The 60,948-nt window shown below is 35.4% G+C and overlaps 1 protein-coding gene across 1 annotated transcript; it reads right to left on the bottom strand.

The window, feature by feature from the left end:
- Window positions 1–32,109: 32,109 nt before the first annotated feature.
- On the bottom strand, window positions 32,110–60,555 carry LOC149799996 (metalloprotease mig-17-like). The gene is made up of 9 exons (XM_089957160.1): window positions 60,482–60,555; window positions 59,779–59,856; window positions 56,630–56,784; window positions 55,916–55,956; window positions 51,180–51,291; window positions 48,580–48,747; window positions 35,691–35,826; window positions 32,742–32,852; window positions 32,110–32,312 (listed from the first exon to the last, which is right to left on the bottom strand). Exons 1-9 carry the CDS (start codon window positions 60,521–60,523, stop codon window positions 32,277–32,279), a joined length of 879 nt encoding a protein of 292 aa, XP_089813286.1. The 5' UTR covers window positions 60,524–60,555; the 3' UTR covers window positions 32,110–32,276.
- Window positions 60,556–60,948: the final 393 nt, after the last annotated feature.

The following is a 60,948-nucleotide window of genomic DNA, read 5'->3' on the forward strand; positions in this document are numbered from 1 at the left end:
TGTTCATCACTAACAATACCACAGTTGCTAGGAAAGAAATCCAAATGGGAATGAAGGAAGTGAATCTTTAGAGACATATTGCAGCCAAGTTTCTTATACTTCATCAACATGTCTTCTACTAGTTCCTTATAGTTTTCTGCCCTAACATTTCCGAGGAAGTTTGTAGAAACTAGGCGAAAAGCATTCTATGCTTGTTTCGCGTCACCTTCCAGCAAGTTGTTGAACCGGTCATCTTTGAAAAGCTCTCGAATCTGAGGACCCACAAAAACTCCCTCTTTAATCTTTGCTTCGCTGAGTCGAGGGAATTTTTCATGCAGGTATCGGAATGCTGGCAAAGTCCGGTCAATGGCTTTCACGAAGTTCTTCATCAAACCTAGTTTGATGTGAAGGGGTGGTAGCAAGATTTTCTGAGCCTCAACCAGAGCTCGGTGTTGGATATTCTTCTCTCCAATGGCTACATTCTGCCTGTGAGTCCATTCCTTCCTCATGTAGTGCATTTCCCTTGCTCGGCTATCCCACTCGCATAAGAAACACATGTATTTTGTATATCCTTGCTGCAGTCCCATTAAAAGGGCAACTACCTTCAAATCACCACAGAGGTGCCAGCTGTACTTGTTATACTCAATGGAATTCAGTAGCTGCCTTAAGTTATCGTATGTCTCTTTCATGTGGACAGCATACGCTACTGGAATAGATGGAAGAATGTTTCCATTGTGCAAAAGCACAGCCTTGAGACTCAGTTTCGAAGAGTCCACAAATAGTCTCCATTCTTGTGGGTCATGAGTGATTTTTAAAGCATTCATGAGGCCCTCAATATCGGAACAGAATATCAGATTACTTTCCTTTCTGAAGAAAGGCTCCAATTGCTGGTGGCGCTTTCGATATGCAGTAATTGTGACATCTTCTTCTAGAAGATTCCATTGTTGGAGTCTTGATCCTAGCAATTCTGCCTTGTTCTTTGATAAGTCCAAATCACGAATCAGGTCATTTAGTTCTTCCTGTGTTATTCTGTGTGGGGTTGATGATGCACCACAGTGAAAATCTGGATCACTGCATGCTGATGGACCAGGAGAAGAACAGGTCGACTCACCTTTGTCTTCGTCAGATGAATCAAGAGAATATTCTGCTGGAGGTTCTGGAATAGGAAGTCCCTCACCATGTGGAACTGGTCTCAATGCAGACGGAATGTTTGGGTAGACTATTCTCGACTTCTTTCGCTTCGTTATTCCGCCGGAAAGAGGAGGAACCAAGCAGAAGTAACAGTCATTTAGGTGGTTGCTTGGCTCTCTCCACACCATTGGGACTGCAAACGGCATTGATGACCTTTTGCAATTCAACCACTGTGAAAGCTGTGTTGTACATGTAGCACAGCATATATGCGGAGCCCAAGGCTTGTCTTGGTCACCAACCTTGCATCCGAAGTAAAGATGATATGCCTTCTTCACTTGAGAATTGATACTTTTCTTCTGGTTGGCAAATGTCACTTCCCCACAAATATAGCAAAAATTGTCCGCGGTATCAACACACTTTCGAGGCATTACTGTTCTTTATTGTACGTAAATGGATAAAATAATAAGTTTTATGTAACAGTAGCTTGAACTGTCTCGCACAACGTCTAAAATATTTTAAATGCTGAACCTATCTGATTGGGCTTTATATAGTACACTGCTTACGTCAGCTTCAGCAGCCGCCTGGCATTAGTATAATAGGCCTACACATGTATAGTACACTGCTGACGTCAACTTACTTCAGCAGCCGCATGGCATTAGTATTGCATTGCATCAGAAAATGATGCAATCAACTGTGGATGATGTGAGCATGATGGTATTATGCAATGTTACATCATTATTCCGGATGTTGCTGCAGTCCTACTGGAGAAATTTACACAGTGAAACATAGAAAATGAGGTATATGAATATCTTCAAAACGAGAGCCAATACAAATTTTTCACGGTTATATTCGTGTTCGGCACACCAAAATACTACAGATTAGGGCCTTTTCAAGTCAGTAATGATTTCACTGTTGACCAGTGTATATGAAAGCGCAACTTAAAATACATGTTACAACGCTTGTGATGCATGTTTAATTTGTATTCGTTGGACTTTATCCGTGATTATTTGTTACGTATATCTAAATTGTGATATTGACCTTGGGAAGTAATTGCGTTTGTTTGTGTGTATGTGTGATCTAGATTTTTAACGTAACTTTAACAATGTTTCAGTCATATCGCTACGATGTCTGCAGTGTGGCAGTTTATAGTGATGTCTAGCACTGGGACATCATGCCGCAGACATGTAGCATGATGTTCCACCCAGTCATATTATCCTGTCACCAGGCCAACCAGTCCTAACACTAACCTCTTAATGCTGTTAGTACCATTTTCATAAGACTTTGGTATGACTCGGCCGGGGATCGAACCCACGACCCCCGGCATCCAGTAATTGAGTTTAATGCCTACCTGAAAAACTCCAGTTGTTGTGTAAACAATATAATACCTAACTAATATTTATCAATGATTTTAGATTATATATTAAGATCATTATTACTGGAGATAAACTTTTACTTGAGTTTAAGTTAGGACACTGGTGTTCCTCTTGGGAATTCCTAGTGTACCCGCTGAATTGTACGTCCTTAACTGACGTTTTAGTAAGAGACCTGACCTTGATTAAAACTTAAAATATTCTCAAAATAACATTCAACCTGGTTCTGTTATTAAATTTTGGGCTTCTTTTACAATGGGAGAGGTAAACAGGACTTCTTTTTGCATGTCTTACATCAGTTTTTGTGGACTCTATATAGGTTGCATTTCATTTAATATTTCAGAAGATTCATTTCTTTAAATTATTCACTTGAATTTCATGGTGTTCATTGTTACTTTTTGGACTAAATCACTATTTTGGAATTGTACTGAATTGATTTTTAGACGTTTGGATTATATCACCCTGATACATGAAGAATGTTGGCACATTAGCACATTCGAGGCTGCTGACATCAAGTTCAATATTGGAATTTGTTTCGATCACTACTGGAATTCATTTGAAGAAGAGAAAGACAAATGCAATTTCAGAAAGAGAGAGTTGCAGAAAGAGGAGAGAGAGAGAGAGAATATATGCAAATGGTGTGTGTGTTGCGATTTGGATATTTATCGTAGCTTTAAGAAAATGTACAGTCATATCGCAACGATGGCTGCAGCGTGTTAGTATATAGTGATGTCTAGTACTGGGGCATCATGCCGCTGTCCCACCCAGACACATTATCCTAACATCAGGATAACCAGTCCCAACATTAAACTCGTATTGCTGAGCACCTAGCGTGGAACCTGTTAGTATCAATGTTATGTCTTTGGTATAACTCGGCCGGGATTCGAAACAGCGACTTCCCCCATCCGGGAAGGATGCTCTAACTGCTAGGCCACCGGAGTGGTCGATAGGCAAATGGAAATGGAAAAGAAGAGATGGAAATACAGAGAGAAAAAGAAAAAGTGGAAATGCAATTTAGATTAAAACATTGGAACTGAAAAGTGAAAAGCAGCCCCTCCCTTTACATACACGTTCCTGTTTTGATGCTATCATAAATAATAGGTTAGTGCCAGTTTTTAGAGATCAGTATGGTCAAGAGAGAATTGAAGTATATTTTTGCAAAGTGTACTTATTGGCAGTGGGGCCCCGAGTGGCCGAGTGGTCTAAAGCGCTCTCCGTTACGGATCACGGCTATCTCATCTCTGTCTGCGTGGGTTCGAGTCTATAATACGGCCAATGTGGGTATGTGAGAAAGCTTGCCAGTAGCTTCTCGTGGGTTGGTGGTTCTTCCCGGGGTTTTCCCGGGTTCTTCCTCCACCATTAATATTGGCCGCCATTAAACCCCACAACAACAACAACAACTTACTGGCAAAGCTAATAAAATCTACACTTCACGGTCATTACAACAAAGTGTTAATTATGATATGGTTAAGGAATGTTAATTGAGGGATTGAGTTGGTACCTGACGTATATCAATACAGGTTAGGAATTTCAAAATGGAAGCTGGATAGACCCATATTGCAACAAGAAAGTGCATACTATTTCTGATTGCTACAGATTGAAAAATAAGCAACATAATAAAGACAGACTTTCCAAATGCTCTTATTTTAAGAGCCCAAAGCCACAGTCATGTATTGAAAGCAATAAAATTGTTGGATCAAACAAATCAGTCTAATGTTATTATTGAGAATTATAAGCCATTCATGTTGAAAGGTTCGATATCACCTGTGGGCAATTCTGCCAAGTTTATCCCTATTAAAATATTAAGGGACTCAGGAGCTTCTCAGAGTATTTTATTATCAGGTACGTTGCCCGTATCTGAGAAAAAGTCTAGTCAGAGTGTTCTTAATCAGGATATAAAGTCTGGCTTTGTTTTTCCTCTCCAGTGTAGCGGAATCGTGATCATTGGATTACAAAACACAGTGATCCACCTACTGAGCTGTTATGGCCACCTACCCAATAATGTTTCAAACCAAAGTATAAAAAGTAATTGATAGTGGGGAATTGAGAAGAAAAATAAAAACATTAAATATTTAAACTGCATTATACTTTAATTATGCCATCCATATAAGCATGTATGAATATGACATATTTCACTGCATACAGCAAATATTCATCTCAACAAAAATGTTTAATATAAAAGATGCAACCAAAACAAAGTCATTTCAGTCAACTTGTATGTCATTATTGAATACATACATGAAGCTGGCCACGGCTTTCTCGTTGAGAAAACTCATGAACAATATTCAAAAGTTTGATTACAATGGTATTAAAGTGAAATAAAGTTTAAAAAATCTGTACCATCTAAGGGTATTGATAGGTGAACGAAAAGACATCAACTTCCATCTAAGGTGGAGGAGTCTTGACAAAAATGGCATCACAGGAAGACACATGCGATACTGCTGCATTGTTGCATGAAAACGTCATCTTAGTTATCTTTACGGTCTGCATGAACAATCTCTATTATAATCAAATAAGGTAGTTCCTTCCAAACATGCTGAAACGTCAAACTATCAGTTTGGTTTTGGAAGGAACATCAAGAAGCAAGGCTATTTCCTTTGTAAAGTGTAAATATATTTGAGTAATTCAAATAATTTCATATTTACTTATTCAGAGAAAGAAGCAAACCAATGTTAAGTTATCTATGCTATAATTCCAATTAGAATTCCCCCGCAGTCCAAAAGTCTGATAAAAATTAGAAGTAGGCAGCAGCAATTTGAGCACACTAAAAATAGGTGCTAAAATAACAAGTCAAGAATATGGATGTGACATAATCCCGTTGGTTGAAATTTTAAGCATCTGACAAAACTGTTGCATAAACAGATACATCTGAAATATGTTTAATAAGTTCTGCTTTCAGAATATTCAGACAAACTTAGGTTGGATCAATAAAATTATACATGACTTGCATTTAAGTTACACAATGTCCCATTTAAAAACTGCTATATATGTCTCAATCTACCATATGTAAAGAAATTAAGATCAAACCTCCTTTAAGTCTAATATGAAAAATATGTTCAGGAAGAGCATATTTGTAAAAAGAACATGATAATACTTTCAATGTTTTTCAGTGAATGACAAATATATAAGAACTACTTTACTGACAGGAAAATTATTTGCTTAACAAAAATATGAAAAAGTACAAATAACAAAACTATAAATCTGAACACCAACTTACTTCCTTGCCCTGAATGAAAATTAATCAAATAACAAAAATGAAATCTAAGAACACATTATAAACACAACTGGAAAATCTACCCTATCTGTCGGCCTATAAGTCACTGTGCATTTTAAGTCGAATTTGCACATTTGGACAGTTTCTATCCTTAATCCATGTATAAGTAGATCTTGAGGAAAAGACAAGGCCAGAACAATACCTCAATGTTCTCTTTTTTACTGCTGTTCGTTCCACATAGCATAGTGAATTTTCCATAAATTTGCAGATCAGCACCATTAAATGTAGCTAAAAGTACCAAATTCGTTTCACACAAAATGGTTAAAACAAATGTGTTACTTTTAGCTACAGATGACCTGAAAATTTAGTGACTTACATATACCATAAAATTCGCAATGCTGCGTGAAATGCACTTTAGCAGCTTCCATTTTCAGAAATATTAATGGTACATATTTCAGATTACCGGCAACATGGAAATTGCATCACTGATGCTAAAATGTCTTTTCCAGTGTTCTGTTTTGATGAGAGAGGAATGTGCATTCCATCGCATTTCATGCTGTTTTTGTACATTACTGCCCTGTTTATCTGAAAATTGTGTGAAAGAGAAAACCGTATAAACTAAACAATAAATGTAAATAAAAAAAATAACTACCATAATACTTCAGTTTCAAATTTAAATATTCACAATCTTTATATCCATATAGACTCCATTTAGGTCAAATCCAAAAAGTGATCATCGAATCATTGTGTAATTTTCTTTGTATGCACAATAACCTATCCATTCCCAACAAATAAGAGTAAGTTCATGTACACTTCGTATAGTTAGGGGTATGTGGTTTTCATCTTTGATCAGGCTAGTTGTTAGTCTGAATGACATTTCTGTCAGATAGTATAAAATGTGTCACTGGTTGAGAAACTTGCACGAATAAGCACCTGGCATTAAATGATGCTGTATTCATAATACCCTATGGGTAGCCTCATTTCCAGATTTGACGTGGTCTACAGAACATTAACCTCAAACAGGTTTTAACTGGAATGACTTGACGCATGCATCAGTGTATTTAATTAGCGTGTAAATAACACTGCAAGGCTGTTTTGTTCTTTAGACAATGGATATCATAATTAAAACTAGAAGGAACATTTGACACAGTGATATCAATTGATAATGGAACGTTGCATTGCTTTTGTACAGGAGTATGATCAATATTGTCAAATAGCTTAACAAGACAGATTACAATTGTCCACAAACCTCTCTCTCATATCAGGACATATTTTATTTGATCACGAGGTGCAAGAAGAAAAATGGGATGGAATGCCTGTCTTTGTCATGGTTAGTCATTTTCTAATGCACATGTATGTAATCACATTAAAACAACATATATTACTAGTACATACTGTTTTAGAGCAATTACATCTGATGCACATGAACTTAATATAGAATACCATGTAAATATTTTAAAATCCTTCTCAATGCTGGGTGCCAATTGTTTAGTACGCGATCTCTTTCCAAAATTATAATTATTTTACGCATTATTTTCCATACTTTTGGAGAAAAATATATTTTTTTTACATAACAAAATATTACACGATGAACGATAACAAGATTTGTATTACATAATCCATATACATGCCGATTTGGAGTATAAGATAAAGCCCAGACATTCTAATCCAAAATTATCAACTTATAGGCCAGCTGTTTGAATTTTGTAGGTAACGGTTCTAGTTTTTTAGCTTTAACATAGCTTTAGATTTTGAAATTTTACTAGACTTTAATCTGGCTCCATGGATACCTTGCCATAATAGGTTCCTTCCTCATTGTCTCTTCACATGCTGATTTCCTGGTAGTGAAGCAGTTCTTGTAAATTTTCACAGTTGTCTTTCTACAGCTGCGTTCTCCATCTTAGACCATGGTATTCTAGTTATTTTATTCTTCTTTACTTTCACACTTGACTTGCAGTTTTTACCTAAAACAAAATATTCCCGTTTACTTTCAGATCTTACATTCCCCAAACATTGATACCATTTGAAAAAGGAATTGTTCAACTGTTTACCATGTAAGGGCTGTTCCATTAAAACATACATGGGACCCAGGGAAAGCACTTTTAAAAAGGTTACTCGCCCAAAGATGCAATTTAGAATTTTCTTATGATTTTAATATGAATTGTGTGAAATCTAAGTACCGTGGCGTATAGTTTTAAAACATTGCCTTCCGTAGGTACCATGTATGTTTAAATGGAACAGACCTAAACAATGCAAAGAAACCAATACTGACAATAGGAAACATTAAGATTAGGATCTTGAGTTCACATTTACAAATGTATTATTATAATTTACTATTAATTTGTTTTAACAGGAACAGCTTCCAGTGAATGTCATCTACAAGCATAGTAAATGCAAAATCTTTAACCTCAGCATCACAGCCATATAGTATACGAGTTGTAGCAAGAAAAAGAAAGTAAACAAGTTTAATTTTATTATCTCTAGAAACACATCAAATCAAAAATGCAATAATGTTCCATTAACTAAATATGATTTAGATATACTGGAATAATTAGTTTTGACATAAAATAAACTCAGTTTAATATTGTGGGATAAAGTTATCACCAATTGTTGTTAAACAATCTTAAAAGTACAGATGTTAGCATAAACAGTGATTTTTTTTATTTTCATGCGCAAAGCTTGTGGTTTGTAAAAATTATATTTCTGAAGGTGCTCTAATGCTCTGAATTGTAATTTTTTTTGATACAACAAAAGGGCCAAGCAATCTAGTATGATACATTTAGACAACATGTTATACTCATGTAAATTCAACTGATATATATTTCTAAGTGGATATCCTTAATACATGAGCTCGTCTTCCAATATAGATTATCATGGGATCTTGCAATTAGTTGTTTGTGGTAACCATCAAGAAAGGAATTGACGGCCTTAGTGGTTTTTGTGATCACATCTGTGTTTTTTTATAGCATTGCACATCAATTTATTTCAAGTGCTAATGGGGCATCAAGTTTAATATATTACCTTCACAAAATTCCGCTGTTATGTAAATTTAATTTGCACTGTTTGTTAGTTGCTTTTTCATAATTTTGTATTTCATTACATGCTATTGTAATGTAACATTGTATGTTGGACTTGACCGTATCCAAAAATGAGTTCATCTTCTGCCTGACCTTAATTGTTTTTTTTTAAATTTTATCTTGTAAACAAATAATACATAGCTAAAATATTCTCTATGTGTCTGAGCTTGATATCTTGAGCATTATTAACAGAAGAAGTTAATATGTTTGTCAAGTAGAGTACTATATAATCGTGTAAATGAGATGATTTTTCAGCCATGCTTTAAAATCTAGCACTTTCAAGTTGCATTATAAGTTGTGTTCAGTATTTTATTTCGGGCTGGAATCATTTTCTTCAAATTACTCAATTCAAGTGATTATTTTCTCTAGAAATACAACAGTGCTCTTGGATAGAAGCAATCATTGGAATATATAGTGAATTCAAACCTGGAAATGTGTCACTGTGATTCAACAAAAGATCCTGGAACATCACCACTCTACATGCTACTACAGACACATCAACACCCTCAGCTTTGGATTTAACTTATTCAGGACTTTGAATTATTAGGACTTGTGTCCGCAATTCTAGGAAAATTTGGGATTTAATTCATAATGCCATACGTTCCTTTTAATTACATTTTCACTTTGCATTCTAGGGAAATAAATTATTTGTTGAATTTTAAAAAGCTTATTGCTTTTCACTCTTTTCTGTTACTTATCTTAAGAGCATAGACTTGTAGCAGAGCTCTTTTTTCTTCTTCTTCTCCCTCCTCTGAACCATCATCCGGAAGGTCTTCAATAACATATGTAAAAGCAAATCTTTAAATATATTTTTAATTAAATAGCAGGTAAGAACTGGACACTTGCCAATTGTTTTCATTATCAAAATTGTTATAACAAGGTGACCAAACCTGGCATCTTGCTATAATCTGACCTTTAAAATTGGAACCTATCAAATATGTGAAAATGGTGAGCTATAATGTATATTTGTATATAGTGTTATTATCATATTTCCTGAAGTTAAGAAAACTACATATCAGATCCATAAAACACATTAGACAGAAAATGTTTCGCTGTACATGACACTCTGTCTAGCTATAATACATATCTGGTTTAAATATCAGCAAGATGACATATTAATGGACAAAATAAAACTGCAGAATAATCGGACAGACTTTGGATAGCACAATGACAACATCATACGTCCAGCTATTTTTAATAATATTGAGAAATATTGGATTGTAATGGGAAGAAAAAATTATCAATATGTAAAATGAGGTTATTAAAATCAAAGTGATTATATTTAAACCAATTAACTGGAATGCCATTTATTCAAGCTGAATGTCATTTATAATTAAACTTTGTGCTTTTCATCATTTCATTACCTGAAGGACCATTTATCAAGCCTAATATTGATGTCTTCCAAGGAGTCAGGATAATCAGTCTTTGGTTATATGTACAACCCATTCACGTTTTTACTATGTAACAGAAGTTATAAGCATTATAAGAAGCTGCTACTAGGGTACCATTCTGTCATACCATGTAGGGCATCACCCCTGATACATACTAGGGTTCCAGTCAGTCATACTATGTAGGGCATCACCCCTGATACATACTGGTGGAGGGTCCACTTACTTCCTGAACAATCACTGATCTATAGCATAACCTATTGGCAGCCAACCACAAGGACAGTTTTCAAGAATATCTCTAATACTAGACAACCCATATTGCTAAAACTGCTCCGATTTGATTATAATTGTGTTAATCATACAGAATTTACTGTGATGACTTTCTCCTTACAGAAATATATACAGATAAAATCAGGTATTGTTTCAAAATATGTTGACAATTATTTTAGTAGATTGAAAAGTTATGGAAGCGGAGATATGCCCAATATGTATGAACTAAGTGTAAATTTTCTTTTAACAAATTGGCTAATAACTTTTGGTGGTCAAAAAAATTTAAAAAAGATAAACTACTTGATTCTGTCTGGATATACTTCAACAAGGAAACAGGCCTAATGTTAACTTCAGTATGGTCAAAGCAATTAGTCAATGAAACATGTATGCAGCAAAAATTGTTTAAGACGTGTGTGGGTGGGGGTGTGATTTGAATTTTGAATGTAGCTTTAAAACGTTTTACCTCATATCGCAATGATGTCTGCAGTGAAACAGTTTATAGTGATGTCTAGCACTGGGACGTCATTCTACAGACATGAAGCATCTTGTCTCAACCAATCACACAGCACCGGCCATAGCAAACGTGTGGCCCGATTTGGATCATTTTGGCGGAGCCCCCCTGGATTTACGCGCGAAACCCTATGTGAACAAGGTAATGGAAAATAAACTTTAAAACAAGTTATATATGATGTTGAACTTAATATTTGTATATGATATTGAACTTAAACATGCAGTCACATCATTCTGACACCAGGCCACCCAGTGTGAACACTGACTTCTTAATGCAGAGCACTAAGCGAGGCAGCTGCTAGTACAGTTATATGTCTTTGGTATGACTCGGCCGGGATTCGAAACCTCGATCTCCCTCATCCGAGGCGAACCTCTAACTACTGGACCACTACTAGGCCACCGGCACGGTTTGTTTAGAAAGTAAGACAACTTCCAGCCCTAACCCCAATATACATGTCAGGGACGACAGTTGACACAGTAGGACTAGGGTAACAATGCTATATTGCTGAGTTAGAAGCCTTAATGCTATAGTAGTCAGTCATTCAAGCATAATTTCTAATTTTGGGAACAGTAATGCAGCCATTGCTTCTAAAATTTAATTCTTTACTGACCACTTAATGGAGCCTGCAATGGGACAACTACTCAATTCATGAACATCATTTAAGATTTAAATAAACCTAGTCATAATAACACATTAAATACTGTATATGTAATGAAAACAATGCACTATTCATTTGATTCTATAGAAATTATTGATAAGGAATCTCAAGGTAGAAACAATCCTGTTATCATGTTACTGTTTTGACAAGGTATGCTCTCCTTACACACAGAGGCAGGGTTCTCAAAAGATTTCCAAACTAAAGAGTCATCTGACAATTAATTCCAAAATCTCAAGGGCATTTTATTATATGTCTTCTCAAAGGTTGTAATTTAAATCGTTCCTAACACTATGCTGTATAAGTTTCGATATTGCAGCAATATTAATGTGCTTTATGCACAAGAAATCATGGTCGAAAAACAGCAGATACAAAAACAGTATCATCCATTTTGATTATGCACTGTTTTGACTCAGTCATAAACTGCCAGTTCATAGAGAATGAACCTCTCAACGACAAAAAGGTTACTTGCCATTAAAATCCATTACACTAATTATCCTGTTTTGATTCAGTAAAGTTCTCATAAGTCGTTAGCAACCTTTTCGATGATGCAAACCACCCTCTGCCTAAAACTGTCAGCTACTAATACATGTGATGGCAATGTGACAGACAGTGGACACCTACATCAGTAACACTGTTCAGAATACTTTAATGAAATTTCAAGCTCCATGAGGAGCTGTTGTAACCGATTTTTCAGGTGGTTCTTTGTTAATGTAATGTGCGCATATTTGCAAGAAACAAATATTTGTCTGATGCACTTCATAGCTGTATCAGCGCCCTTTACATTTGTTTTAGGGGCCCTGAGTGGCCACGTGTCTAAAGCACTCACCCTTTATGATCACTGCCGTCTCACCTCTGCGTGGGTTTGAGTTTCAGGCTTGGCTAACGTGTGTACTTGAGATAGCTTGCCAGTAGCTTCTTATGGGTCGGTGATTCTTCCCGGGGTTTTCCAGAGTACTTCCTCCATCAGCTATACTGGCCGCCATGTATAACCTATTTTGTGCTGAAAATGGCATTAAACCCTACAACTACAACATCTGTTATGTATGAAAGTACTATGATCTTAAATCTGATGACAAAAGCAATTTTAGTTTAAAAGTAAATTTTCAAAAATTCTTTAACAAGATTTTCATATTTAACTTAACCTGACCTATATAAGTTAGTTCATTTGAAGACAAAGGTAAGAATGATAAAATATTGAAATTAAAATCGTTTCCTGTAACTTTGTCTTTTGTCTATGATTATCTGCACTTCTCGCAAAATGAGTTATGATGGATGCATATGCACATTACCCATTACGTTTTGTTTTTTTAAACGGATCATATTTGTATGATCGACGTCACCAAGATTTCTATGTGGTAATTATATTTTTATAGTCAAACGTCACCTAGCTCTGTGTACAGATAATGTATATTTATGGCACAGGACAATAACGTCTTCTGATGTCCAATCTAGGCCAACTATTAATCGTGTGTTAATAATAGCAGGGAGATAGCACATGTAATAGTCCATAGCACTGTATCACTGTAAGAAAACATCAGTGAAACAAATATTGCAACAGACTTATTTGCCCAAGGAAGCAGTTGTCAACACTGTACGTTGATATAAGCAATATACCCGGTAATTATTGTTGCAGTCTCACAACTGACTCATAGCCAGTTGCTGCTAACTACCGTATATATGTATGGGATAGTCCTAAGTAGAATAAAGTTCGTTAGGGCTTTGTGTGGAAGTGTAGAAGTATAACTAGCAATATGCAGAGTTTTCCAAATTTGAGCATTAATTTTCTGCAGGAATATACGTGTTGAAGTGAAAGTGCTCTGACATATCACATGTTGACATTCAGTAACCACATCAAGTTCCACTAAATCATGCTTTAATTACAGTCTGAATATACCTCCCCGTTTGTTTGTAATCCCCCTACCAACTTAAAAAGCTAAAGGCACAAATGAGATTAAAGATGCTTAGAACTTAATCAGTTCATTTATTGATTTATAATTTCAAACCTGATTATGTCCAGGGGTCCCTAACACAGTTATCATCTGCGCGTTTAAAGTTAAAACGAAGTTTTCATTGTTAAAAAATACCATGATTGTCAGTCATTTCCGGTTCCTGGACAAATCCATTTTTAGCGAAGTGGTACATTCAGGACTACACATGTATGCACATAGAAGGAAAATAATATGTTGTCTGCTTCCGATATTTACAATGTCGAATCAAGCAAAATAAAACAATCACAAATACATTTGCCTTTCCCGTGGATTTAGCAAGCAGTGTAATTTGTATATTCATGAGTGGAAAGGGATAAAAAAAAAAACCAAAAATAAAAACAAACCTGAACTTCTAACATTATGGTAATTTACGGAAATATCCGGCAGTTACCGAATATGACGAACTACATCACAATGCTGTCTGAGGAAAAGAGCCTCACCCATAGTGTATGCAATATACCACCGTGATAGTATGGAAAGACCGTTTAGCTTGAAATGTGACTAGTTCATTAGAACGTGATTTTGGAATGCTCCTGCTCGTGAGATACCAAGCCAGGATTCAGACTATAATAAACAAGTTTGTTTATCAACGATTCTGTCATGTACAGAGCCGTATCTTCTGTTGGTGGATATATTGTGTACAGAGCCTTATCTTCTGTTAGGGGATATATTGTATCATCAAGAGTGAGAACTGTACTAGCTTGAAAGGGACCAACAATTTACTTTTCGAGGGTATCATGTACTGACACAGATGTATTCCATTTTCCTTTCCTTGCCAATCTGATTTTTTAAAATAAAATCTTTATCTTCTTGTTCTCTTTTTTGAATAATAAGCAAAACAAGAAAAAGCATAATATCCTTCTTGTACTATAGAGTTCATCTTACTCTTCTTCTCTCTCAACAATGAAGTTGAAAAGGAAATGGACAAGAGAGAGTGAGAGGTGATCCACTTTTTCGTTAACCCACTATTTTACGACATCAGTGTGAACTGTTTGTCGCATGGGAATATAATAGTCAAGATCTTCGCACAGGGGCTTATATCGTTGCTTACAATTGAACTGTCAGTCATAATATTATTTTATACTATGTGTATGTCTGATAAGCAATGATACGAGGCCCTTTGGATCAATTTCATTCATATTTAGCCCATAAGTGACCGTTGCACGTTTATCACCTTTAAGTTTGTCCACACACGTGAGCCAGTCATTGGGGGTAGGCGATAGGGTCTAGGACTGATGGAAGTGTCCCAAAGGGTCTTCAAAACACTGCAAACCCACTGCCTTTGATATTACGATGGATTTTGTTGTATATGGTATCTATCGAAACTACCCAGGCAACTCACAATGGCAGCTGCTCTTTGGGATGACACTTTATACAGACAGGCTTGTACACTGATTGTAACTACACTGTACTATATCAACATAAGCTCTGTATTGATTTTCTCCACTGTGTGGTATAGTTTCAATAGCATGTCTAATAATGATTTTATTCTGGCAAAAGAGAAATATATAGTTGCGTTGTGAATATTTTAGTATTGAAGAAATGCTTTGTTTGGTTTACATACAAATGTTGAGCAATAGCCAGACCATCAACTGCCAAAGTATACGGAAGGAATTTATGGATGTCTCTAAAGGCGGCATTAACCTGCCAAATGATTTGAAATATCAAAAATATAACTAATAAAACTGAGACGGCTGCATCGCTTGAATGCATGATACAGTTTTATTAAGGAGGCCCAGAAGATGTTGTATGTATTCTCAGAAACATAGGTGCAACACACTGATACATTCTTTAACCTGTGAGTGACCTTAGAAGTGGAAAGACATAAACTTCGGCAGAATTTTTAGACAAGGAAAATGAAAAGAATATGCAGAATATTGTGTATAAAAAGTACACTCTCAAAATTATAACTCGAACACTTGTCTGAAGCGGGTGAGGTTTTCGATGAGGTCAGTGACGAGGATGTTCAAGAGCAATCTAACTAAACATAATTTAAATATCAGAAACGTAGTGATGAATTCTCAAATTACGTGGCAATTATCCTACTCACATACACACCAGGCAAAGAAGCTCGAAACCATTGGCAAATATGATTCCAGGAATCGATCGGTGTTACAAACCTTTGTCCACGCTAGAGTTAAGCAGATATTGTTCTTAGCGGACATCTGACTATGCCACTTAGTCGTGACAAGGATGTATATTAAACTACTTTTCTGTGGATTCACAGTGGTGCCCGCATAATGCGGAACCGCAAAGACAGCAGTACCATCGATGATGAAATTGGCAGAGGCATTGAAAATATTCTTTAAACGCTCGAAGAATACACTTATGCAGGATCGCGATAGACTCCGAAAGATGCACCCAAGTTCAGATACACCTCTCACCGTCTCTGCCGTGTTACGGATCCAATAATTTAGCAACATCAGATTGGGTCCTGCCAAAGTTAGTGACAAACGTAAAATTTTTTGATAACATGTTTTGAATGGGCACTTTTATCGGCTCTAAACCCGGTCAGTAATAATCAAAACCTGCCTCGGAAATACCAACAACAACTGATGAACTCAACTTTGGTGATATCGAATTTCCTGTAAAGGCTACCAAAGCCCCACTGAAAAAATTTTAAACACTTAACCCAAGTACCGTTGTTAATATGTTCTGTTTTGACTAAGACTTGTATCTCCCCATGAACAGAATTTGTTGCTGTTGAGTGAAATGAAGGAATCAGAAACATTATCACACCACGTATGGTTAATGAATCGTGCTCGTCTGCATAACATACACAGTAAGTACAAGGGTAAAAAATATGCACGAAGATGTTGTATGCATGTATTTTAGGCTAAACAGCTGCTCGTCAGTCATGACGTTTACTCGGTTGGTATCAGTGAAAACCTACAGCGCACAATAATATAATAACATGGTAAAAATAGTCCAAGGACTATATTGAATCAGGGAAAATTTATGCCCCCTCTCCAAATGTCCTTATTCGATGTAACATGAGGTGGTTAACACTTATTTCTGACATCGATTTTGTGTTCACGTGTCCGTTGTCATGGTTACAGGTGTCAAAACTCTATAAATAAGTCATGAAAAGTAGTCACCCTATTAATTTACTTCTCATAGATACTGCTTTACCATGAGCTATTCACTCAGTTTCAAAGTTACAGTATGCATTTTTATTATTTCAGGGGTTAGAAAGCTCTATAAATAAAGTTTAGTCTCTAAAACTATTCCAAAATGGTCCATCGCAGACAAAAACAGAATGTCGAACTTTAACGTCAACTGAAAATTGTTTCTAAAATACCTTGACAAAAGGGTATTTAATCATAAATAGAATAACTGTTCCTCAATAAAATATTGTTTCATATTGAATGATGTTTAATATTATTGAATTATTTAAATGATTGTTTGATATTATAGAATATGACTGTAAAAGGGGCGTTAACAGGGGCCTGTACATTCGCTTCTTCGCCGAATACATGGGTTTGTTACCTTCACTGTAAATGACAAATGTTCTTCATGTCTTTATGTACTTTTATCCTTGTATTTTCATGACTATATAACGCACACTACTGTGTTTCTATCTTTAGAAGATAAATTGTCTTCCACACCCCTTGAGTTAGCCTATAGTCAAACCATAATCCATTTATAAACTATATATTCATCCGTAAAGATATAATATGGACATTAATAAGAGAGCAAACGATATTGGTTCAGCACTTTTAATGAACTTCTGAAAAATGTGAAATATGTTTTAGAAGTAATGGTATTGGAGAATACAGGAAAGAAGCAAACTATAGGTATTGTACTCTCTAGATCTTTTGCGTCTATTTTTAAAACAATGCGGGAATACTGCATTACACTGACTGCATATAGTTGTCTTTGAATTTGAAATGAGAGGATGTACACGTTTATAAAGAACATGTACCTATAATGAGCAAATGGCAACACAATCATTTTATTATTCGTTTTGCAAATGCTATTTACCAGCACTTAGTGTCTGCAAAGATGGTGATATACATTGTGCACGATTCGGGGATTTATAGAATGAATGCAACTTTCAAGGAATATTTAGGAAACATTTTGCACATGCACTTAAAAACGAGTTAATGTAATAATTTGCTACCTTTCATTGTTTAAAGTAGTTATATATGACTATATTCTCTCTCTCTCTCTCTCTCTCTCTCTCTCTCTCTCTATCTATCTATCTCTCTCTCTATCTCTCCTATGCACACGTAGACTTCTTTTTCAATTCTTTGTAGTGACTCGAAACTGGGGCCTTCGATGGAGGCAATGAAGAAATTCAAAAACGTATAGAAAACTTTTAACGAATAAAACAACGTTATAGGAATATGTGTTCATATATACATTAAAGTAAAGTTAGTGAAATTATTGCATTGACTATTCTAATTTGACAGAGGTTTCGAAGGCAAATTGTGTGTATAAATATTTTAACTACTGTATACTATACATGTAGGCCGACATGCTTATCCGTACTCCTACGCTAACGTCATGCGAATATCTCGCCGTAAGGCTTTCTATATAACTGGAGATTCAGAGAAGTGTTAAAATGAAAATATATGCAAGCAAGAGACGATGAAACATCTGATAAAATAAATGTACTTACTAAACACATATTACCTAACGGTAGCAGTTAACCAAAATTAATAGCAATCTTGACTATTGTAACGTCCCCACTCATCCACCCACAATATGACCCATGGGTGATACACTCCTTTCGTCTGTACAGTTGAGATGAGGAACGGTTACTGTAATTGTCATTTTATGTGTATTAAACCTTGGACCCCTCTTAGATTCACTGGGAGGTGACAAGACTAAACTTGCGATGAGAGAATAAACAGCATTAAAAATAAGCTATTCAGGCCAACATGGACATAAAAAGTCAAAATATTTAATGAATATGTCTTAAAAATATCCCTTTCTCTATTCATTTGAATGTGGTATGTAAATTGCCAAATTACTCATTAAGCATACTAAGCACGTGCTTAGGGCACCAACCCAACAGGGGCACCAGAAAAAAAAAATTATAATTATTTGCTGACGATATAATTGAATGAATTATATATGACCATTTCTATCTGCATGTACCAGTATTTTGATTTGGAATGGTGGCATCACTGGTATTTTCCAGCCTTTTTTAGCTTCTGATATTTTTTTAATTATTTTATTTCACATTTAGTAGTCGGGGTGGGGTACACTACTATGTTCAGTGTTAAGTGTTGATTCATTTTCAAGCCAAAAAGGTGGAAATATTTATCATCGGATAAGGAAGAAAGAATATCAAAATTAAGATATGACTTTGTTTTAATTAGCTCGTGCACATTTTGTAAAAGTGATTGAATATCTAATCTTGAAAAGTTTTCAAACTCTTTGTTGCAGTGATAGATCCAGGTATTCATTAGTGGAGTAGGAAATTTCCAAATGGAATTTGCAACATCTACTATTTGACTTTACAAAAATACTACATTCTGCAAAAAGGCTGGGTTATTGCACATATTTCAACATTAAAAAGATGATTTTGATACTAATATGGTCTTTAACATACAACAGAATGTCTGTGAGATCTTGATGTCGATGGAATTTGAAGTTGAATTGATTATTGGCCTTTTATGGCAGCATTTGAAGTGTTTTACACCATTCACCAAATTGTCATAATTGACATAAAGTCTCATATGTTGGGTGGATTTCATGCATTTGCAAGTATTAATTTTGGCAGTCATATTTAGTCTGTAATGATACACATAGCCTGCGAATTCAATATAATCAGTTCTTGTAGGGATGGAGCCAGAAACTGATTTTATGAACAGCATCTAAAAAGAAACAACCGGCTTATTACGTAATAAGTATCATAATTCTTGTTTTATTTAATTAATTCTTGTGTCATCCATTATGTCATGTTACGTCCGAAAATATTATATTTTACAATTGATTTGGTTTGAATATATTGTATGCTTGATATGTTTTATTGCTAGTGCCAACCCTCCAACCAGGTTTGTTTCCACAAGAAAAAATAGGTAGATGGACATTCGTTTAGTATCAGTATTAATGCTGTTATTATTAGTAAAGTAGTAGTAGTATAAGTAGTTAGTAGTATTCATATTAGCGGTACTTATATTCAAGTAGTATGACTTTTGAATAAAAGATTGTTATTTGTAAATGTTATATTATGATTTTCTGTTGTTATAATCAGTTAGGTGTATAAAGTTATGAGGTTATCATTTAATGAAATAAACAAAATATGCCATTGCAATAAATATGTAATATTTACATAAATAGATTGAACAAAGTGTTGGGGGGGTGCTGCTTGCGTTGTTTCAATCTGTTTATCATGCAGATCACACATTTCTTCCAAGCAGATTTATACAACTGCAGACGTTCCTTTGTTGTTTGCCCAGTTAATACTTTAGTTTTAAAGAATTAATATTCTTTCTATATGAAGAAAGACCCAGTTAACACAATTGGATGAACAAATACGCTGGTTGTAACTGTTATTTCCATCTGGAAATTGACACATTAATTTAAAGATTACATGCACGGAATTACACTTTAGTAGTGAATTAAACGTAGCAAACGGTATCCTGATGAAAATTAAGAAAACCCCATGTTCTTTATGCATAAAATAAATAATATATATGTACTTATCATATTGTTTACAGAATGCTTTTGCAAATAATTGCCAACGTAAAAGTACAAGTCCATTTAATGTTTACTACACGTATTCTTGGTTTCAGCGCATTTTCGAAAACTCGGGTTCCCAAAGCAATTTAGAAAGAATGAAGAAAGAGAGAAATGAGTGGACTGACCACATCGACAATGGTTAGAGCGTACTTGTATATGCGGAATCGGTCTTATCAATCATAATAATAACAATAATAATAAGGACTATGGATAGTGCCTAATCTTTAGAAGCTCCAAGAGCTTTACGATATTAGACAACACTTGGAACATACAAAACAAAGCAAAACCATAATGATATGATTACAAAAAAGCAAACACCATGAAATTAGAAAACATAAAAACATGCTGAAATATTTAAGGTAGGAAACTTGATTAGGTCTTTAAGTTTGTCGAAATAGGTGAGTTTTAAGAGCACTCTTGAATGGGATCACTGTGTCTTTGTGTTCAAATTCAGTGGGCAAATTGTTCCACGTTGCTGGGCCCTGGTATGCAAAAGAACGTTATCCATATGACTTCGCTTTCATAGTTGGAATAATGAGTAAATGATTGTCAGAAGAGGAGTGTAAGTATCTTGCTGGTGTGTACACATGGGTGAGGTCAGATAGGTATGTTGGACTGGAGTCCGTCAGTGAAACGTAGCACAGAGAACACATTTTGCGTTTGATTCTGGATCGAATGGATAGCCAGTGTAGGGTACAGAGCAGGTGTTTGAACTCGATTTGTTTTTCCGGTACGTGTTTTAGGGCAACATCGCACACGATATGAAGACATGATCGTATTAATAAATACTGTACTATTAATGGCGTAACAAAAAAGACAATCGCAGATGTCCTTTAGTAAAATGTACGATTTTTCGGTCATTGATTTCTTCGTACAGGCAACATTTAAACCGTCAAAGCATGGAGATGGAACCGTATTTCCAAAGTCAGTTCGTGCGCTAATTATTGGCACTGCTGGACCAGAATAACACAACTGTTGCTGAATATGGTTTTACGATGGTTAAGCTGGGGTCGGTTATACGAGATTACGCCATCGGCTGATGACCAGACGTGTTATGATGTTTTGAAACATTTTCAAAAAACCGTCCATTATTAAGATAGCCAAAAGTACCAAGGATATAAAAAAATGCTACAAGAGCAAATCTAAAGACGATTACACATTTGCCAGAGGAAAGTCAATGAAGACATTGATGAAATTGGAGAAGCCATGCATATGATTGTAAAAGGTACCGATGTACTTGATGAGGTCGTAAGAATGGCACTTGAAAAGATACCAAATGTGAGACATGAATACAAGTCGCACTTGTAAACGCAGCCTCAATTCTTTAAATAAGAAGCTCGCAATGTGAGTTTCAAAAATCATCTGTATATTGTTCTTAGCAGAACTGATAATTGGAAAGACATCAAAGACACATAATAAATTCTTAAATAATGTATGGCCTAAAATGTTATTTAGGGGGTTTACTAAAAAGAAAAAAGCTACCGGTGCGCAGTCGAATCAATTTATAGAAACACTTGATGCATTTAGGAGCAGACAGATTAACGGTGAAACGTTATGGAGAGATGTTATTACACGTGCAGTACCTCAAACAGTCATGCAACCACAACCACAAAAAAAACTCATAGAGACCCCGACCGTGAATCTATACAAAAAAGGAAAAAGCAATTTAGGAGGTGGCTAGCACAACAACCTAGACCCAACATTAGCACAAAGGAAGAAGAAATACGGTGGCAAGAACACCAAGTATATGTTAAAAGGAACAAATAACACGGTTGCAAGTAGACCAAAAGCAACTTGTTGCACCTGCGCCTCCACCAAAAAAGGGAAACATTTTAACAAAACCTCCACCAAAGCAACAACGCAAACAAAAACCAGCACTCACAGATGATGAATTAGAAGAATTTCACTATCGGACAGATTAATATCTTTCACTCACATCAGAAGATTTGCTTCAATCTCCAAACGAATTTGCCAAAAATAAGAACAATCAGAATAAATAAAAATACAAAGAGTGGTTAGATCAACAACACAGGTTATCATCTTTACTCCCACTGGAAGAATAAGACAGGTTGAAAGCCAAACAAATACAAAGTATAAAGAATATTAGTCAAAACAATAACAAGGCCTTGGTGGATTGTATGCGGGAAACAACGCAACCGAAGTCATCAGTGAAGCTACATAGATTTGTCAGCGTTTACTCACCAAAGATATTATGGATAGAATACATATCGTGTACTGATAAATGACGATATTCATGAAATATACATGAGACGGTTCATGTTTTGCGTGCAATCTATGCTTCATTTCAACTGGTGGTTGTAAATACAACCCAGAGCGTTACCTTGATGATCACTATCTCATCCACAAAACGGAGTTCAGTGTGACTTTTTCTGCACATATTACTGCTAGTGAATCACGGACACTTGAGATCGCACTAGCATCTCTGCGAGTGTATTACAGTTGGTCTAATATTCGATTTCGATAACACCCGTTTAATGGTCTGCGGCACTGGCAGGAACTGGCATACTATTGAATTTCCTTTTGACGCGTGCAACATAGAATAGATCAATGAAGACATTCGACGAAGTATTACACTGGTGACTGGCAGAGACTCTAAAATTGCCATAAACATGCAATATGAGGAGTGGCTTCTGCCTAGTTAAGATGAATTTCCTCAGAAGGTTCCTGATGACCGTTTAGCACAAACTTTGCATGAGACCATGCTCAGGTCTGTCATCACAATATAATTGAAACTTGTGTGGCTGATATTGTAAGGTCATTCATAAGATTAGTTTTGGTTTGTCCTGGCAAAATTCCAGGAGGTAAAGGATTTTACGTGTGAAATATCACATCGCGCCTGACATTGTGAGAATTACTTAAACGACCCATGTTAATATATCTTATGAAGCCACCAGTGATAGTTATGAAAACATTTCTGAAACGACATGCGTAGTTGTTCAGGGTTACATTCTGTTTGGATTTTCACCAACCGTGAAACCAGGTGATTTGATGTCGATTGCACCCACAGCACCCGTGTATCTTCCATGATATAATAATCGCTTGACACATATTCGTTTTTCCGTTGTAGATCATGACAGTCACGTTGTCGACTTGCGCAGTAAAATATTGACGATACAAATGTACAATAGAGATCCACCTGATATTTACTAATAATAACAATGACAGTGGTGCGTGAACGTCTGGAGCCCGTATTCGAAGTTTACGCGAGAAAACCTGAGTACGTGACATATTACGGAACTGGGCTTAGTGTTGTTGTTTGTTGATTTGTACGTCGCCATCAACAGAATCAATGCCGCCTGCATAATAAAGGAGACCGCTCAGCAACGATTGTCAGATTCAGCGATTGCAAATCTGGCAATGTGGAGTGGATTTGGACGGTAAGTTGCATTAAAGAAAATCAGTATGTATATGTGAAAAATAGAAGTTTTGCCATGGCGGAGTTTTAAAGACGCATCTGAGTCAGCATTTGATATGGCAGCGCATGCGTTAGTGGATCAAAGCAAGAGATATTTTCAGTATTATCATATCCGACCAAGGACCCCAATCAATTAAAAATAGAATTGCAGTACAAGACATCTAGGTTTTTCCTTCCAAGAGAGGCATTTTTGGAAGTTGAGGGAAAACCTGTACAGGCCGATGATGCTGATTAACCCCCACCCCCACCCCCAATGCGTAAGTGGGATTGGTCAACAAAGGTATTATGACTGTTCGTTATTACATCGACGGAAAGAAAATCGAATCAATTTTGGACAACGCTGAAGTGGCCACAATAATTATTGGATTTTCCAGATGTAGCGATGATTACACGAGAACTGCTGGCCCAATGATGATGTTTTTTAAAGATGTAACTAACAATGCAGATCATAGACTTCTTAATTTTCAGTAAATTATACAGTATTCTTTTGTGAACCCACAGCCTACTGGTATGGATCCCAGACCTGATGCGGCTGCCCATTTAGTGAGTGGTTCCAACCCAAACTTCAACCTTGGATTTGCAAAGCGTTGATCAAAACTTATTGGTGATTCACCGAGGTTTTCGTACACAATTCCCCTCAGTCACATCTTTGGGTTTCGCAGAGATGTTCACAAGGTTATGTTTGGATCTAAACACACAGTAAAGTTGTTTCGTAAGAACAACTCCAACAACGCACTTTGACGTATAAAAGGTGTTGATGGTAATATTATATTAGAAACGTTACCATTGTGGATGTCTGTGTTATCCCCTTCACTTTCTACAGAATCATGTTTGTTATGGTTTAAGCAGTAGGGAACTACTTCAACGTAAAAACAGGTATTGCGTCGATACGTACTTGGCAAATAAGTATCCAGCATGGCCTTACTGCACAAGACATGTCTTTAAGGCGTTTCTTCGAGATAATAGTCAAACCCAAAATAAAATGGTCTTTTTGATACCTTAGGAGTGGCTGAAGTGACTGAAGATTCGTTGCGATTAAAACAGTCATTAGGAATCTTCTCAAGAAATTCGACTTAACTATGCAGAGGCCACGCCTCATATTGCATGTGAATATCACAGTCTGGTGTCGTACGTGGGCCGACATAAAAAAAAACCGACATAGGTCTTCATATTTCCCAACAACACTTTCGCACGTTACATATGGTTTATTATTTTTCATTGGAACGCTTGGAATTGTTCAAACAGTCCGTAATTGATATGCATATTGCTGCACGTGTAGCTCCCGATGGTACTAACTACAGCTCATATACTGTGATACTTTCCCACAAGACTCTTATGCTGGAGGGTGCTGGTGGTGGAATGGGCGTGAACTATACACCTGTGGAAAATTCGTAGAATTCATACTTAAACCTGTTACGTATTTAGATAATAATGTCCTATCACGATATGAAGGTCAGTCTTACTGAACATAAACTTGCAAAAATTAAAATATAAAGCAATAAAAAATACAATTGTGAGGTCACACTGAACCTTTTTTCCCGCACAATTGACTGGAAATATCTCCATGTGGTTGATCCCATCTTCGCAAGCTAAGGTTCCGATGTGATAAACCTATATACATCTTGGAGTATCAAGCTGATATTTATGTGCTTCTCATCCAGTCAAAATTAATTTGTTCAAATTTGAACACTATTCGTACAGGATCGAGACAAGGGGAGAAAGTAACTCGAATGGATAGATAAATAATCAATTGTTCGTGTTTGCACAGATACCGTTCACTCAAATACACCTGTAATGGCTTCCCTCTGGTACATAGTCATACTTTCGATGTTAAACATCCGAAGTATCCCGTTTATGTCCTTTGCCACCACCATTTTCGGCCGAAGTTCAATGCACTACGATATTGGTTAGTTGGCATTACATACTAAGGGAGGCAACTCATGAAATCCAATAGATACCACTAGGACAAAGCACCAATATATCACTTCGATATGCCAAAGTGTAAGTAGGATAATCATATCGGAACCTTGACCTGCGAAGATGGGTTGACCCTAACACAGCTCGCTCAAATTAATGCTCCCAAACACAGAAATTATCAGTCGCATTTTCAGCATCATTTGTAGCCAGATAGGAAATTCAGTTTTAAGAATTACAAGTTCATCCTGACGGGCACATAACCGTTTTTGGCGTTTGTGTTTAAGATTTGTTAAATGTAATATATATATATATATATATATATATATATATATATATATATATATATATATATATATATATTAATTGTTTGTTTGTCAGTTTTAAATTCTTTTAGTCTTGTTACATTCTATTGTAATGTACATTTATTCACTGGAGATGATTTTTTTAAGAAAATTGGTTGACCTGAATCATTCTGTTCATAAACACCAGGTGTTGGCCTGGAAGCTGACCTTGATTCAAAATTAGTAAACAAAGTTGTAATTTATTTTGAAATGATTGGTTTTTGTCAAGGTCATGATGGGACTTCGTGGGTTAAGAAGTAAACACTTTTTTATTTTTATTCTCGGAATAAAATCATTCGTCTAATCAAAGCCATATTCTGTGTACGTTATATAAACACGATCACGTGACCCTCCCCCCCCCCCTTCTGATTTCGCAACTTGAGGGAATTTCGAAACTGCGTCTGATACAATTTAACCTTTGTTTTAGAGAGAGAAATCTCAGTTTGGGGTTTTTCATACTGATGTCAAGTTAATTTGTTGTAGCCAGATCTTGAGCTATAATTTTCTTCAGATGATTTGGATTTCAAAAGGATTAATTCTTTATTCTCTGGAAATATTTCGAGGAGTGCTCACACAGAAATTTTTGAAAAACATTGCTTACAAATTTAATTTGGATTTCCAACACCGGAGTGCCATTATTTGTAGTTCTACAAGGAACTGTAGATAAGCACAGTACTGACTACAGCATACGTCATCGTCATTCATCTTGGATTTTCCATCAGGACTCGAACTTGAAATTATTAGAACATTTATTACGAGGACATTTACAATTTAATTCGTGGATTATTCTTAGATTATTGTTGTATTTGATTCTCGAAACCGTAAGTTCTTCTCCTTTTTTCATTTTTACAGAATTTTCCAGGAAAATAAATTATTTGTTAAATTTTAAAAAGCCTGTTGTTTTCACTCTTTCTATGTTACTGTTTATTCGAGCCTAGACATATTATATTTTATCATTATTATATAAGTAATGGAATCTGACCGCGATGATGAGGTTGCATCATTTACCGACGGGGCGTTTGTTCAACTAGCAGTGGATGTTAACATTCATAATAATGTGGTACACTTGTTAATGAATAGCTACGTCAAAACGGCGTTACCAGACCCTCCTGCACAGTGAAATATAACTTGATGGGGTTAAAGAGAAACTGATAGCTGAAACCACCCTGAACTTCCAACTCCAGGTCAGTCTGGAATAATCGCAAGTGCAGGTAAAAAGCTGAAGCGTTGACTTCATCACCAAATCCTCACCGGGTTTGTTTCTACAATCTCTAAGTGGCATACAGCGATTGTTATATGTAAAAGGCGTAAGCGTAATCAGTGTGTTTTTAAAGGATCGTAATGCCAGAACACCAGAAAGCATACTCTCTATAGATTAAAGTATTCCCGAAGCAGAGTTTTTTTTTAACTGTATGATAATTGTACCAGTAAACATAAATAATTGACTAGAAGTGTGTGTAGGTGTGTGTATTGCGCCTGCGTGTGATAATGAGACAGGACAGTGTATACCTGATGTGCAAATAAAATACGCGATTGTATTGTTAATAGAAGAACAGTGATGAACTATCAGTCATACCGAGGTGAAAAAATAATCGAAGTGGAATGACAGCTGTGAACTGAATTTACCAAAAGAACCGTAGATGCTATTTGCGGGCTTGATGCGGCAACGACTGTTGGTCTTGGTGTAATTGGGATCACGGCCACAACAATCATAGGTGCACCAATAGGTATTTTTGTCGGAACTATATCAATTTTTATAAGTCTCTTTTTATCGAATAAATGAATGATATATTTAGTAGTCATTTCACTCACATTAACATGGTTTATTTTCTTTACGTCTACTATCATTCTACTGACATGTTCAAAGTTATTCTCCCTCTATAACTGAACAAAACTAATTGTAAAGGTTTTATTTTTATTCCTGATCTAACAGGTTGCACGACCTGTATATCATTTGTAGCTCATCAGATCTATCTGTACGTTCGCTTCAAAGCTTAATACGTTTCCAGTCCATTAATAAGTCAGCGTTTTTTATTGCACTACTGGTTCATCTTTTTCACCTTTCTCTCTAAACTTAAAGCTACCATTGCTGGAAACAGTCACCGTTTTATAGGTTGGCTCTCTAAAAAGGTAAAGTTACTGCCATTACAGAGTTTCTTTGTATTCTTTAGTTGACCAAGAAACATATAGAAGTCTTTAGTCTAAAACATCCGCAAACTGTATCTAATTCGGTATTTGCTTGTAGAGATCATTGTCTATTTAATCATCGTAAGTGTGAGTCATAACATGTATTGTATATTGTGCGACTATTGCTCTCTGTTATTAGGAAATTAGACAGGCTTCTGACATTTTTCCATTGTCTGTATTAGCGTTCATTCCGGATCACTGCCATCTCACCTCTGTCTGCGTGGGTTCAAGTCCAATAATAGGCTAGCGTTGGTACGTGGGAAAGCCTGCCAGTAACTTCTCGTGGGTTGGTGGTTCTTCCCTGGGTTCTTCCTCCACCAGTTATACTGGCCGCCATGTATAGCCTATCTTGTGCTGAAAAATGGCGTTAAAACCTAGAACAACAACAACAACTTAAGCTGTTTACAACCTCAGGATAATTTATGGGGGATATATTCCAAAACGAATTTGGTTAATCCTAGAAACTGCCCATGCAATCATCATTACTGCGTATAACCATATCACTATGTATAAAAACCATACCTGCCCAACAACTGCGTCTAACGATCGAAGCTAAAATATATTCTGAAATTGTTTTGTGATCTTATCTTCAGAATCAAGGTTTTGTTCACCCCTATTTAATTTAGTAACAAACATTTCCTGTCTCTTACACAATTTAAACTGTTCTCTATTTTGTACCTGAGGACTTGACATGGACATCATATTATGTAATCAGTTGTTCTGATTGTCTAAATCAGAACAGTTGATTATATAATAATGTGTTGGCATTTGAGTTCATGTTTACTTTAACTATTTCATCAGTTTTTACGGCACGGCCAAAATTTGGAATAAATAAATCAATTTATCTTTCATTTACAGTAATAAGCACTATATTGGACCCAGCATGCTGTACCTCACAAGTCTGTGCCAGATGTTTCCTGCCAAATTACCTCAGTAACAATAATGGCCCTCTCTTTTCTGCAAGAGATTACTAGTCTATTTCGATGTAGGAGTTAAAACGTTTCCCTGTTAGGTAACAGCCTCCATTAGGTTCAATAATACAGTTATATAATAATATGTAAATTATTAGTTTGAGCATTTGAATGTATATATATATATATATATATATATATATATATATATATATATATATATATATATATATATATATATTGTTTTCATCTGGATGTACAAGTGAAACTTATATATTGGTCTTACTAACCCATCTCTAAGATATATATATATATAACGTTTTCCACCCCGGTGGCCTAGTGGTTAGAGCGTCTGCCTCGGATGCAGGAGGTCATGGGTTCTATCCCCGGCCGAGTCAGAACAAAGACTTACAAAAATGGTACTAACAGTTGCCTCGCTGGGCGTTCAGCATTAAGAGGTTAGTGTTAGGAATGGTCGGCCTGGTATCGGGATAATGTGACTGGGTATATATGCTACATGTCTGTGGCATGATGCCCCAGTGCTAGACATCACTATAAACTGCCATATTGCAGACATCGTAGCGATATGACTGAAAAACTGTCAAATCTACGTTACAAATCCAAATCACATCACATGGCATCCCGCACTCTGATGTAGTACACAAAAATGGAGAGTTCTTTTAATGATGCCATATTATCATGGTACACCTTGCTTTATATCTGTTCTAGGAATTCATACTTCACCTTTCTAATTGTAACAACGAAACAGGTGTAATGTTGTTCGTATACAATGGGCATTTACTACCAACTATAGTTTCTTCTTGTGAAGGAGATCTGCTATATGGTTTATACTTCCAAACAATGTCTTCTCGACGCAATAGCCTTTGAGCAGAAACTACGTTCTTTAATATGTATGTTTCTTGCGGAATCGCATTTTAATAAAATTATCAGAACAATAATTATTAATTAATTATGATTATTGCTCTGGTATTGGATGAAATATAGATATCACAAGTGTGACTTGTATAATGGGTTACTGGCTATAGTTTCGAGGTGAACATTTTTTTAATTTTAGAAACGAGCATCAGTGTTCTAACGTTCACATCGAGTTAGTTTGTCCTGGTACACAGGTTTAATTTATAATTTGCTTAGAGTGTAGGAAACGAATGACATGTTGCCTTCAACTGGTACCCTGCTTAAAGGTGATTTATCTGAAGAAAATGCCCCAAAACATATTGTGTCATTGTTCCGAAAGTTTCGCTTAATAAAAATAAGATGTCTCTGCGTCGCGTTCTGGGTCATTTATTTACAGGTTTTTTTTTTTTTTTAAGTGCAAACTTTTATGTCTATGAGATATGAACTAGTGTGACTATAGTTGCAAACTTAGCTAAACTGTACAATTTAATCACTCAAAGTTTGTGTCTGCCTGGTCTGCGAACAAACTTCACCTACGAAACCCAACCGTAATCAAACATTACCAATAAGAACTACAATCACACTTCCACTGATCTGAGTAAAAGACAAATGAGGTCGTGAAGGGAAACGAAAGAGCTTATGGATGAAGATCAATGCGCCGTATAATTGGAAATTTAAATAATCAAACTTACGTCAATTCGTACTAAAATGTTCTTCGCAAGATAGTGAGATTTTTAAAAGGGAGAAAATAGATCCTGCGACGTATTATCTCTGTGACGTATTAATCCTGAGACGTATAGTGAGACGTATTATCCCGAGATCCAGGTATATGTGAATATACGTGCTACGCATAGAGTTGAGGACCGAAAGAGGCAACAAAGGGGGAGGTCGATGAAACACCTACAGTGGCAGTGGAGTGAACGGAGAAGCAGGTTATGCAGTTGCACAAGGCATTGACTTCGATTGTCCACTCGATCATATGATGAACTAAATCTATCAGTAAAACAGATCGGCTACTTTATTTAAATATATTTGTGTTCTTTGTAATTCGGTGAAAGTTTTATTTCTAGATGCAGAGTATATTCCGGATGTAATGAATTCTCACAGTTGTTTTATGTACTTGATTAAATTGTTGTTTACATGTACGGGGGGCTCGTGTTGGTCTGTTTTATATCCTTCTCAGATCTCTATATATTCCACCTATAAGTTTCATCACTTATATTTATATTTACTCGAACCGGGCAATAACATCGAGGGTGGTCAACCTCTAAATAACGAGAACCAAATTAATCGGACACCTTTAAAGAAGGTACAATCCGCCAACCCACAAACCTCTTGCAAGAAGAGGGGACCTTGTGTAAGGTTTCTACAAAGTGGACCGTGGGTAAGCTTACAGTGATCATTAGGAATGTATAAGCCACAAAGAAATTAGTTCCGCATCGTACGCGGCTGGTGTTTCGTTTGTCTTTTAAACTGCTTTTGACGCCACCAAAACATGTGTGGAAACTGATACTCTACGAAATATAATGACACCAATATGTCAAATGTTTTCAAATATAGGAAACATATGCAATGCACCTTGAATAATGAAGAATATAGGTTTCAATGCTATTAATAAATTCATTTGTCTATTCAGAATCAGTATACGTGTAAAGATTTACTGAATTCAAAAGTATAATTCCATATGAGTTGTTGGAACCGACAATTCAAGGGCAGATTTTCTTTATATTATCACCTAGACGGTCCGGCAACCTTATTCGATTTCATACGTGTCTGAGTGAGGCATGCTGCAGCTTGGGCTGCAAAATGCATCCACTGCTTTGATGTACTGTCATCTTGATTTATCGAAAGCAATGAGATAGGCGAAACCTCATTTCATAAACTTAAAACATAAAGAGTGTAGAACAGTTGTAGTCATCATCATCGACATCCTCCTCCTCATGATCATCATCATCAGCAGCAACCTCATCATTATCAATATCGTCAACATTATCGGCACATAATAATAATTGTAATCGAATAGAGATCACAACATAAACTTTCACTAATTATTAAATGAATTACGAATTACAGTTACATTCAAAAATTTAATTAAATTGTTTTTATAATTGTTTGCTATACAGTGGAAAAAATCTCACACAATTTGTATTCTGCAGGGTCAGTCGAGGTAAGTAGGCCTAGTGGATATTTATCCTGTTTAGTCCGAGCAGGTTTCGAATCTAAATCGCTCGGAATTCTGACAACTGAACCTCTCCCCCTTGGCAACAAATCACCTATTTCGAATGTTTCAATCTTTTGGAACACACTTTGCGTCAATGCACCACTGTGAAAAAAGAATATATATATATATATATATATATATATATATATATATATATATATATATATATATATATATATATATATATATATATATATATATATATATATATATCGCTTGTGTCTGTGTACTGGTAAAAAAATAATAATATAATGTAATACATGTAGCTATTGCCACCGTAGCCACTAAGGGGTTTTTAATTGTACTGACTTGCAGCAGAGATAATATTTGTGCTTACTGACAACGTATAAGTTTATTGTATTATAAAACATTTTGAAATTGTTGTAATAACGACTGTTCAACATTTCATTTGCTATATACATTAATGTCTTATCGTTTTCCAATAAAAACTTGTCTGATCATTTGGTTTGTAAGTTTTTATTATAACCTAAGACACCAGTTGTATTTTGTATTGAGAGAGAGAGAGATTACCATCCGGCTTCCGCATCTGGTTCCTCTGGCTGCTCCGTGAAGTTTAGGCATGCATTCACCCGTTGATGGATTTAAACACCTCATTGAGTGGCAAACGGTTATGAAAGCAGTCTTAAAAAAAGACGAACGATTATATATAGCTCGAGGACTCAGAAGTAATCTAATTATCTATTCAAAACTGGAATTTCTATTACAATTGATAATTATGGAAACGACTTAAAACCATGCCTAGCAGTACATTATTAGCAGGTTATGTTAGATGGTGGGGTTGAATGCGTTTGTTTCTCTTCTAATTTCCAAGTGTGCTAAGAAATTGTCACAACAATATTATTATTTTATTACACAGCGCAAATAGTACCATTAGTACCGTGTGTCCTATATTAAAGTCTTGCTCCAACATAGGTTTACTATGGGAACTGAATTACTACCGCGAGTCCTATAGACAGCCACAGCAATACACAGTCTCCACGTATGCAAGTGTAATTAACTTTACTATAAATACAATCACATGGTTCTATTTGTGGATAACAAGCAAAATTAATACATTTTGTAAACCACAGAGTGACTTTAGGTAAGATATTAATGCGTATTCAGATATATCAACTGTTGCCAAGAACGGGGAGGGGAAACATTGTGTAGATTTAACTATGTTAGGTGGAGTGTTTAGCACTTTGGTTTATATTTAAGTGATGCGCATATAAAATTTATACAATTTACCATTTATAGAGTAATTACAGTAAGCAATATGATATTTTCTATTTGTGTTTTGAAACATAATGATTCAGATATGATAATTGAGCTCTTTTCCACCATGCTTAATGGTGAAGACCTCTCATGATTTTGTAGTACTCTAATTTCTTTCAGTGAATGTTTTGAAAGTTCATGATTTTGCATTTTAATGGACTTATGTCATCTTTACCTTAGTTTTAAATTATGTCTTCCGGGGGGAATTTTAGGTAACTTTTGTCATTTAAATCTCTTTTTCTGTAATAATACATGTACATATAGATGGTCACCTTGACCTTTTACTCATTAATTACATAATATTATAAGGCTGGTAATATATTTCAGCATTAAATTGAATAGCGATAAATGGTGATATTTAAAAAGATGATTATTTTAAGTCGGCTTTATTTTAATATTTTTTCTTACTTTCTTAAATAAAGCTCAAATATTTAAATGTTGCCTGAAATGCATCATTAGTCTTTAGGTGAAGAAGAACTTGCAATATAATGTAATATTCACAAATGTAATCTCTGACTAGCATGACTACGCACATTTTTTACTTATGTATTATACTATTCCTAGGGCTGTCAAGAAAATCAAGGGTGAATATAGGACACACGGTGCTAATGGTATGGAAAAATGGGAACCAGCCTGGAAATGGGTGAACCTAAAATAGAGTATATTTGGGTTAGGCTGTCATGAGTAGTTAATAATGTAAATTATGTTTTAGGAAAAAGAAACTTTTGAGAGCTTATCCTAGTTGTAAGTGAAAACAAACAGAGACATTGTTTTATTGATGGAATTTCAGTCCTTTAACAGTGTTGAGTTCGGAACACTCATTACTAAAATTAGCACCTGAGTCTTTGGTGCGGAATTGAAAGCACATGATCAAACACATGCAGGTCCAGAAAATGCCGCTGCTCATATCCTTTAATCTACAAAGAAGCTGACATCCAGGTTTCATCTATGCTGATAAATATGTGTTTGATCATGATCACTCAAATTTTAAATTTTAAGTTATTGAATTTTTAATATCATGGGGTTTGCATAGGTTTACTATGCGAACTGAACTAGTACCGTGAGTCCTTAAGCAGTTCATATTTGGACTACGCACCGCATGACAAAACGTACAGGATCGCATGTGCAGACACTATTATACAGAAACGCGTCCCCACGCGCAACGTCAAAAACTGCGACGTCGACGCTGACAACGACAACGATGCCTTCCTTAAAAGCATCCAGAATGCAGTTCTCTCATTCAGTTTCATTATTTACACGCAACAAATGATTACCTATTCACAATGTTTAATATTTCAATAACACTTGTATCTTGTACAAAACATAGATGCCAACCTATCACAATTCACACTATTAACGGCAGCCTTGCACAATGGCAACAAATTGCAATAGCATCTTTATTTATACTCCTACTGCACTAGTCACAAAAAGGCATTCTGAGTAGATTAAGACGTACATTGCTTATATAATGCCATTCTTATACAGTATGTACAGTTTGATTTGATGCTTTCGGACATAGCCACACAAGTATGTTATTTCGTGCCGATCCAGTTAGACTAAAGTGCCTTGCCCAAGTGAACACCACGGTAGCTGACCCAGGTTGGTAGGATTCGAATCTGCACTCTTCGGTTGTGAATTATGTACACTAACCACTGTGACACCGCAGCTCCACTGTGCAAAACGTTGCAAACAACCTACCATGATTATACCAACTCTAGGTTCCGAAACTTATTAAACTACTACTAAGATATATAGGCGCAGCACTATCCTTGACAGAAAGGACCTTATTGGTCTAGTACTGGGTATCTGAATGTTTCTATCAGATGGCTTTTAGAAGCTCTGCTTGGTATAAACATTGCTGTCTTAATATACCAAACTATGTAATAGTTATTCTTATTGAGTCTTACAACAGGAGCTTCGGTGTCAGAATCTCTGATAGGTGGAATACACGGCTGGTGAAACGTTCATATACCTGTAAACTCAAGCCTTACTGTAAACCCAGCTTCTGGCCGTAATCAGCACACTTCATATCAGTAGCACATGCATAATTGTGCATATAAATACCACTCAATTTTGTGTGGACCGTCTTCTTCCGAATATTCTGATAACACTTATCGTACTATATTTTCTATCCTGAAGTTGGAAACATAACCACGCATGCTTACTCCACTCCACTCGCCTACACATACACAGACAATGTAATACCTCGCAACATCTAGAATTGCGTCCAATAATGAGTCTACACTGATGATCAGGAGTGTACACCTCTCCTGGCTCATGCTTGAGATAACCCATATATTCCTGATCGTTGTAAAAGCTACCCGGTTCGGTCACGCATTTTCTGAAATGCGAATATATAGTTAGTTAAAATAATGTATCATATACTCCTGTTTTCTTTGTTAACTTTACATTGTCAGAATCGTGCAGTATTCTACGACACTGAACATCTTGACATTGCACGCACGTACACGACACGTGTGCCTCAAGATAGAATTTATAGGTTACTGCATTTGTATGGGAAAATATTAACGCGTTTTGGGATGGAATGCTGCACGACCTTGGGAGTGCAGTATATCTATCCGACAAAATGAGTTCATATTTTCCCATACAAATGCAGTAACCTTTTTATTATATACTCATTTTCTTATTCTACCTAAGGCTTAATTATATAAAAAATACACTACAAGAAACAACGTAAATGAATGTATGCAGTATTCCAAATTAAATACACAAGTGCAGATTCATCATTACACAACAACAACATTATTAATGCGCACATAACTACGCCCAGATAAATTGGAACTTGTCGCGCGCTAGACATAAGTTTCGAAACAAAATGGCGTTTTTGTCAACTTAAAATTTAAATTTGGAGTCATATTGTGTATGAATGCGCATTGTAACACATTTTCCATTTGATCTGGAATAAATAGATTTTGGTATTTTTGTCGATTCTACGAAATTTCGTGATTATGGACTGGATCTATCTGTGCAAATTGTGCATGAAATACATCGGATTGACGCAGCGCGGGAGAAGCGTGTTTATATTTGCATGTGTATTTGTTCTGTCATTGACTATTTGAAATCATAATGTGGGGAAATATGAAGTGTTTCAATGGCAATTATTACAAAGACGCTGTTGAATTTAATGGGTTTTTTTTCTTCTTCATTTTAGTTCAATAAGGAGGATGTAATTCCACTTGGAATATAGACAAAATTACAGTACAATTTCGAAATGTCTAATCAAGCTTGAGAACTCATGACATGGCTCATGTAATTAGGATTTGCAGAACTAAGAAAGTACATTTTGAGGAAATTCAGAATGTAAAACTGTAAGTATATTTTTTGCCATTTTTATTACCAGCTAAAGGAGACAGATTATGCCTTTATAACTTGCATGTTATTTGTAGGTACCAAAGCACTGTTATGAAATCTGGCGTCTATCGCCAAAATCCGAAACATTGTATCAAAAATGTTAAAGCTGAATGTAGCAAAGCAGCTGGTATGTGGCAGTCCAAGAAACATCTCCTTTAGTTCATTCAGAAACAAATTTAATCAACCAAAACGTAAAGCGGATGCTACACGAGAGTACATGATTTGTTTACAAAGTAGTTCCTAATACACTATTGGGCACACGTGTCCTGCACGTGAGTGCAATATGAAGGTGTGCAATATCGTAAAATACTGAACGATTCGGACAATGTAAAGTTAACGGAGAAAATAATGAGCATATAATAAAGTGTATTAGGAACAAGTTTGTAAACAAACCATGTACACTCATGTAGTAGACTTTAGGTTTCAGCTTATTATTAGATCTGTTTGTGAATGAAGTAGAACAGCTGTTTCGTCTATTTGAAAGTAGAGATGATACAGTGAACAATGGGACGAGTTTTCTGAGTCACAAATGAAACTTTATAACAAGCAAATGAATGAACGTGATATTCACAATGTACTCAAAAAACGTGAGGGACGCCGAACTGAAAATTCGGGGGTATATGAAAATAGCAGACCAAAGCATACTGAGGGCAATGGCTATTGCATATCTGTCATAAACGTAAAATGTTATAAGCAAAAGTACTAAATTAGTGGGAAAAATGCAATTAAACGTTTTGGTAGAAAAGTAAGGGCCTCAGACCCAACAAGCCAAGACAGCGAAGAATTCTTATTTCCGCTGGCTGAATGGATTGTGACACAACAGCAGCTTTGCAATTTTCCGCGATAACGTTTTCGATACAATGTTTCGGATCTAAGCTAGCGATAAACGCCATAAGGTCATCATATAGCTGGAGGAGCATGCAAGTGACCTGGTATAAACATATCTACTTTAGCTGGTAATAAGAATGGCAAAAATATATTTACATTTTTCCATCTTGAATTTCCTCAAAATGTACTATCTTAGTTATGCAAATCCGAATTACAAGAGCTATGTCATGCGTTCTATATCTTGATTCCACATTTCGAAATTGTAATGTAATTTCTACTACCTTCCAACTGTAAAAACATTCTCCTTACGTCACTCAGAATTAAATGAACGTTATATTCCATAGCGTCTTTTGCTAATTAGAACTGAAAGGGTTCGTATATTTTCCACATTATGATTTTACGCATTCAGTGACAGAACAGAAACACACACGCTCAATCATAGACACGTGTATTTTGTGTGGAAATGAAACAGCTAATAAATCCGGTCCAGCAGACGTGAGTAGAATCGACAAAAAGCAACGAAAATCCATTCATTCCAGACCAACTGGACAAGATGTAGCAATGCGAGTTTTTTCAGAATATGACTCTAAATTTCATTTTTAAGTAGACTAAAAGCGACAATTCCTTTTGAAAGTGATGTCAAGCGGGCGACTAAGTTCAAGTTTTGCTGGGTGGAGTTATGGTCGTATTGATATTGTTGATGAATCTGCTCTTGTGGTTATATTTTGGAAAACAGCGTAAATTAAATTACTTTGTTTTTGTAGTGTATTGTTTATATAATTAAGCCTTAGGTAATAAGAAAATGAGTCTATGATAAACAAGTTATTGCATTTGTATGGGAAAATATGACATCGTTTCGTCGGATGGATACTGCACGACCTAGGGGAGTGAAGTATCCATCCGAAAAAAATCTTTATGTTATATTATCAATGATGTATACTATATGTTATACGATCAATAAGACCGTGTACGAGAAAAGAAAATAAACATTAGACCACCATTTGCAAACGTGGTTCTGTAGATACATTGGGACTTTTGCACACACACACACACACACACACACACACACACATACATACATACATACATACATATATGTGAACGTTTTGTGCTTTGTAAAACGGAGGAAAAATGAAATTACAGATAACCATGCCTGCAACGAAAACATTTTGTTACCGGGATACTGAAGTGCATAATTATGTTTGTTTCTTTGATTATCCTAGAGCGTGACTTGGTTTACAAAACATTTTCTTCAACTTCCAATCCTCGTAAAAATGCATATCAATGATTTTAAAAGCATGTCAAAAGAGGAAGATGTTTGTTCAAACATATCAAGATGATAAGCAAAGAATGCTACAAAAGAAGATAACTACTATAAAGAAAGAACAGAAGTAGGACCGTTAAAACAGAACTATCAGTCAGTTAAATTGCATCTTGATGAATGTAAAAAGTATTAGAATGTATGAAATCTCGTTTGTAAATAACTTGCGACACCGACAATGCAGTAGGTTTGGTTCTAGTAAAGATTGAATATAGATGGAGCTGATGTTGAAATGTAGAAGACATTTTTCTCAAACCCAACGACTATTATCAAGGCCAATCAGTTCTGTCAGAAATAAAATACAGCTTCATGTATGCCATATCAAAGCCAAACAAATTGCTGCCAAGAAACAAAACTGATTCGGTGCGTTGATACGTTGTGAAGACTATAAAAAAAGAAATAAAGCCATGGAATGATTTGTTCTGCTGCTATATTCTCATGAATAAGACTCATGATAGAATTTCACATACATCTCGTGAGTTAAATTATATTCCCACGATTTCGATTAGAAGTGTTCCATTGCAATCTGTTATTCTGCTTCTCTTATAATCTGATCCTTTGCTAGAATGGGTTGTGCTGTTTGCAATGTTGACAAAATATAATAACGTTAACTTTTTCACTTTCGTTATAGCCTACAAAAAACAATGTCCTTTTTCTTGAGAATGATGACATGTAGCGCAACGTTTATCTCTGGGCATGGTTTCTTCTGTTTATGAAGTTCCGTTTCTTTGACTACGTGAACCTTCTGTGACTTATTGTACTTTATATTCCAATATGTATCAGTCACCTTCACATTTTTCTCGAGAAGTGTAGAGTTGGATATCTCCGTAAATAGGATGTGCATTTATTTTTTGAATCAGGAATTGTAAATCTCTGAGTAAAAGGTTCATCTGTATATATATATATATATATATATATATATATATATATATATATATATATATATATATATATATATATACATATATATATATAACTTAAGCAAACTTAAACACTTATTTATTTCAATAGAATGCAAAATGAAACTTCAAACGACACCGAAAGTACTATGAATTAAATCCAAAAATACACTAAATGTCCAATCACTAATCCAAGAAAATATAGTAAATTCTGAAATGAATGTCTTCATGTAACGTAATGTCCTTGAATTATTTCTCAAGAATCTTATGTACCGCATTTAAATACAACTGATAAATAAGCCCTTAGTCACTCAATTGAAGCTTTTAAAGAGCACAGCTGAAAATTCTGATCCAAAACATGAATGCACTTTTTGTTTATTTAATCCATATTTCCACCCCCTTTGCACTTGAGATATTACGTCACAGAATATGAAGATTTCAAACAGCAAAGTCTCGTCTAACACTCAACAAGACTGATAATTGCTACGTAATATAAACGTGGACAAATGTTCGCAATGCTTATAACTTACAGTCACGGACACAAGGTAATCGCTCAGTATAATTAAACTTACATAACACACACATACTCTCTCTCACACACACACACACACACACACACACACACACATATATATATATATATATATATATATATATATATATATATATATATATATATATATATATATATATATATATATATATATATATATTCCTTACAAGTTGAACGTGAATCGTCGAGGGTCATTAAATTATCGCAACCTGCAAAGGTAGAGCCACACCCAAATCTACGATGATATTTCGTTTTGTCTCATGCCATGACATACGTTTTGATAGGAATCTGTTTCGAGCTATTTAAGAGGTAATGATGGATCCCATCCCAACACCTCTCAATTACTTCCCAAGGCCGACGTATCCATGATCGGCCAATATAAGCATCGTTTGGCTGTCTCATAAGACTGGTTTCGCATTCAACTGAAGAAGAATGTGACATGCAACTAAATTTGCAACAAGCGGTGAAAATTGTGTAATTGTGTAAATCTTTGTGCCAAGCTGGAGATCAAACTCGTTGGCGTCTGACAATGACTCAAGACAGTTACGTGTCCTACGAAATGATCCTCTTCCTAAATCTTCGACACAAGACAAAATCTACAAAAAAAATGTCATCGATGAATTTTACATAGCTAATTTGAAACCTCGCCATCATACGGGGTATATATCACATTTGGAAAAGGTACGCAAAGTTGTTCGTGTCGATAAATTACCGTCCACCAAACGAAGTATTGTTACGAGTAATAACGCTCAGGATCAGAGATTTATAGCCTACACGCATGTGATGGCTAGAGCTAATGTGAGTACCCTGAATAGAAAAAATTATGGTTCAGCGTTATCCAACTGGACATCGTCAAATAAAATGACACGAAGAATAAGTAAATTGTTTCAGCAAATGCCATAAATTGTCTTCAGTCTTCGCTCACATATTCTACGGATGCAATAGTAATATGGAGTAAAAATGGCTTAGAAGAATATTGGATATGTACTGTTTAATGCGTCCATGAGTTAATTGGCTATTGGATCCGAGTGCCTACATCGTTGTAACTGATACAATTTGAAAACGACTATTTTCCTCACTGTTCCATAGGGAAGAAAATCAATGCGTGGAACCCTGATAATTTCCCCAAGGCCAAACCTAGGACGACGGCATGATATCAGAGCAGCCAATATATATATATATATATATATATATATATATATATATATATATATATATATATATATATATATATATATATATATATATATATATATATACACACGTATGGTATATGTTATACTCTTCAGACGCATTTGATTTTCACGAGGAAAGGTTGAAATACATCGTTGGTCAGATGTGGAAATTTTCATAATTTCTGTTGAAAAATTTCAACATTTATTTCTCGATTACACAAGTGTCGATCCATTACAGGCTAGACGCTTAATAATAGGTTAAATATAATTTCGACACACTGTAAAAAAAAAAAATGACAGATTGTTTGAGGTTTAACCTATGAATCAAATTGACAGATTGTTTGGACAGATCCTTTGCAGAACGGGCGAAGACCACGTACTTGATGCACGACACATACTACTCACAAAGATAGCTTGTTATTGATACCCCCGGGTGCGTATATATGCTCCCTCTCCGACAACTCACACTGAACGTTTGGCAAAAGAACCTATGCGACCCAATTACAGCACGGTACCTATACAATCGACAGGAATGATGTCTAGTGCCCATCTATGGATGTCATCCATGCACTAACATACCATTTTAATTATCAAAAATTCAACCATAATCACGAATGCAAAGAATACTCAGCTCCTGTGGCTTCGTGACAATTATCTGCATAAACCCATTCCGAATAATTTAGTGTGCCTGGTATGTTTATTTGCCAGGAAAAGATAACATATAGAATTCCCGTTGTGGCCAGAAACTGACTAAATATGAGTAAAGAGATTCAGATCTGTCACTATTTCTATCCGCCGGTTTTAATGTTGACCCCATGTATATCTTAACAGAGGATAGTCTAGGTAGCCTATTTACTGCGCAGCAAATACGCCTTTACTATCAATTTGTTGAAATCCAAATCATTTTTCTATATTTTTAAGTTATTGTTATTTTGATAGGATAAAGTACCGATCCCAGGAATAACCCATGTCCAGCATATAAAACTCTTCTTCCATAGATCACACTGCTTAGAATACTCAACTGATGCCGATGTACATACATTGACCAACGCTTGAAGACTACTTATACATCAACGCCTATGGTCAGTTTGACACCGAGTTTTCTGGAAGGAATGTAATGTAACTATACAATACTTTGATTATTACCACACCATTTAAGAGGAATTCATTCCACAAGACTATGCAACTCTTACTATTGATATTTTGAAGGTATACGTTACTGAATCCCGCAAGAAACCATTTCCAACACAAAACTCGTCCTATGTATAAATCCTCCACTCCTAAGAAGAAATCCAAATAAAGGCCACTTTTGATGAAGAAACCGACGTACTTCCACCGCAACAAGCACTTAAAATCAGAAACGTCGACTTGTAGACACTACAAACATATTTCCTACTGTAGCCACTTGCAATTGTCCTCCCACCAGAAACGATCGGATATAAATCAAGTTTTTTCTAATATGATGAAACTCATGAAAACCCATCTTTAAACATATGTTCTGCTTCTCCGTTGTTATCGTTTTGTTATGATGCTGCAATACCCCCTAATACATTATTATGGCAGTGCAGGAATATTGGGACTGATCAGACAAGAACATTCCGATGAAAACACGTTATCATCTGCTTGTGCCCAGGTCAAGGTGGTATGAATTCCTTATAAACAGCGAATACGAAAGCCAGTATAAAAGAAGTGTTGGACAAGTGTCACTCCAGCTATTCTGAAGAAGAAGCTTTCCTCTAAGACAATCGTCAACATCCAAATTTGTCACAAAATGGAATAATGAGTTAGAATTGATGATAGATCGACAAAAATCATCAGAACCGGAAATAATTTTCAACGGTGCTGACAATTATTTCAGAATCGAATATTTGGCTGGAACGTTATAACCAGAGTGCTAAAACTACTTTGATATATTTAATGACTTTCTTGACCACAGGCACGAATACGTGTGTAATAGAGAAAACAAGATAAGTGAAATCACTCTCTGATCAAACATGTGCTGTTACCTTTGTGGCACATTCGAAATTAAATAAAAACTGGTTCAGAAATTATGTCGACAGCAACTTCAATCGGCAAAAAAGGAAAGCACACCTAAAATTAACGGTTTAGGATACATTTGGATAAAGAGCAGATATATTCTGTGGAAACCTTGTTCATTGACAGCACTGCTCACAGAACACATTAAGCAACACAACCCGAATTACTACGCTACCCTTAAGGGCATCGCGCATTGATTGATGTTTTTAGCGCCACCATCACGTACACACTTTTAGCAAGCATTTACTACAAACTGGTCCATACGGTTAGTTATATAGAAACAAAACCATTGTAAAGTGCAATCAAACCTAAACTCATTGAAATAATGTCAAGGACACCCTCTGAAATAAGACACTTACTTAACAAATTTCTTAACCAGGCCTTTTGACAAATAAACAACACCAACATAAAACAACGTTGTCAAAGATCTTTTGAGAACGTCTATGGAAATTATTTACACATCAAAATAATATTCAATGCATGGATCTGGTGAAAACTTAGAATCAGTAGTGCGATTGCAGAATCATATGTGGTCCTGGGGTGTTCCTGCCTGACTAATTGTTTGCAATGGTCAAAGATATCCAATAAGGAAAGGAACAAATTTTAAACATATGAAATTTTGTTCCATTTGGAAAAAAGTGGCAAATACCGCCCTGAACGATATAATTTCTTCGTTGGACAGGACAGGTGATTGCATATGGTTTGCTTCTCTATAAATGGAAGACACAAGCTGAGACGACTAAACCATAGCTATTTACATGTCTGAATTACAATCTTTGGACGAGAAAATATTCTTGATTAATGAACGTACACAAGCAAGAAACACGGTGCCATCTTCTCCGATTTTATCCTGCAAAGTATATATCCAAAATACAACAACAGTCTACGTTTTTTTCCGAACGTGTTCCTAAAATCACAACATCCTTACATACCAGAATATTAAGGTGCATTGTGCCATTGTATCAGCTATTGTAAATATGATTTTGCAATGAGGGGCATCAATGTGTGGATTATTTTACTCAACAGCTGTGATTGCTCTCTTTGTTTAAAAACATCAACAAGAACTAAAGACCAGTAGACACACTAATGCTTGTCCCAAACGCTCCAGTTATCCTTAGACATCGCGTGACTGTTTCAAGAAAAGATTAATCGAACTATGAATACATAGAGTGTATTGACACTATCTAGCAACAATTAATTTATTATGTTTTCCAACAACATATCAGTCTGTCTCTCAGAATAATTACCTCAGGCCATACAAGTTTAACACTAACCTCCTCGTAATGTGACTAACATAAATCATTCCTCCCACTAAAGTCAGATCAAACGAGGTGTCTCAAAATACATAATGAAAGAGTCCACTAACACTTGCACGCAATTGGCCATGACTTTTATAGGGAAAACCCACCAGCACACAAAAAATCTAAGTTAATTATGAATAATATAAGAATTCATGAAACTATTAATTTTATGGTTCGACATATCACTGACATAATTTCAGTTATTTTCAGCGATCAGTTTGGCAAAGCAATATGTGACTTGTGCTGATCAAGTATCATCCATTTTCTCTTATCTAATTTGATTCGTCAGAGAAGGAAATTATTTTTAAATCAGCATCTGACCCTAATAACATCGTTCACTTCAATCAAAAAGTCATCAGCAGGGTATTATAAGCAAGTATGGTTACCTGATGAACTGGGAAACACGGCGGCTCTGTTCAGAGCGCCACTTCTTTCAAGATGGACCCTAATATATAATATTTAATGAAGTAGAGACACCTATCACCTTGACCTAGAATTGGTTCATACCCTTTATGTCTCTTTCAGTAAATATAATTTTGACCCAGGCATTGTTAGTACAAAATGGAGAATTTTATTAATATATTATCAAAATTAGCATCATTTCTTGACAACATTATTTCAGCTTTTCGTATTTCAGAAAAAGGCTAGAAGACCAGTCTTTTTATGTTTTTCAAATCATCTAAAAGCGTGCTTAAGGACTTATAAGTATATACAATCCATGTCTATGACGTGGACCATATAATTGTAAAAGTTGTTTTCATAAGTTCGAGTGGAAGGACTATCCGCTGTTTGACCAAAAACAACGTCTCAATCAACATTAACAGAACCGTGATGAAACAGACTGCATAGAAAAAATGCTTTTTGGTTAGTCAAAATTTGTTTAATAATGAAATTGTGTGGAGTTAGTTTTAAAGACCTAAAACGATAACTTACATGTTTGCATGGCGTAACAATAATCACATCATTCGCAAACAGTCTTCCGACTGAATGACTCAGCATCGTCTAAAATATTTTTCAAAACATTTGTTGCAAACTCAAGCTACTTATCCTTCATTACTGACTGAGGTTTAACGATCATTTTTACATTCTCTTTATATTATCACTTATCTTTTTTTCTCTGTATTCAAGACAATAAGGATTTTCTAAATGTATATACTCAAAGACGAATAAATGAGACGTCTAATATTGCAGCTTAGATAAGAATGCCACTGCACACACCAGAAATATTGTATCCATCTAGGTCAAAAGTTAATAATTTTAAAATAATAACAATGGATACCACATTGAAAATCGCTTCAGTTGATTGCATGGTGTTCGTTGATAGAAGCCAATGACTATAAGTATTTGATTAGGCAGAAAATGAAAAGCAAATGTCCAACGCATCTATACAAAATATCGGAGACATTTATAGGATCATCTTGCGATGATGATTGTATCTTCCGTTTTTTCCTTTAAGTTTACCTTATAGTAAGTGAACTCAAATACAACTTGTAAACAGCATATGTTTACATAATTCATCTCAGAACTCCAGGTTCACACTTATGTTTACACACATGTATGGTCCTCGACACGGGACAAACGTACACCGAAATAAGACATGCTATTGCAAACGTACAAGAATCAGCACATAATTGTTGGAAGTAACATCAAGATAGTTTTAATTTATATACGTTTTGCATATAGTTATACCTACTAAATATTCAAAGGCGAGATATGCAGTAATTTATAGTTGCGCTCAATATATTCATGTTGATAGATGTCGATCAAGAGATCTAGATACAAAAATATACACAAGGTTGAAAACCAACTACATGAAGCAAAAATAGTTGGGAAGATTTCTTCTTATGCCAAATGATGCCTGTATAATACCAACTTATAGAACTGACCATTCCTTCTTATATATATATATATATATATATATATATATATATATATATATATATATATATATATATATATATATATATATATATTCTACTGTTAAGACCTCAGCTCGATAGCTTAGAGGTATCTATATGATTGCTAGATCATAGTGATGATCAGTTATATTTTAAAATACTTTATCAAATGGAAGAGATGCAACTATTTCCAGTACTTCGTATAGAAAACATTAAATTATAAATTGTATTAATCTTTTACATGAAGAGAACAATACCAATAAAATTCATGCATTTGAAATACAAAATCCCAGTCAGTAGAAATTATTTTGAAATTATCGGAATGTATCATCAAGTGAAGATGATGTGAAGACGGGGAAAGAGCTTCTAAATATCTATGCAACTAGGAAAATATAAATAATACAAATAAAATGATGTTAACTGTAGCTAAATAAGATGGGAAGTTTACAATAAAATAAACTTCAAAAGATGACGTTTATATCAGCACCCATGTTTAAGCATTTCAAAAATATTAAATATTGTGTTACTGTAAATAGGTAAACATTATATACTGTCAAGAGCACAATTTACATTGGAATGCACCTCATTGTACATGTCTACGTGTCACATATCCTGTAGAGTTAAATGATGTGGTCCCTCTTAACTGTGAAAGCAAACGATAAATATTTACTTTTACAGTTGTCAAACAAATGGCATTCTCGATCTGGAAAACTTGAAGGTGAGACATATTTGGCCCTTTGTAAGACTCCTCCTTTATTACTAAATTTACTAAACCATCCAAAAAGTAAGCTTTTAAAGTTTTCCATAAATTAATATTATGTAGTGGAAAATATCACAATAAAAATTGTGCGCACAGATTTTTGTAAGGCGACTTGAAAATAATAACGATAATTGTGCGATCTTTAAAACTAACTTGGGTAAGGAGTTCTATCACATTTGAACGTGCATATATAGTCACTTCTATCAACTTTCGTTTAATATTTCGACACGTGTTTCACTTTCGGCATATTGTTTATGACAAAGATGAATAATAGTTGAAATTCAATTTGTGAGGGAGGCATTTGCAGCGTATACTAAATACTAAATTGTGCGACCATTTACGATAGGGGACGCAAAATATAAGCCAATAATATTGACGAATCCTGAGATTGCTTTCTAATGTTCTGACTCTTTTTAAAAATGTTTTAAAGCTCTCAGTATTGTACAAGCATTCCAAACTTGTTACAAGCTTATCTGTATCTTTATCTCGTCCTTTTCAGAACTGAGTCAGTAGTTGTTAATTTAACTGGATAAACAATGAGGAAGTGAACTCATCTGCACAATCTGAAGTTTCCCGAAAGATAAAATTATTGATATAACCAAAGAAAAGGGATACATTAATCAATCTCATTGTATTTCCAACTGAATCCAAGTAACTATATTTCTTTGATTCAACAATTTCGCAGGGTACATGATTTATTTATAAACGAAACAAAATTCCATACGTCAGGATAATATTTCTCCGCATATATCATTTACACAATCTTAATCTTATGCGCTGATATACAACGTGTTGGTAATAGGGCCCAAAGGATCAAATTTCATAAAGTGCATACTTAAAATAGTATTCCTACTCAACAGCTTCCGGTCAAGTCCATTACCTCTATTTGAGGAATCCTGAAACGAATGCAAGTTTATTATTTGATGTGCCCCTAAATATATTGTAAATACTTATGCTTTAGTGTATCCTTGAACGCTTTCACAGAGCAGTTGGAGAAAAGCCAGGGGTTTCTGGAAGATGTCATTATGTCCGTGCCTGTTAATAAGCTACTCATAATAAAATTATCATCAGCCTTACAAGCTTTAGCACTCTTTTCGCCATCGTGATATGCTCCAAGACTGGAAAAAAAGAAGCAGGAGACCGCCTGAATATAAATTACAGAGCAAAAGTCACACATACGTGTGTGTGTGTGTGTGTGTGTGTGTGTGTGTGTGTGTGTGTGTGATAATATATGTAATTTGTGATAGTAACATCGTCCTTATCGCTTTGTAGGTTATACATTACAACAATTTAAAATGACTGAATATCTTAATTTTCAAGAGCTTATACTAAAATCGTTTATATTCTGTCATATGCCATATTGTCCATTTTCTGAAAGAGAACAGCATTAAGGTACGCAATTTTAATCTCTCATGTAATTTTTCTACTTTTTAATTGTTTGTTTTATGCATATGTGGTTGATATGACTAGGATTCATATTATGTATTGTTTGTTCAATTTCATGGAAATCCGTTGCTGGCAGAGTTGTTATGCAATCTATCTCTTTAATTTTACGGTTACTAGTTCATTGATAGAATTGGCGATAGCATGCTATCCAAGTTTTCATATGTGTAGGATTTCATAGGGTTATATGAAATAATTTTCTTTGTCTGTTAGGACGATACTGATTATCGTGAGTTAACGATAATCTCATATTTATATCTTATTTTGTAATGTTTAAATAATCTTCTAAGTTAGGGATTGCTGTGAGCAAGAATTTGGTGAATTTTATGCAATAGTAATCAAGCATGTGGTAGCGTAGGTAAAGAGATACGGTAACGTGAGATATATCGCTAATGGGTTAATTACGGCCTGTCGCTGTGAAGCGAGGGTGACGTTCTATCGGATTAGTTGAGAATTTATGCGGTGTGGATAGCTAATATGCTTCTGAGTAACGTAAGTGATGGAATTGTATGTACATGTGGAAAGTGGTACATACAAAGATTTAAGGACAATTTTGTTCTTTAAGGAACAGCTTTCTGGGGAGAGACGGGACAGTCCGAAGACGGAAGTCCAAAGAAAAAGTAGCGACAAGTTCAGAATAAAAAAACTAGGGAGTCCAGGAAGGGTAAAGCGTAGAGAATAGGAAGGCTCGAGAAAACAGGAAGACGTTGATACACGATCAATGGGCAATCAGTCGTGGACATTGTGCTCTTTTCACCACTCGTTATGATGATGAAATATATCCAATTTAGATACCGCTATTAAATTATGTTGACATAATTTAGATTGAAATGGAATTGCTGCTTTTGATTTGTTTTGATTAAATTTGTAATTTTTTTATGTCTAAGGGGGCTCGTATTTTATTATTTCTTCACAATATTCTTGCTCAGTTCTCTCTTGAAATTATATCGTCCACTCTCACAGGGCTATAATATCGAGGGAGGTCATCCTCTAGAAAACGGCAGCCATAATTCAATTAACCACCCCTCATACTAAGAGAGCGACGTTGCACAACATTAGTGGTAAATAAACAAATCATTCATTCCTCAAAGTTACAAAGTGCAGAATTTAAAAGGAATTTTCAGTTTTGAGAACTGAATCACTACTCATCATATATATCCTAACTCAGGTCCAATTTAATATATTGTTTTCGAGTGAATCAAAAACTTCACGAATCTGCTAATGTGCACATATTCTTGGGATGTATTAATGTACCAATAGTCCTGACGTTTCACAATGACACAATGCAGAATGCAATTGAATGAATTCAACATCATCCCAAAGTGGTGTTTTAGTATTGAACGCACATTGACACTTTTTAACACCTAACAATAATTTAAAAGCAGGATTCATATATACTTATATTTCAAAAGACCTAACTTTCTGCTTATTGAATAGCCGGTTAGCTCGACTCTTTAGTATACATACCTCACTGTACCTACTACGTAATACATTTTCCGAGCTACTAATTGAAAAGTTTATCAGGAAAAACTGCCAATAAAGCTAATCATCCTCGAATTTATAAATGTTCGTAACATTGCACGTGTGTTTCTACATATGTTCTGTCAGTCAAGCCTGCTCAGGGGAGATTAAATTTGTCACGTTTCTGGTTTACACAATAATTAATATATTCTTCAAAGACTTTGTATCTTTAATATTTGCTAATAAAATATCTGTCAATCAACTCTGATTCACATTTCAAAATCTTTTTTTCATAGTTCTCAGGTAATTAACATTATCTCTCCTTACGGAGAGTTGAAAAATGTGATCGTATAAAAATAGCCACGGCAGAAGTTAGCAGGGAATTTTCCCAAATCCGAGAGGTCAGTTGGAAAATATACTTTAATGTAATTTACATCCACTGAATATTAACCATGTTAGACGACCGGAAAATAAAGCTAATTGGTACGTTTTGCATAGGAAATCAGACACCGAGAAGAAACCCACTGCCATCGCGTTGGCGGTCCTGTATTGTTGCTCATGTGGATAATCAGGAAGGGATACCATAAGTGCTGAACGATATAACGTAAAAATACGGGACAGAATGGTCGCCAGCCGAATCACTTACTTGTGCCCAAGCTCATGTGCTGCTATAAATACGGTCCAGAAAAGACCACGTGCTTCAACAATCACCATTCTTTCACCGATTTTACATACGCCATTTATGTTGGCATAACCACCTAAAAGAAAGAAAAATGAGAAGGATGAATATTATAATCAAATTCTAATATGATTTTGTTCAAGATAAATGCACACACACACACCACAAACCAACCACACACACATACACACACACAGATATATATATAGTCTGAACAGTGAAGACCTTTACAACAGTTCTAGATTTGCTGTACTTAGCTAAATTAGATTGCTGTACAAAAGTTAATAATCCTCAGAAATACTTGATACACATGGGGGATATAACTAACAAATCTGGATGTCACATATACTGCATCATTACGAACATCCAGTCAGCTGGATGTAAATACCAGCGCTAAATAATTGCAAAAGTATTGATTTGTGTAAATGTATTATATATATATATATATATATATATATATATATATATATATATATATATATATATATATATATATATATATATATATATATATATATATATATATATATATCTGATTCACATTTCAAAATCAAAATTTAAAATTGTATACACTTTCTCGAAGCTGTTGAGCTAGTCGGCTGAAAGGGTTCTTTCTAAACCGATAAATCATGCCCATATATGTGTGTGTGTGTGTGTGTGTGTGTGTGTGTGTGTGTGTGTGTGCTTGAAGGGTATCAAGACGCCAAACTGCACTTGGATGTATGTCGACTTTGTATAACGGCTGACAGTTAAAAGCTTCCTTATCATCCTAACAAACAAGTTAACATAAAATGTGTTCCTAACACTAAAATTAAAGATATTACTCAGAACTGAAATTAGACCAGAACAAAATTTATTTAATGCCGAGAATAGCCATTCTGTCATAGTGTTTAACCAAGTCTCAAGGTGAATATTTAAACTTTTAATCGCACTCCTATTTTTATGATGATAAAATGTCTTCTTTTTTCATTTCTTCTGTAACCTGACTGGTCGTAGTGGCGCCATTGATGACTTTTGGACAATCTCATTCCATTATCTGGGACCTTGCAAAGTCCATGTTTGTCCACTCTTTAATATTATCTTCCCTTGTCTTCTTTTGTCTACTTTGTGCCAGTTAGTATCTTCGACAAACCGGATGAGAGTAAGCCATGACCATACCCTCTTAGTCTGCGTTTCTTTCTTTTCGTCAACAGATCTTCATAAAGACATAATGTACCTTGGACTCCAATCGCACCTCCTCATTAGATACGTGGTCCAAGTATAAGATTTTCAGGATTCTTTGGTAACATGTCATTTCTAAATTATCGATTCCTCTCTCTAGTTCTGCTGTCAGTTTATATGTCTCACATGCATACAGGAATATGGACATAACGATGGAGCGCATGTGGCTTGATGTTGTTGTCCTTCCAAATAGGCTTCATCCTAGCCAGTGCAGTTTTTTCTGCTCCAATCCTGGAAAGAACCTTATGTTTATTTTGATCCGTCATCAAAGGCAATAACAGAGATATTTGACGCTTGGCTCTGTGCCAAGCTTGTGTCCATTCACTTTTATTCTTTCTGGATGCAACTCGAGTTGTTTGTCGTTAGATTGGTCTTTCCAGCCCTGATTGCCATCCCCTGTTTTAGTAACGCTTGGTTGGGACGGTTCACTAAGGTTCCCGGTTCTTCTTCATCTCCTGCTAAGTTATATATATCATCAGCGAAGTGCAGGTTGCTGATTGTTTTACCTCTGATACTGGCAGTGCCTTCATAGTCTTCCAAGGCATCGGACGTTATTCTTTCTAAGCCGATAAATCAGCCCCACACCTTTAATAATATTTTTGACGGGCGGTAGAGGGGATGTTATCGACTATGCATTAAAACCTGCAAAATTTGGCAGCCAAACTTGTCTTCACACAACGGTGTACATTTTATACACTTACTTGTATTTCTCGAAGCTGTTGAGCTAGTCGGCTGAAAGGGTTCTTTTTGGCATCATGAAGATAATATTTCCAGATCAAATCCAATGTTTGGCGACTTGTAAATCCACGTGGAATACCACAATCCTCTGTCCTGTAGTCATTCTGAATTTCACTCGAGTTCAGATGAGGTACAAGTTGGGATAGAAACAAATTCACATAATTTTTACATGAATAAGAGGTTAGAAACAGAGCAGTAGTTCATTGAATCGTTAGGATCAAATGTTTGTTACTTAAAAGAGACTTTACATTACCAGTTTTTTACGATACATGGTAATTCCCCGGATGAGAGAAGTAATGATAAAATTGGTAAGTGCAGGCAACATTGAATCAAAGCGCTCAAGCAGTAGAGATGTCGGAACTGGATCGCATTCACATGACTTTGGGGTACACATCATCAGAATTGTATGTAAAAAATTCTTTAGAAGCATGTTTCAATGTTGTTAAAGGTTGCAGTGTGCATTCTGTATCACAACTGTATGGTAATGATGAGTGGCCTGAAATTGTGCTGTCAAGATTATCTCTGATCGATTGTTCATTGTCAGGGAAGAAATTTGCAAACAGGTCCAGAGAGAATGTTTTTGGATGTGGTGTACATTTATCATTTCACATTAGTTTGCTTATCTTGTATATCCAAATGGTGGCCGACATGGCTGCATTCCGTAACTTGTCCAAAGCCTCATTGAAGTCAGTGAAGACACGACAGAGGTCATGTTGATGCAGCAGATACTTTTCGCAGAGGATTCTAAAATTGATGATCAATAATATAGTTAGTCCTCCTTGAAGAATTTCTGCTGGTATATTGTCTTCCCCTGGAGACTTCCATCTATATACTGACTTTACTGCAGCCTCTACTTCTTGCCTGATAATCTGGTGGTCAGTCTCTTTTTGGTCAGTGTGACGTTTGGTACAGCTTGTATAGCTCTGAACAGTTTTAGTTCATCTCTTAAGAATTTCTTGATATTTTATAAGACTTTTACCAGCCTTGTCCTGGATTGCGATGGATCTCCCCTAGTTTTCTCCTCATATCACAGAAGTCGAAGCTATCTGATGTGAACCACGGCTTCTCTATCCTACGATGCTTGGCAATGCTTTCGCTGGCTGTGCCTATTACTGGCATGTGGAAGTGGTTGTGAACGGTGCTGATTTGCCTCCTATTGATTACTCAAATGCTGGTGCCACGGTGGGGTCTTTAAGTTAATCAAGTTTCAGCCTGATCCTTACCTGTCGTGGCGTCTTGGTCTTCCTCATAAGGAGTTGCACAGTCAATAAATCAGTGCCGCTTCGAATGTCAGCTCCTGGGAAGCTACGTGTGTTAGCGAAGCGCGTCCTTAACAACATGTAGTCAATCCTGTTGTGGAGTTTTCCTTCTGGACTGCGCAAACTTCTAGAGAGTTTGTAGTGTCGAAGCGAATTCCTTAGCACTTGGTTTTTGAACGTGGCGAGGTCCAGGATCTTGAGTCCTCTCTCAAAGGAATGTTCATTACGGTATGGATCACATACTTCTCACCAATCTTCCTGCGAATCTTCTCCTCCCTTGACATTCCAGTTCCTTTAATAACTTGAATCTCTTTTTTGCGTGTCTGGTCAATGACGGCTTGAAGCTAGTCTTACAATGAATCCACTTCCTCGTCATCATGTTGTGGAATATATTTTTTTTTTATTGTGATGTTGAAGGGAGATGCCCTCAAGCGGAAGACATTTATCATATTAGACACAGGTCGACAACCCATCTCAGGCGTATTATGGGTAGAAAAAACCTGGTAGAGCTCATCCCTCTCCAGGCTGTAGACCAATTTATCCATGTTACTATATGGCTCGCCTTGTTCTCGAACATGTGGTCGTAGAGTTCATCTTGGAACCCTTCCACCCTGGCCGTTTACTATAACTTGGTAGACTTCCGCCCTATGGTCGTTCATTACCACCACCCTATTTCTCTCATACGTAGGAAGACTCCAGACGCGGAAGTGTCTCAGATCTTTCCGGTGAAGTTTAGTCTTGCCCACTGCCTGTCCAAATTAGCAGGTTCTTAATGCCAAAATTATGTATGCAGTTATTCCCCACAGTAATCATGATGTAAAACAAAACGTACAAGACGAACCCGCTGAGCAGCAAGGCCGGTGATACGACCACCCAGCTGCAGCGGCAAAGGCTTAGTTAGGTCCAAATTTAACATTTAGCATTATGACCATCACATTATCGAGACTATCGCGCTAAGACAACTACCTTTCAAGTCTACCTTTACCATTAGCAAGGTGTTACGGCATAGACTTACAAGCGGTATGTCGTCCATGAAGTCAATTTGCTATTTTACTGCACATGAATTTTTAAAGTAATGAAGTGTAAATAACATGTTTCCTGGAAAATTTAAGTTTGTGCCCTACGGTATTACTTTGTGTCTTAGTGCGAAAATGTACAGATACAAGATCTTACAAATACTGAATAGTATTATTATGAAAGGGTATTTTTTAAAGGAGGAGAGTTGAAGCTGTAAAAAAGAACATATTTCAAAATGCATTTTTAAACATCTATAATAATAAATATGTTTTATACTCATTTGACGGCTTTTACCGTATGAAAAAGAGACAATATAACTGAGCTCTAAGTGTAAACGGATACTGACTCATAAATGACAAGGTTGTGGCCTGCATTATATTAGTTACATCAAGAATGTTTATGATGTATGACAATTGATTTTCTATCAGAGAGAGAGAGAGAGAGAGAGAGGGATGTGGTGATACTTACGTGTGGTAGCATTATCAATGGATTTGCCATAAAGATTGTACCTGAAATAAAAGGTCTACCTGATTTATAGCATTCCACTCATACTCATAATGAATCAAACATATTCCTAAATCGTTTGCTTTGTGTTTTATTTAACATTATTCTCAATGAGAGTGATAGATGTCAGCGAATAACTTATTTTTTTTTTACATGTACTGAAAAACATAAATAACTTCTGAGATACGACACAACCGATAAATCCCTGGTGTACACAATGTAACGCGCTAAACATTGTAACTTTACAAAAAATATCACAGGATTTTTAGTAAATAGTAATTCAATTTCAAGTACGTTATATAATATTTGCTTTGCAGGTCCGTTCTATCTAAAAAAAGTTGTGGCACTTTGTAATTTAAATCTTTTCAGAACAAATTTATACGCTACATGAAATCAGAGTGAAATATTTGCATTACCATAGCGCAATATGTATGAATACTTGGAAAAACTAAATCAGAATTACGACAAAGAAACCACATATTCAGAGACAATAGTTATTAGTTGTATTCGGTGAATTACACTTTCTTATACAAACTATTAAGCTTTATCGAAAACAAAATGAAAATTAGTGTTTCATGAGCATTGATTCACAAGATGGAAATACATTGGGCGAGTAATTGGGGTATATTCCATATATATGCTCAATGTTAGGATAATGCACCATGTACATACGCGTACCGCGTAAAGAGAATTCCTGTGTCGAAGACTCGTGCGTTCTTCACGCCTTCAGCTTTGTCCCACGCTTCAGCATCGTTAATATATTGCCCTACCTTAATGAGTTTTGTTCCGTTAACTGACACCACATTAGAAGACTTATGTGGAAAGGCGTTGCCCTTAAAAAAAATATGAAACAAATGGAAGTTATCTATAACAAAGGAAAATCGATTTCCCTCTTCACTCAAAATGGACAATGATAAAAATGTTGTCGAATTACTTTTTGATTTGTTTCCTAATTTATTATTATCATACGCGCTGGATAGCCATGAACATAAAGGGCATAAAACCTGTTTATTCTTACAATGAAAATGATCCCATTCCATGTGTATCTGTAATTCAATGAACAACATACATACTACCTTATATAAGATAGTCCTATGTATGATGATTAGCACAAAATGAAAGACCAAAAAACAAAATCCTTGGATGTACATATATAGACTAAAGAACAAGTAAAATATTCTATATTACATTTGATTTGCCAGTATATAATCAAAAAAGAATTGATCATTATAAAACTTTTAGTGTGAACCTACACATCTACCTTATATATATATATATATATATATATATATATATATATATATATATATATATATATATATATATATATATATATATATATATATACAGAATCCGTTCACCCAAATCTCTCTTTTGGAGCCCTGATGGATCAATGGTTAGCGTTCCAGACTGAAGACCGACGCATGAAGGAATCCCACTCTCGTTCTGGGTCAGACACCGTGGTGTGTGCCTGAGCAATGTACTTTACTCCAATCCCTTTGGGGGGGGGGGGGAAGAGGGGGAAGAGGAACAATCGCTTGTAACGATAGTAATCATGTATGAAATAAAATAGATTACAGATTCTACTTTGCAATGAAACCAAGAACATTTATTTATTTGCCATGTTATCAGATTTGTCTTTTTCAGTTCCGTATTGCATTGTTATACGATTGTTAAAATAGTGTCTCTGTTACATGTTTCTTTGTATGCATAAAGAATTTTGAAATTGGTAATATGGCGTCAAGCTTTATTTTACTTTTTATGGTCCTAACTCAGTAAAACCACGAATGCCGTATTGTAACTTCATCCATTAATGTGTACAATTCATTTTCTACTTTTAGATATTCCCAAAATATAGGACATGATATGTTCTGAATGACATTTTACAGCCGGCTGGTTATCTAGCCTTTAGTTAATTAAGTATTAAAAAGTTGTTCTTTATGTAAGGTTAATCAAGGGAGAATTAGTCTCACTATTCAATATTGGTCAGGTAAGTACAGATAAATAGTATCGTATGAAATTTAGTCAAGAATTGGTAAATAGTGCCATATCTAATTTTAGTCAAGTATTGTGAAGTTGTTTGCTCTATAGTTCTAAGTACTTGTAGAAGTATCCTATGTAATGTGTATCAAGTAATAGTAGTAAGTTTAGTCAGGTGTCGGTAAGAGATGCCCTATCTAGCCTTTGTACAGTAAGCACTGGTAAGTAGCATCTTATATTATTTTATTTAAGTAATGGTAATTGCAGTCATATGAAGTGTGTGTGTGTGTGTGTGTATGTGTGTGTGTGCTTAGGATTTGTAACGTAGCTTTAATACTTGTTCAGTCATATCGCTACGATGTCTGCGGTGTGGCAGTTTAAAGTGATGTCTAGCTCTGGGGCATCATGCCGCAGACATGTAGCATGATGTCCTGACACAAGGTCGACCAGTCCTAACAATAACATCTTAATGCTGAGAGCCATGCGAGGCATCTGTTAGTACCACTTTTGTAAGCCTTTCGTATGACTCGAACGGGGATCGAACCCACGACCTCCCGCATCCAAGGCGGACACTCTAACCACTAGGTCCCCGGAGCGGTCGAAATTTTAGTCAAATAATGGTAATTACTATCCTATGTAATTTTAGTCAAGTATGCATTGGCAAGTAGTATAATCTTTAATTCTATTGGTAAGTAGTATCCTATTTATTTTTAGTCATGTAAGCATTATATAAGTATAAGTATTCTATGTAATTATAATCAGGTAAAAATTGGTGAATAATATCCGGGTAATTATAGTCAAGTATTTCGTATGGAAATTTATACAGGTATTGTAAGTATTGTCCCATGTATTTTGGTCAAGTAAATATTGGTATGAAGGAGTCTATGTAATAAATTAGATTGGCAACACCAGACCTTAGTATACGTCGTATCGTAATGTTTTGGCTATATAGGAAAGCCATTTTCAAAGGAGAGGAGACAGAGATAATTAAATCTTGCGAATAATCAACAGTGTGGATTCAATTGCTTTTGAGAAAGCGTAAGAAGCACTGAGATAACAGGACTATAACACATTTTGTTTTTTATTTTTTTTTTATTTTGACAGTACGAGAGATATTCGTTCAGTTGTTTACTAATAGGGGTTCAGAATTTTTTCGGAACATTAACTAACCAGTTTTTGTTTTGTTTTGTTTTTTGTTTCAGATCGCTATTGTTTAATAAGCCATGGTTGTTATCTTGTTTAAATACGTACACATATGTAAAGGTCGTTTTGAACAAATTAAATAGGAACCTCCGCAAAAATGTAGCAGCTGTTCTGAAGGCACCTAACTAAACAAATAGTGGTTTTTGGACTGAGGCACACATACCAGGGATTAGGGCATAAAATCAATAATAATAATAATAATAATAATAATTATTATTATTATTATTATTATTATTATTATTATTATTGTAAAATTCATATTTATAATAATGATCTTAAACTCTAAGATCATTACAATATTAGTGCAAACACATACATACATAAACTCTCTCTCTCTCTCTCTCTCTCTTTCTCTCTCTCATTATTTGAGAATTATTGATTGCATTACACTGTTTGTAGGTATGTATAGTTCGAACATAGATCATATTTTCTGCGGCAAACTGACTGCTCATTGATATAAATACGAAAACTATACTGACCCTTGACCTTGTTTAAGTCACTAGAATCGTTTTCCGCTCAATTTCACCTTAAACTAAAAATATTACGTTGTTTTGGCAATTAAATCATGCGTTCATAGATATTCCAACATTATATCACCAGCACACAATGTCATGCAGCAATTCCAAGCTAACAAAAGTTCTTACCTTGAAAACAATAAAGTCGGCAAGGATAACGTTGATTGATATACCAGGATCTTCGATTCCTTTGTAGAGCATGTTTACCTGTGCGACATTAGTTACAAAAGGTTTAACACTCATTATAATTTACTATATCAACATTAAAATGTACAAAAGGGATTAATCTATTTAATTCATGTTACAGAATGTGGAAGTATAACTTCCATCATTATATAAATATGGCGTCGATAAGAACGTCTATTATATCACGAATGCGGAAAGTTCTCTAAATTGAACAATATTAATATCGACAGTTTGGCCATCTTATGGCGGTGGTTAGTAAGTGTGATATACGCTCGTCTAAATAGTCGAATAATTCCCATTGACGTGAATTTATATTTCATTTTCTAAATCATACAATGCGACTTATATATCTACCAGACTGGAGGAAAATGGAACTTGTTTACAGATGGATCTGCACAGTAAAATTGCATGATAAGTAGATAGATATACCTGAAAAAGCAAAATCTCCGACTATACTAAAGACATTCAGTCTAACGATTCTCTTCCAGGTAACTCTAAAATGCTTCGACGAACAAAAAGAGATTTTGTACGTCCTGCTGGGTCACACATCATTTCAATTCCAAATCATCATTGCGTTTTTAAACATATCTAAAAATGCAAATTAAAGGAATTTGAATGTGTTCAAGGATAATAATGTATTACTTACCCCGTTCATAATGTGCGAGAATGATTCTGTTATATTTTTCATCACTTTTCGACGTTTTTCGAGCGGATTTAAGATTGGTACAATGGAGGAATAGCTGCAAGATGAGATGAAAAATACATCGTATCTATGCTTAGCAATGTTTGAGCATGAGCATGATTTGTACATGACATAATGAAGTAACGCAAAAGAATTTTTATAATAAAATTACCCCTGTGTCAGAAACAGTAGTAAAATTTACTTGCATAATAAATTATTGCTATGCAATCTCGGAGTAATGTGAATGGTTGGGACATGATGCTACTTGTCTGTGGCATGATGACCCAGTTCTAGGCGTGTTATAAACGGCCACACTGCAGGCATCGCAGTGATATGACTAAAGATGTTAAAGCTACGTTAAAATAATTTTTAAAAAAAAATAAGAAAAAAAAAACATTATTGCGACCGGTTTGTCGGTATCTTGTTTGCGA

The sequence above is a fragment of the Sinohyriopsis cumingii genome, chromosome 5 (assembly GCF_028554795.1).
Source record: "Sinohyriopsis cumingii isolate HCF-2022 chromosome 5, ASM2855479v2, whole genome shotgun sequence".
NCBI lineage: Eukaryota > Metazoa > Mollusca > Bivalvia > Unionida > Unionidae > Sinohyriopsis > Sinohyriopsis cumingii.

What these genes read in the sequence shown, in the direction of transcription:
- LOC149799996 (XM_089957160.1), bottom strand. Translation starts at nt 60,523, where the DNA reads ATGAAAAATATAACAGAATCATTCTCGCACATTATGAACGGG. An exon ending in TCTCGCACATTATGAACGGG is followed by an intron (nt 59,857 to 60,481) that starts GTAAGTAATACA and finishes AATGTCGCACAG; the next exon opens with GTAAACATGCTCTACAAAGG. An exon ending in CCGACTTTATTGTTTTCAAG is followed by an intron (nt 56,785 to 59,778) that starts GTAAGAACTTTT and finishes ATTTTTTTTAAG; the next exon opens with GGCAACGCCTTTCCACATAA.